The following is a 72,089-nucleotide window of genomic DNA, read 5'->3' on the forward strand; positions in this document are numbered from 1 at the left end:
TTTCAGACATTTTCTCTGAGATTTTTGGGTGACAGTGACAGAGGCAAGTTCGGATCTCGGGTGGCCTAATGAAGGACTACAGTTCAGATACTTCAATTTTGTATGTCTCTATGGAAAGTGGTAGAATGAAGCTCGAACATGTCCCTCTGTGATTTTGGGTAGATAGGGATAGTGAGAAGTTTCAGATCATGAGATTCAGATGACTACTTTAGAGAAGAAGTTTCGATACCCTAAACAGAGAAACACAATTTGAAGAGGAGGCTACAGTGAGGTGTGAAGTCTAGGAGCTATGTAATTCAGATCACAATGAATGAGTGACAAGTTTGCAGTATACACAGTGATGAAGTCTCACCATAGTGTCACAATCTCAGTGGAATCTCAGTAAGGGTCTTGATGCTATATTTGTGCCATCATAGAAGAAATATCTCAGTAATATGACAATGTGGAGGTCTTACAGGTCGAAGTGGAATAGGATTCAAGACGAATGGTGACTATTAAGAGAACGTGTGTCTTGGTGTTGGAGTGGCTAATAGGTCAAGGGTCTTGGTCTTGGTATTCGTCAATTAGAATCTCTATAAGAAGAATTTGTGTGGGTTTTCCTCTCAAAGAGTGAGAGGTTTTGGCCCTAGCTCATAGCCTACATGTTATGTCTCTTGTCTATTTATGTTCATGCATTGGTTAATGTTCGATGAAGAAGAACACTAATAATCTAACATGAAGAAGATCCTAATCTAAACAAGTAAAAAGCAATCACAAACAAACACTAATAGAAGAGAAATCACCTAATGCTAATTCCTTATATTTCTCAACATGGTATCATAGCTAAGGTGTTGAAGTCAGAGGAAGGGAATCTAATCAAATAGACACTCAAGGATCGAGTTTCAAGAAAGGCATCAAATCAAGTCAAAGGTTATCAAAGCAAAAGATCAAGATCTACATTGAAGGATAAAACTCTAGATCAAATAATAAGTCTACAACAATAAAAGTTTTGAATCCTCTAATCATCATCAAAAGACCACAAAATCTGTCATCAATTTATCTACAAATCAAGGTAGCTCGAAGGGCTTTAAAGATGAAGATCACATCATTTTGAAGAAAGCCAAAACCATAGTAGCAATTTTGATCTGCACTCATTCACTAACAAAGTAGTTGAAGTATCTTGAAAGAAATAAGGCATTATCATATTCAAAGCTATGACGCAAGTTCCCTATCATTCAAAAAAGGTTCCTCTCCTTGCCCTTGAATAAGATCATCCAAGGAAGAAGAAAATACATATTCTTCAACCATCATCAAAGTGATCAAGTACAATATATCATCTTCACTTGTCAAGTAATTATATTTCATTCTTTAATCAATTTAGTAAAATGACTTCATGTTTGCAAGGAGATCTATAAGTTGGATGGGTCATCGAAATTCCTTGCATGGAAAAGGAGGATAGATATAGTCCTCGAAGAAAGTGAATTCATTGAACACATCAATGGATAGGTCTCCTCTGAATTCATGGAAAGGGATTCTTATGGAAGGTCCCCTCATATATCAATATTGGAGACATCAACAAGATGTATATGATAAAATCGTAAGAAAACTCTCTGAAGCTGTGGTAAATAAGGTCACATGAATTAGATTTTATCTACACAACTTAGATCTGATCTACACAAAAATTGAAGGTATCAAAGAATGAAGGGATATCTTCATAATATCTCATCTACGAGATCTAGGAGAGATGATAAGAAGATAATCACCGTTGATCTAAAATGCACTAACTGATGATCAAGGTAGACATCCATGGGGATAAGAAAGTTACCTTGTTCGACAACTTGTGATTTTTATGCAATATAGAAGAGGACAAGTTGAAGACAAAAGTATTGAAGGTTAAGGACTCAAACATTTGCTGGAAGGAAAGGAAGTTTGGAAAATTCTAGTCCTTAGGAAAGAAAAAAGAGCATAGCTAAGATTCAATGATATGGAAATAAAGACTTTGGACTTTACAGGAAATATTTTCCTAACAGGATAACATCAAAAGAAATAAAAGAAGCCCATATCACCAAAGAAGTGGAGGAAGCTGAAGAAAGGAAGTCCAAGAAAAGAGGAAGTAAGAACTCTCAATTTAGATAGTCTCCCTCACAAAAGTTCTTGTTATAGCTTCTAAACCTTATATGATATGGCTATAATAAGATGCATCATGGCATCATGGAATCATTAGAAGCAAGAGCTCATGGAATCACCATAGGAAACATAAAGGATGTCTGATAATCAACTTTGAAGGATATAGCTCTTGGTGACCTCATTGAAAGATCAAAGAAAGAAGTAATTTAGGACAAGTCTCATCATACATATGTTTAAAAGGGAAACATCTCCTGAATAAGGATATTCAAGATGGAATCCTCATTGGAGGATTCACCAATCTAGAGAGAAAACAAGTGTTTCATTAGAAACTCCAATTTTTGGAGTTCATGGGATGATGGTATGATGACATTAGAGATGAAGCAGATCAAGGGGTTGAAGTTATTTTCAATCGAGGAAGATGTTGAAAGAAGCCTAGATGACCTAAACGTAAATAAGTTATGTATTCTTGTATATAATATTATAATGTCATGTCGTATGGTTGTAGGTAACATGGATCACTACTTCCATCTTGAGAAGCATGATCAAGGGAAAAGGATCTCCTCCTATGAAAGGATGCAAGAAGGCATAACTCACACTAGATAAAATCAACATAATATGTCCTCATATGAAGTATGAGATGGTTGAATACAATTAAGGAACTCTAATTGGAAGCTCCTGGAAATGGACCATATGAAGAAAGGAAGGAAGAGATCGTGAGATATGAAACCATGATAAAGGCAATCAACATCCAAAATACTAAGAAAAGTTGACTAGGAAATCTCCCGGAAAGATATGAGGACTCTAATGGAAGTATGAAAAATATGGAGACCCTTGAGAATGGATATATTTAGGAGATGTGTCAACATGTATGCAGGATGTTGATACTTATAGGAAGATTTCATGGTGAAAGATCATCACAAAGGTAAGTTTGATTTGAAGTATTCATTGATTATTTTTGAACTAACATCTAGTTGGGCCTATGTATGGCTGTCAAAGGGAAGATCTATGAATGAATTCCAAGAATACCATATATAAGGATGTAATGTCCTTCCAAAATTATGGCATAAAAGCAAAATGACATGAAGCAAAGCTAGATCGAAAATCCGATCGATCACTTTCTGATGAGTTGAGGACATGACTAACTCATGGACAAAAGTGATAGATGATTTGTGTCCTATATAAAAGTTCCCAGAGTTGAAGACCCCTTAACGAAGAAGAAACTAATGACATCGAAAGAAGGAGCTCTTCAAGAAGATGGTTCTTTTAGGATCTCCACATGAGGAGCTGCGATAGGTCCCTGGTTAAGAGGGAGCTTGAAAATAAGTTTCTTACTTGGAAGAAACTTGGAAAATTCCTAAGCAAGGAGCTTAGGTACATTACTTTGTGATAGGAATGAGTACATTACTTTAATGGAATAAAACCTCGTGGTTTGAAAAACGATAGATAGACACGTCATTCTGCTCACCTGGGAAGACAAAATGGAGGATTGTGTAATAATTTGTCATCCGACGCTCTTTCAGGATGAGATAGGGCATCCAACAGTAAGAGTAGTCATGGAGGATCGATTTTCTTTGTGGAACTAGGGAGTTTAAGAAAATAATAGTCCTTATGGAGCATATCTTGAGCGAACATGGGTGGGGTATGTTCCTAGAGAGACAACAACATTGTGCTCTGACCTTGTGGAGAGATAGAGTTGTTAGTCAACACCTTGCTATATAACAATGTTGGTTGATATGATGCTATACAAATGAGTTACAAATCTGAATTCTTCTTATGAGAAATTCTTCAGATTGAGAATGACCAAGTACCATTATGAATACCTCCCTAGTTAAGAGGGAGTGTTGTAAAATGTAACTAGGTTTGGTCTTCATAATGACATGTAATTATGATCTTTGTAAATGATGAAATAAAGAGAATAAAATTATTTTTGTAATGCCTTGCTTCATGGGTTTCATGAGCAAGAGTTTTTATTCTAGATGGCTCCCATTGAGAGCTTTAGGATTTTTCAAAGAGTCAATGTCATGTATGAAGATATGTCAAATGTATTCTAGTCTATAGGACTGTAAAATAGCCCTCCAAAGACAAGCACAGTTCTCCTCTTCATGTCAGCTTCTAGAAGGAACAACTAACACAAGTCAACTCACAAATAAAAGACACATCCCTTCGTTGAATACATGTCAGCTTATTTATGGGACAAACTACTATAAATACGTGGCTAGGATCTCTACATTTACACAATTCACAAGTTCGGATTCCTCTGAGATTTTCGGACATTTTCTCTAAGATTTTTGGGTGACAGTGATAGAGGCAAGTTCGGATCTCGGGTGGCCTAATGAAGGATTACAGTTCAGATACTTCAGAAGTTTGTATGTCTCTATGGATAGTGGCAGAATGAAGCTCGGATATGTCCCTCTGTGATTTTGGGTAGACAGGGATAGTGAGAAGTTCAGATCATCCTTGAGATTCAGATGACTATTTTGGAGAAGAAGTTTTGGTACCCTAAAAAGAGAAACACAGTTCAGAGAGGAGGCTACAATGAGGTGTGAAGTCTAGGAGCTATGTAATTCAAATCACAGTGAATGAGTGACAAGTTTGTAGTGTACACAGTGATGAAGTCTCACCATAGTGCCACAATATCGGTGGAATCTCAGTAAGGGTCTTGATGCTATATCTATGCCATCATAGAACATAGATATCGGTAATATGACAACGTGGAGGTCTTACAGGTTGAAGTGGAAGAGGATTCAAGAAGAATGGTGACTGTTAAGAGAACATGTTTCTTGTTCTTGGAGTGGCTAATAGGTCAAGGGTCTTGGTCTTGGTATTTGTCAATTGAAATCTCTATAATAAGAATTTGTGTGGGTCTTCCTCTCAAAGAGTGAGAGGTTTTTGCCCTGGCTCATAGCCTACATGTTGTGTCTCTTGCCTATTTATGTTCATGCATTGGTTACTATTTGATGAAGAAGAACACTAATAATCTAACATGAAGAATATCCTAATCTAAACAAGTGAAAAGCAATCACAAACAATCACTAATAGAAGAGAAATCACCTAATGCTAATGCCCTAGATTTCTCAACAATCCCCTATCTTAGGCCTCTAGAGCTGGAGAAAAATCCAAAAGGGGAGCCATTAACAAGGACAACAAAATTTGTAGAAGTAGCACATCTTATGATCTAGTTTTTCATCAAATATTTCAATCCGATTTTGGAAAGCATCATTCTCAGAAAAATTCAATTGACTCAGTCATAAGCTTTAGCTAAGTCCACCTTGAGAACTAGGGAGTTATCTTCTTTGTCTTAATAGAGTGAATCATTTATTAAGAAATTCCAATGGCATCATGTATCAACCTTTGAGAAACGAAGCTAAATTACTCAAGGGAAACTATATAAGACAACTTAGGCTTAAGTCTATTGGATATGACTTTGGTAATAATTTTATAGATCATATTACATAGGGAGATGGGGCAAAAATATTGAATGATGGTTGGCTTGGAGAATTTAGGAATAAGGGAAATGAAAATAGCATTAATTGCACCAAATACCATTCCCCTAGTTTTGGGTTCTTCGACAACATGCAGAATGTCTTCTCCCATAAGGTCAAAAAAGGCGAGGAAAAGTTCCATAGTTCAGTGATATAGACTGGGGTTTTTATCCTTTACAAAGGATTCAAGGACAAATCTTAGCTCTTCCATAGTGACCAAGCAACATAGTTTCTATGCTTCTTCATTTGAGAAAAAAGTAGGGAAGTGTTGGATAACCTTAAGTTAATCCTTAAAAGTGAATCCAGTTGGGTCTTTAAAAATATTATAGAGGTGGCCCTTGGTCACTGCATTCATCTAATTCTGAGAGAAGTGAGTGTTTCCCAAACTATCCTGAATTTCCCAAATAGATTTTTTTATCCTTTGATGGTGAGCAAAATTATGAAAGAACTTGGTTTTTTTGTTCCTTTCTTTTAACCAAATAGCTCTACTCTTAAATCTCCACTGAGCTTCTTATACTTTTAGAATTTGGGAATTTTTATCAGTTAAGGAAAAAATATGTTGTTTAATGGAGGCAGGGAACCCTTTATGAAGGAAGATGTCTTATGTAAGCTTTAGATAACAATTCACATTTTTACTGCAACTCATAGTCTTTGGCCCACTGTCTAACTCTAACTTTGAGGCTTGTCATTTTTAGCATCCATAATTCCATGTAAGACAATGTGCCACTACTCGTGAAACTATGCCACACTATGTGGACTAGAGATCTGAAGGAGTTCTCCTTTAACCAATGGTGATTGAACTTGAAAGGGAACCTTGATGGGGTAGGATGGAAGTCGAGCTAAAAGAAAATAAGTGAGTGGTCAGATATGGTATCAAGAACAACCTAATACATATATTTATTTAAGGATGTGGCAAAATCCTCAACAATCAAGAAGTGGTCGAGGCATTTAGCTATGCCATGCACTCCGATTATTCCATTATTCCAAGGGGTAACCATAGGAGAGGTTTGAATATCTACCAGCTTAGAGTCCTGAAGAATATGGGAAATAATTGGGGCAAAAGGATTAGGACGCAGATTGTGACCCCAAACTTCAAAAGTGGAGGTAGTAAAGTTGAGGTCACCCGCTAAGAGGAGGGGGCGGTTATTAAGAAAGACACATTAATGAATTTGTGACCATAAGTCTTCTTTATTATTATAGGGACCATAACAGTTAACAAGAGTGATTTCCTGATTCCATATTTTGAGGAAGCCTTCCATGATGATCCCAACTATGGATCGAGAAGGATGAAGGTTCACTTATAAGGGATTCCACATTACCACGAATCCCGTGGAGTGGCTAGTAGAATCCACAGTACAAAGAAGCCAATCAAGGAAGGATTTGTGTAAGATCCCTGACCTTTTTATCAGAAACCATTGTGTCTTGAAAATAGATAATGGATGGGCGATGTTGTTCAAATAAGGAGAAAAGGGTACGGTGTTTTGGGGACCCTCCTAGATCCTTGAGATTTAAAGACATCATAATCATGGTAAAACCTTGGATGGGGGCAGCTCCACTCTAAGGGCCCTAGAATGGTTATATGGTAGGGATTCTTGGAATCTATCTCCCAAATCAACACCTTCTCTGGCTAGATCCTTTTTGTTAGGATTTTTCTTTTGGGTTGTAACATTAATCAAGGATGCAAGATTGGGGGTTTTGGGAATACTTGAAGGGGGAAAGGTATGGATAAGGGAGATAAGCAGTGAGTCTCAATAAGAGGGGCGAAGGGAAGGAGGTCATGATCCTTTGGATAGGCCAATTGTGATGGAGGACGATCGTGCAAACTTTGAAGTGGTAAGGTCTGTTATGGAAAAGAGCATCATATGAGTAGAAGAAGACAAAATACTTCCCAAAGAGGCTTGGAATAAGGATGATTTTGGCAAGTCCCATTCGCTAAGAACTGGGTTGATGTGGGTGTAAGAGGAAGGTGACAACTTATGAGGGTTGTAGAGAGGAGGGAAAGTGATAGGATCGATCTCAATAGATGAATAAGTTATTTAGTGTTCCTCATTAAAAGAATCAGAATTTAAAGCTATTTTCCATAACAATAAGGAATATTCAGGTGTCATAGGCTAGATATGCTTACCCGAGATTAAGTTCAAATTGGGATTAACAATGCCTATATAGCTAAGGGAGCAAGGGAAGCTGTTAGCCGACAATGAAGTTTGTGTGCCCATATCCTTCCTAGGAGGGTTTACTCATTGCATTGCAAATCAGAGAGTCTTGTTGGACCATCTGTACCACCTTTGTAATGAGTTCCACCCTTCCCTATTGTGGAAACTAGATTTGCGACCTCATTCCAAAAGGGTAAATCTGCTGAAACAACTTGTTGCAAAGAAGGAGACCCGTTGTGATAGGATTTTGTATATGGTTTAGAGTGACTCGGGGGGATTGATTTTGATCTCGAGTGGTGTCTGTAGTTATAATAGAATATGGGTACCAAGTGATTTTTCTTTGATACATGAAATTCTTGCTTTGCTGTGCATATTTTGTCTTTCTAGCACCTAGAAGAGTCTCACAGTTTTCTTTGAGGTGTCTGACCAGATGGAAAAGGGTATACTTGAATGGTACCTTCCAATAGTCTAGGCACTGAATGAACGAGGGATTGTTATGATGGATTGTGAGTTCAGCTGGTAACCTTAGTGAGATGTCAATTTCAACTAGCACCCAAAGGATTCTTTTGTCGAAGGAAACTAAGGATTTTTCAACAAAATAGAAATTTTTTCCAATAGAGTTAGTCACCTGCATGACAATGTGAGGCATCCAGAACTCCAAGGAAAAGGCTTCTAGATTAACCCATAAATAATTTCATTTTGGCTTCTTGGTGACAAGATTGAAACCAACCTACCACCTTTGGAGCCACAAGTATCCACGTCCCATTACCCAGGATTTTTGCAGTTCTATGCCTAGGTCCCCTTGGTCGAGAAAGTGAAAGTGATATCAGCTACTTATTAAGAGGATGACCGTTAGGGTACACCCTAGCAAGGGCTTCCACTTCTCTGAAACCCACGATTGGACTTGAGACTCTGAAAGTGATACATATAAATTTTTCCCCATTAAAGCTCGGGTTTTCAGGCTAGCTACTTTGTTGAGATCAGAATCGCCCTCCATAACCAGAGATGGGTTTATTTCACATGAGATCTAGGATTTGGTTAGTTTCTTTTTTTGAAATGGATTACGAGTGAGGGGAGGGAGTTGGAAAGGGGTGGAGTAACTTTCAACAGAGTATTATCATCTAACACAGAAGAAGAAAGTGATGCTCTGGGTGTCATGTCCAAAGGTAGGACCAAGAAAATAGCTTTCAATAAAATATTGATCCTGTGAGATAAGGGAGCCCGATAATTATGACCACGAAGGGTATGAACAATGTGCACGGATCCCACAAAGACCAAATTCAATATGAAGTGCTTCATAAAGGGATAAAAAAATAAAATGGAGCGATAAAATTTCTACATGGAGAGAACCGTGAAGGAAAGACAGAGTGGGTCCAAATTCTGGGATGACTTTCAAGGATAGTGCAAAGGCTGACCAGTGCCATCATGGCTAAGGGATCCTGCTAGGGTTCCTACTAGGGATCTTCTACACTAGAAATGCATTATTATCACATTTTAAATATCAATATATCAAATACTTATAAGGATCCAATTTTATAAAATGTAACTTTTTTAACATTTAATTCTATTTCATGTATTAATTCTTTCATATTAAATAATATTAAATCAAATGACAAAAATTACACTTTAAAAATATAGATTTTTTTCAGTACTTGATAAATCCATATTTAAAATAAATATATGCTATTTTATTTCTTAAAACGTTGTCATATACATATCTACTTGCATTATTTATTTTTATTATTATAAACTAAGTAAAAATTCTTCTTTTCCCATTTCCATAATCAAAATATCATCAAAAATAAACTTTTGTTATTGTTGTTTTTGTAAGCATAGGTAGGTCCTCCTTTTCTATTTATATAAAAACAAGCTGAATCCACATATTGTCAATAGGTGGCCTCAACTTTCCCAGTGGGAAACCAAGTCTGTTGGCCACCTATGCATATTATACGCCATCCAAAATTGGTAAGTTAACAATCTTTCTACCCAAGCTATATATACAAAACTATTTATAAACCAGTTTTAAACACAGTTCCCATAAACATGCATATATAAAGAAAACTAGCCGCTAAAAAAACAGTAACCTGAGATCATGAGCTTAGTCTATTCCTTGGGCTCGTCCTAGTCTGGCTCAACGACTGCTGGATCTTCGGCTGAGCCTTCGTTCACTGGTGTCATTTCCACGATACAGGGGATGTGTCTCTGTATACGGTCAAGTCTCATATCCTGTTTACAAAGCTGGAACTGTATGGTTTGCAGGTCTCGTTTATAATCAGGCATATCTCTGGTTATCAATGCCATCCCCATGGAAACTTGCTCCACCGCTTTTCCAACCAGCCTCTTCATGAGCCAGTACAAATGTAAAGTTTGTTTATATTGAGACATCTGGCCTCTAGTATTGCCAGGATCAGGAATGAGGTCTCTCCACTCTTCCATCTCTTCCTCCGAGTCCTCTTCCTTAACCCTGTCTTCCATCTCCTCAATAATTTTTCTGATCCCTACATCTGTGTCTTTCATATAAGCCTTGGCTGCTTCCTTCACGGTCTCATCCATGGGACGTCTTCCCAACCTTTTGCCTAAGGTACCACTGTCCTGAGAGCGCGGTCCATTATTTGTCCTGCCTCTTCGACCATGACCTCTGGCTGCCCGTGCCATGTCTTCACTCCCTTCTATCTGTTCACAATGTGCACAATACTTAGTCAGGATAAAACCATCGTTACCCACCCAAATTCCCATTGTTTTTTAGGGTTCCTGTCTGCCTGCACTATCTCTCTTATGCCTGCACTCCTTTGCTCCCAAGTACCCCAATGAACTTGGGATAGTCCACCCCTTCTCCCTACTCCCTCTTCCCTGTTTTTCTTTCGGGTCTCTGGGTACTGTCTCTCCGCCAATTCCCCATTCTCCCTCCTTAGTTTCCGAAAGGCTAACCCCCTCTCGAAGCTGCCCCAGGATAGTGAACCCATGGGTCTGCCTACTAAAATTCTCTCCCTTTCTACCTTGCTGGCTGACACCACTCCCTCTCTTTTCAGTGTTCCCCCCCTGGGAGGTCATCTCCTTCTTTCTTTGGATCTTTCCTAGTTTCCCCTCCCAAACTCACTCCCTTCTGCTGCTCGGGCTTCCCTCCCCTACCCAGACTCCCTGTCTAGAGAAATTTTCCAGACTATCGGACCTCCCAACCTCACTGAAACTCTCTATTTTAACCTTTGTATCCTTGGTTCTGAACTCAGCAGGCCCCTCCCTATTATTATCTATACCCCCTCTCCTTTCCTGCCTCGGAGCCGAGCTACCGGGCCCTTCTCTCTCTCGGTTCCTGCATTGTTTATATAATAGAGCCTCTACACAAGGTCGTTCCTTCCCTCCCTGCCCCAGGTTTCTTACCCCTCCCACCATACTGCAATTTTCTTTTCGAATTACAGAGCAGAGACAGTAGACATACCCGATATTACGCTTCCTGTATGCTGGATGTTTGTCTGGCTTCCCCATTGTGCTCCTTCTTCTTTTCTCTTTCACTCTGACCATCCTTCCTTCCTTACCCCCTCTTTCATACTCCCTCACATCAACCTGTTGTCCCATCCTTCCTTCACCACCATCCTCACCACCTCTCCTCTTCCCGACATTCCTCACACCACTTCTCTCGTCCGCTCTACAGTACCTCTCCACGTTCTGCCTTACAATCATGCGAGCTGCGGTAAGTAGTCCTCGCACTTCCCAGCTTCTGACATTGCCATTATGACTTCTTACCCTCTCCGTCACCCCGATCAGGGGCTTGTTATAATCATTGTTATTTCGGTTATTCATATTCCTCATCTTTGGCTAATATTTCACTTAGTGGATCCATTCTGGTATCCCTTGGTTGAATAGGCCAGGTTCTTTCCATGTGTCCCATTTGTGGATTACTTCCCCAATTGGCTAAGAAATCAGCCGCTTTATTCCCTTCTCGTTTAACGTGTTTGATTATCATGTAATCAAATCGTTTCATTATTTCTCCTAGCTCTTGGATGAGGCTTACTATTCTCTAGCTATGGTAAATCTTATCCCATGCCTTTCCATTATAAAGTTTCCTCATCATGTTGATTACCATTAATGAATCCCCTTCCACTTCCAGTTGTTTGTACCCGAGCCTTACAACTATTCTCATCCCTTGTCTTGCTGCCATGAGTTCTGCTTCATTATTGCTCATCATGCCTCCATATGCCATGTACAACAATCGAGCCCTGCCCTGGCTGTCTCTAAAGATGCCACCTATTCCTGCATTACTGGGGTTGCCTTTGGAGGCTCCATCAAAGTTCAATTTGATGAAGCCCTCTGCTGGGGTGAAACCCCACTCGTTCTTGTTTCTTTCCGGGCATTCGCTCCCACCATATCCTTAGCTAGGTTAAGCTTTTTTAGGATTCTTGTTTCTTGAGGCAGGGTCTCCCAGTCTTCTTGGCGCCATTCATCTGCTAATATGGTTTCTCTTATATGTTCGATTACTCCTCTCCATACCTTCTCCGGTGTTGATTCCTCATTTTTAAAGATCCTTCTGTTCCTTTCCTTCCATATCATCCAGAGATTAAAACCTACGGCTAGCCCCCATGCTCTATTTAGGACTGGGCTGATAAAGTGGCCACGTCCCCATTGTTGAACAATCTCTTTTATGCTCTATTGATTCCTATCCGTCCGTCCAAAGACCTCATAGATAGCTTCCCATTGTCGTTGAGCAAACTGGCATGAGTTCAGTAAGTGTTCTATATTTTCATTGTCCTACTTGCAAAGGCCACAACGGGATGGTCCCTGCATCCCTCTTCTTTGTAGTTGGTCCCATGTCAAAATTATGCCTTTACATGTTAGCCAAAGGAAGTGAGCCACTTTTGGCCACCATTTGCTCTTCCAAATTTGTTTCCATAAGTGATGGTTCCCTTCCTGTTCCTTTTCAGTCTTTAGATCGTATGCCTCCTTTACCGAGAAAGTTCCTTTCATTGAGTAGCCCCATCTCAAAATATCAGGTCCTGCTCTGATTGTTATTTTTCTCATTTCCATTTCTTTCATATAGAGCTCTCTCTGTTCTTCTTCTATATTTTCCCCCCACTCTTCTGGGTTTTTCCAAACTCTCCAATTCTCCTCATTGTTTTCATTCTTCCAGAAATCTTCTACTCTATTTAATCCTGCATCTTTTGAAAACTGAAGAATACTTCTAAGTTCCTACTTTCCATTTAACTTTTCTCGTTGTTGCCAAGCTTCATCCTAGAACTTTGTTGTTTTGCCATTTCTTATTTCCCAAAAGGCATGGTTTGTGATTACATCCCTGTTCTCGTTGGCCAAGTTCCAAATGTTGGAGCCTCACAGTTTTTCTGTATGTCTTAATATATCCTCCGTTCTACCTGGCATGTTATACTTCTTCATCCATATTCATTTCTAGAGGTCCCCTCCTCCAGTCATCCACCTCCACCACAGCTTGGCTCCCATAATTTGGTTGGTGAGGTATGGATCCCTCAGTCCTAGGCCCCCTTCCTCCTTTTTTCTAATCATCCCTTGCCATGACATCAACGCCCATTTTTTCTGCTGTTGAGAGCCTCCCCATATAAATTTCTTCAATATTTCCACCATTTTGGAGCAAGCTCCTTTCGGGGCTGCCATCCCCGATAATTGGTAAATTGGTATGGATTGCAGGACTACTTTTACTAATACCACTCTTCCTGCCAAGTTTAGAGATCTGAATGCCCAGTTGGCTATCCTTCCTTGGATCTTTTGTATAGTTTGCTGCCAATTTACCATTTTTAAAGAGTTGATTGCCAGGGGTATACCTAGATACTTGGTTGGTAGCTCCCCTTCCCTGAATCCCAACATTCTTGAAAGATAAGATTTGACATTACCAGTTGTGTTAAAGAAGTAGGCACATGATTTCTCTTTGTTAATTTGGGTACCCGAGGCTTCCATGAATAGATCCAGGATGTCTTTCATCCTTTTTACTTCCCTAAGAGAAACATTACATAATAACATAATGTCATCCACGAACTATTGGTGGGTTATCAAGAGCTCATTCCCCCATACCCTTATCCCTTTGATTCTATCCTCCTGTACTTCCTTTTTGATATACCTTCCTAGCCCATCTGCTGCAATAATGAATAGGAAGGGTGATAAGGGATCCCCCTGTTTGAGCCCTCTGATGGCATTGAAGGTGGATGACAGGGTTCCATTTAGGAGGATTGAGAAGACCGGGGTAGATATCATTGCTAGAATCCAATCTATCCATCTCTTGCAAAACCCAAAAGCTTCCATAACTTTCCTTAGGTACTCCCAATTTAATCTATCATAGGCTTTGGATAGATCCAATTTAATCATCACTCCTGCCATCTTCTTAGATTTTAATGAATGCACCACTTCTTGGGATACTATTAGACCATCTAGAATCTGTCTGCCTTCTACAAAACCTGTTTTTTCTGGGGATATAATACTTGGAAGAATCGGTTTCAGTCTCTTAGCTATCACTGTAGAGATAATTTTATAAATAACATTACAAAGAGAAATAGGTCTAAATCCTTGCGGTTCGTCTGACTTAGAGGATTTAGGTATGAGAGAAAGGAGGGTAGCGTTTAGGCCTGGACATACCTTTTGGTTCCTTCTGGATTCTTCCACCACCACTACAATGTCATTGCCTATAAATTTCCAGGCAGCTTGATAGAATTCTGTCATAAAGCCATCCGGTCTCGGGGCCTTATTTCTCTTCAGTCCTTGCACCACTTCCTCAACCTCCTCTATCGTGACTACTCTCATTAACGCAAGGTTTTGCTCTCTAGAGATTAACTTAGGGATCTGGTTGCATATTCTGCGCGCTGCCTCCTGTCTTTCCTCTTGAGGTTCCGTTAAAAGTTCTTTGAAATGCCTCACCAGGGTTTCCTCCATTTCCTCATGCTGGGTTTGTCGCTCACCTTCTTCATTTTTCAGGGAGAAAATTCTGTTTCTCTGCCTATGTTGTATCATTTCTTTGTGGAAAAATTTAGTGTTCCTCTCTCCCTCCCTTAACCAGTTCACTCTTGACTTCTGTCGCCATAAGATTTCTTCCTGCTTCCTTTGTTCCTCTATTTGGCTGACCAATCTGCCCTCTTCTGCTGCTAAGTCTTCACTTCTCCCTTCCCTTATAATTTCTTGTTGAATTGCCTTCATCTTTTGATTTAATTGCTATTGATCCTTTATTATGTTCCCAAATTCCTGTTGGTTCCATTCCTTTAGTTTTTTCTTTATTTCCTTTAACTTGCATTGGAACGTTTGCATTCTATTCCTTCCCCTTTATCCACTCTGTGTCCACCATTCCTCTACCTTGCTTATAAACTTAGCATCTCTGAGCTAGAAGGCTTCAAATCTAAATGGTCGGTTTTTAGGGCTAGATTTGAGTTCAATCTCTAATCTCACCGGCCAGTGGTCCGATCCCATCCCAAGTAATATCATCGCTTCCACAAAAATATCTTTGCTTACTATCTCTTCAGATATTAGGAATCTATCTAATCTTGAGGAAATTTGATGTCTGCCCCCTCTTCTATTATTCTAGGTATGAGTTCCATTAGTAGTTGTGATATCCACTAACCTCTAATCATTTATGGTATCCTCAAACAGCTCCATGTCTGCATCCACCCTGCGCACTCCTCCTCTTTTTTCATTTAGGGACTTAATCATATTGAAGTCTCCTCCTATTATCCATGGAATATTTTGGTACAGACCACTCACTTTTGTCATGTTGTTAATGAAATTTTTCCTTTCTCCTGGGATATGAGGACCATAGACCCCTGAGAGAAGGATCCATTCTTTGGATCCAATATTTCTAAATTTTCCAGAGAGTATTCTTGGCATACTTGTCCATTCTTCGAAACAAACTTCTTCTGGGTTCCATAGTATGGCCAATCCTCCTGCACTTCCCATGGCATCTTGTCCTACTACCTCGTACCTTGGCCTAAAGTTTCCCATGATCTCCTTCAGTTTTAATTCACTGATCTTGGTTTCTTGTAGTATCATAACACTGGGCTTATCTTTCCTCAATCTTTCTTTGAGGTATCTCTGTTTCCCCTTACTGTTCAGACCTCTTATGTTCCAGGTCATGATTATCATTTCAACAATTTGGTTGGTTGGTGGAATACCTCCGATAATGGCACCACTCTCCCTGAGTTAACGAGCATTTCTCCCACCATTTGGATGGATTCACTCATGGATCTTCTACCCCTTTTTTTCCCTCCTTTACCTGATGCTCCCGTTTCCATACCTTGTCCTCCCTGTGATCCAAGATGCTCTGGTTGATTTATCACTATCATTCCTCGTTTTAGTTTGTATTGTTGAAACATTTCTTTGTATAGTTGTTTTTGGTCTTCTGGGATGAACCTCTCATCCAAGTGCCTCCACTCCTGCAATAGTCTCTTCATTACTTGTTCCTCTTCACTAAAATTTTCCTTCTATGTGTCTATCTCCATCTGGCTCTGCTCTGTTTGCTCTCTGTTTATTCCCCCTTCTTTATCTTCCACTGTTTTTATTTGTTCTTGTTGTTTCCCTTTTTCTTTCTATTTTGGCTGAGCTGGTTCTTCATTGCTTTCCACAAGTACCTCTTCCATTTCCTCCTCTTGTAGCACCGCAAATTTGTTTTGGTTTTCCTGCTCCTTCTCTTTCTGAGGACTCTTATGGATACCCGACGATTTTTTATTCCTTTTTCTTTTGTGGACCTCCTGAAAGCCTCCTTCCATTTCCTTACTCGATCCTTCCTCCTTCTTGTTTCCCTGAGTGTTCTCTAGGATGTTCTGGGGGCAAGATCTGAATAGGTGTCTGTATTCATGGCATCTCCTACACCTGAATGGTATGTGCTCATAATCCAACAGTTGTCGCCATATTTTATCATGATAATCTACTTCTATGCAGTTAGGGAGAGGTTCTGTTATATTCATGTAAACAAATATTTGGGCATAAGAAGTGTACCTTCCTTTTCTTGTTGTGTCTGCCACCTTGACGAAGGTTCCAATCGAATTTCCTATTCCTTCCAGGATTTCTGGATCCCAGAAATCCATTGGGAGGCCAAACAATCGAACCCAGATTGGCGCCGCCAGCATTTTTTCCTGATCTGGGTTATAACACTCTTCCCAGTGTCGCATGAATAGGCCAGCATTATTAAAGAAATAGGGCCCCTCCTCAAAGACCTTCTCTTTGTCTGCTAGGTGAGAAAAAACTACTGAAAAGAATCCTTTCGCTCCTAGTTTCAAATCTATGTGACCTTTTGGTTGCCAACGCTGTTGGATCCATTTAACCAGTTCTTTCTCTGTAGGCCAGGCTCCTATGAATTTATAGATCAATGTGTGATCTTTCATATACCCCCTATATTCTTCCAGTTTATTATTGGGAATGACAAACCTAGGTTTTTTTTGCTGCTCTGAGCAAGCATTTGCCTCTAAGACCCTTTTGCCATCGCGCTCCCATGACCAGTGTGTCTTTGCTCCTTTTTCCCTGAGTTCTGTTAGTCCCATTTCTGCTCGCTTCCCCTGCTATAACATTCTTATAGGAGGGGATCGCGCCCCCCCTTCCAGGCTCATCATGCCTTCGTCAGACCTTGCCTACCTCCCTTTGTCTCGATCTACAAAATGTTGTAGTGTGTTGTTGTCAGGGTCTGCTAAATCCCCTACCCGCTGGTGCTGTAGCAGGCTTGCCAGGGCAAACCTGCTTCAAACCCTAACCCGTGACCCTAAGTTCCCTACCATTCGAGGCTCTTCTCTAAGTTACTCATATAGATATCATCAAACCTTTATTATAGTTATTATTTACCATGAGCAATCCTTTTTATTTTTTATTTAAACCCAAAATGGAAGTCCGATTAAAAACATAAATCTAAATATACTTTAAAGTGGACTTGTAATTTTTCAAACAAATATTCTAAATATAAATCTAAATTCACTCTAAATCTTATTATTTTCCCGTATAATGTTATTTAAAACTATGTGAAAACATATGTTCTAATTCTAATTTAAAAATATAAATCTATGTTTACTTTAATGTAAAAATGTTATTCAACTTTATGACGACATTTCCCATACTGACTTATAGAACACGTTGCTAGTCTCTTGGTACAATAATTATTTAATCAAATTTAAATATATTTTTTTCTTATTTTATTTTTAGAATAGTAAGTTATTTTTAATAATGATTTTAAATTATATGTTAAAATATTTATTTTAATAATAAAAAAATTATAATAAAATTAAAAGTTTAAAATAATATTATAATATAATTATTATTTATTATTTTATTATTTTTAAATAATTATAAATGGTCTAGTTCAATTAATAGATAAAATAGTTTTTTTTCAAAATTTGACAATACAATATTTAGCGAGATTGTGATTTCTTTTTTTTAAAATACATTTTTCAATACATAAACAAATTCAACAACCTGGAAATTCTTAGGCACTCAATCTTTACAAATTAAGCAACTTAAACTTATGATTTTTAAAAATCTATACTGAATTTTGGGAAAAATTGACTAGAAAATTGCATGGAAAAGAGCCATTTCCTCTTTTAGTTAGACTATGTTTTTTTTTCTAAGTAAAATTGATCTATTTATAAAGACATAATGTACAAAGAGGCTCTGGCCTCAGTGGTACTGGGTTAGTTGTATGACCATTCTGAGCATCAAACCTTGAAATCGTGACTGCCCCAGATGGGGAAACCAGTCCGAGAACAAAATTAGGAAAGTTCAATCTACCCTCGTAGGGGCTACAGTTCCATAATTCAAAAATTGTAACCAAAAGACTGTAAATTCCAAAACTTAACTCAAAATTTTCCACTGTAATATGACAATTGGGAACAAAATTCAAAATTTTCGTCACCCGAGTTGGAGACAAAAAACAGAAAATAACCCGATAGGAAACAAAGTTCAAAATGACATGTAACAAAACTAATCAGAAACGGATTCAAGGCTCGCCACATAACCTGGCATGCAGCTGCAAGGTGGCTTCTGTTGGCTCTTCCTCCACGATCGGACACCATCCATATTCCTTAGAACCAGTGTCCTCTGCATGTCTGCCACCTGCACTGTCCTTAGTTTGAATGCCCTTATCCTTACGGGTGGCTTCGCTTCCCAGCATTTGCTATTTGTTGATAGATGGGTTTCCCTTGTCTCTTGGTGGGCGGCTGGAGCTCGGCTCCCCTGGAACGATGCTAAACGTAGGTTCCTGGGTGATTTCCCAGTTGAGCGTTGGTTCGAGATGGGAGGCAGGGACTTCCTTGAAATCCACTGTGATGGTGGCAATTATGAGCGGCTTATGCATGGCGCTTTGAAAATGGAAGTGCGCTTGCTGAGAGGGAGCAGTGGTCGCGGTGTGCTGGGTGATTCCTCTGGAGCGACGAACCTCACTGGTGCCTAGTCTTCCACAGCCACTTCGAGTGTTCGGATATCTGACAAGGGAGTGGGAATTGGAGGGGCTAGGGGACGAGGAAACTAAAGGGAGGTTGAGACAAAAGGGGGCCGAGACCCAGGACGAGCGGTGCCTTCCCGACTACCACCATGCCTGCTCCTCATTCTGTGACGATGTCGCATGATTCTGAGATTAGAAGATTGCTGAGAGTGGTCGAAAATAGGCTCTGGAGGCAATCTAAGAGCTACAGAAGGAATGAAGAAGGGGTCAGGGGAATTCACATTTGGGCCAGAGGAAGGAGCTGAGACCTCAAAGCACAGGTGGCAGAGAAAGGATTGGGAGAAATGGTTACCATTGCCCAGGTCGACGCAGCAGAAGAGTCTACAGCATCTTCCAGTGGTTGTGCGAAGGCTCGGCTCTGTTGCAGAGGGATGGCAGGAGCAATTGAGAGGCTAAATGGGGGAATGACAGGGGATCTGATCCATATCTTTGGAATTGCAAGGAATGTCTCAATTTTCCCAGTTGGTTAATGGCGCCGGCCTGAGAGCCAGGACTTGCCATAAGATCACACAAGTGAAGGCGCTGGTTGCCATACGGATAAGCCACCTACTTATCCGGCTGCTCATGCGCATTAAATTCCTATCTACCACCGGCATCCGGGGTTTAGTTAGCTATGTTGTTATAAACGGAAATATATATTACACGTGGCTCAATTATTATTGTATACATTAAGATGCATCCACAAAAGTGAACATAACCACTAACATCTCATAATAAATCATAAATCATAATAGGACTATATAAACTACAATTTTAACTAATTCTAACCACAAAATTAAATAACCGGCATATATCCATCTTAGCTCTAGATCTATCAAGTATTGGGAGGGATCAAATCCCTCAAGGTGCAAACCTCCTTTTTGAGTGCAAAATTTGAGAAAAAGTTTGCACCTCGAGAGATTTGATCTCTCTCGGTGCTTGATAGATCCAAATTTAAGATGGATCTAGGTTGGTTATATATATATATATATATATATATAGACACACACACACACACCATTGGTAACACCATGTGTTGTAAAAAACTAGAGGCCAAAAACCACCAACAATAAATTGGCTATATGACCTCACTTTTACTTGAACCACGGCAACAACAATATTTATAAGCATTAGTTTGTTATAATTTTTTAATTTTATTTTAATTTAATTTTTTTGTGACTATAGGAATCGACCACTGGGCTGATTTTGCACTCGTGTGACACGAGGTCGATTATGACCACTACCATTATAACCCCTCGATGCCAACATATGCCCCTTTCGTAGACACAAGTGAATCAGGGAGATTTGAGCTTCGAACCTCATAGTACATAACACTTCATTTTCATGGCCATCACAAATTGAGCTCCCTTGAGGGGTTACTTTTATTTTAAATAGTTTTGTTTTATTTTTTTATTTTATTTCAATTTCAATTTTATTTTTATGTAATTTGATAGAGTCAAAATGTTTAACATAACATAATATTATAGCATCTCTTCCATATTGGGCTGGAGAGTGCCTCCCAATGCAATAAAAAACCTTTGTAAATACTTCCATATTTTTAAAATGCTCCATGTATAATATATTTATAAGCTTAGAGTTGTTCATATAGTATTATTTTGAAAGCAAGGGAAGTTTAATTTGAACAAATTGTATCCAATAATGTCAATGTTAATTTAAAAAGTAATTTTATTTTACAATCAAAGTTTTTTTTCTTATTATGTAAATGACATTTCATAAATGAGTTTTTTTCCTGTAAAAGGATTATTCACAAGGCATTCTCTAATTATTCCGTGTTGGATTTGGACAAATCAATTTTTTGTCATATCATATTTTATGTTTTTGAATGCATAAATGGATTCAATGCCCTAGAGAGTAATCGAATTGTGTAGAGTTTACATGCCAAACTTATGCTTCCAACAAATTCTTGTATTTCAAGAAAATTTAATCAAAAAATATATCACAAAAACCTCTAAAACATAAAACAATTAGACTATGACCTTTTTATTTTCCAAGAAAAAAAGCTTATAATTTTATTAAGAAAGTAAAATTACATAGTAAGGATGCATAACATACCAAAAATGGCTTAAAAGAAACCCATAAACAAGGCCTCATCAAGTGAGGGAAAGTCCAAAATTAGTCCATAAATAATAGTCGGAGCCATTAAATAGACATGTGAAGATGCTCATAAAAAGTTACATAAAAAATAAAATATACATCTGCTATGAAAATAAGTCAATAAAAAACCGAAATAAAGTCTATAATGTTGAAACAAAAAGGATGATATCAACTACCAAGGGTCATATAGGAAATCTGAATCTCCCCATTTATATCTTCTGGTTTATTTATATGAAAAGCATCTAGCTCCAATCCAAAATTTGATAGGAAAATGTGTTCAAAAAAGATGTTAATGAACTGTTGCTTCTAAAGAAGAATCACCTAAAAAATAGGTTGAAGAAGATAATTATGTAATCTGAAAAAGTCATTAATCCAATCTATAACCAAGAGGGAATCACCATATACATGGAGGTTTGTAATATTGTTTTCCAAGGCCAAAGAGAGAAGAAGTTTGAAAGCTAAAATTTCAGTGAAATTGTTTGTAGCAGCCTCACATCAGCAACAACAAAAATATATATAGAATGAAATTCTAATAGATATAAAACACTTCTAGCGCCATCGATAGATGGGGTACCCTAAGCCACCCCATCAAAAAGGAACCAAGGATAGTTTGATCTGATAGAAGATTCGTCTTATGTTCCAACTATTCACAATATATGTTAAATTTACATATTACAAAAGTAAAGCCATAATTGAACTTTATCAACAACATTGTGAATGGAAAAAAAATCATTACATCAAATCTTTATTAAAAGGATATCATCAATAATAATTTTGTGTGATGATTTTCACTTTGTGACATTTCAACCATTCAATAGTTTTCATGTATTAATATGAAAGGCATTGTCTAACTTTTAATTAAAACACTCTTTCTTTTCCTATTTTCATAGGAAAATAGTAAAACAAAAAACTTTGATTTTGAATAATTCATCACCAGTATTGTAATTTTGACATTTTCGATCCATTTAGAAACATAAAAAAATCTCTAAATCACATTTCTAATTTGGCGAGGTTGCATTTTGTATATGGTTAAACGAAAACTTCTAAATATTAGTAAAAAATACGCTTAGAATGTATTTAACAATGTTTTGCCTATACCTTAAAATACAAGGACTTTGTAACCATAAAATTAATTTTTAACATAGAAATGGTATGATCATTATTACTTTTATAAGCTGGATAAACTCTGTAGAAATTAGGTTGTATATTTGCAACTATTCATGAAGTTTTAATAAAAATCATAAGATACAAATCTACGCTACTGCTATGTGGACATTAATTCACAATTTAGAACAAAAATCTCAGACATGCAAGAAGAAATAACACACATGCAACAAGTATTTTAATGTGGGGCAAGCAATATGCTAAAAACACCAATGCCTTCTTGCATTAATCAAATGAATAGATATGTATTACAATTGTTTTTCTCAATTGAGATCACCCTGCAAGTGCACAACCTATCCCTCTACTCACAGAAGGTCTCTGACCTAAACTTAGTCAAATTTTGCCTAAGCTTGAGCTCCTATTTCCTTGCGTTGTTCCTCGAGGAATTAACACTTCTTATTTGGGAAATTACTCTAATTGAATTATGCAATTCCTTAGTCTGATCATCTAACTACATGCAACACCTATACACTCAAGACTATTATACAACTGATGTTACACTTCCTTGGAATCTGACTGCATGTAACTCAAATTCTCGGAATGCACTAGTTATTTTGGGTTGATTGATCAGCTAACTAGATGATCATTGAGTTTGACTAAAGTTCCACTACTTAACTGACCTTCCACCAATTCCTCCAAAAGTTGGAACTAGTTTAATTGAAAACAACCTGAGATAAATGACCTTGATTGCTACAAATTAGCAATCACACATGAATACTGAACTATAACTCCTCGACTTGAATTTACTGAGTAAACTGGGTGACACAAGCCATGTCACACAAGTTAACATCATCTGAGTTCTTTGTTGATGTGGAAATTCGAATTTTCTCAATTTAAACAAGGCAAAACAAATTGAGAATTTATTGCTGCAATTTTCAACACTCCCTCTCAACAAGAAATGATTATCAACCACCTCTATCCTGAACCTATGGAACTCGAACTTCCCTCTTGACAAGGCCTTTGTCAAAATGTCAGCGTTTCGTTCCTCTCTCAAAATGTACTACAACAACATTATCTACCTTTGCACACATTCCTATAAATGGTGATACCGAATATCTATATGCTTGGATCAATTGTGAAAAACATGATTTTCAAAGAGCTTGATGCAACTCTGATTATCACAGTAGATCACAGTTGGATCCATCATCTGACCAAACAATCCAACAAGTATCTTTATCATCCAGATCGCCTCACATGTTACTTGACTTGCAACCATGTATTCTACTTCTGTCGAGCTAAGTGCCACAAATATTTGCTTCCTATTATACCAAGAAACCTCTATGGACCCAAAACTGAAAATTCCACCTAATGTACTCTTTCATTTTGATGGACTCCCCACCCAATCTGCATCTGTGAAGCCACATAGCTTCATACCCTTTTTCCATCTGTACCATAGTCCAAACTGGGTAGTGCTTCTGAGGTATCGTAGAACATTCTTAGTTGCCCTCCAAAATAATTTGGTTGGCCTAACCATAGCTTGGCTCAACTAGTTGATTACATAACACATATTTGATCGTGTGTTCACAAGATATATTAGTGAACCCACCAACTGTCAGTAAATAGTATCATCCACTTCCTCACTTGAAGTGGCATCCTCTTTCCTCTAGTTGGTCACTAGAGGTGTCTCCATGGGTTTGCAATTGTCCATGCAGAACCTCTAAAGTATCTCGTTGGCATACTTTCCCTGAGATAAAAACAGTTCCCATCACCTTGTCATACTTCCAATTCGAGGAAGTAGTGCATGAGACCCATGTTCTTCATTTCAAACTCTCTTGCAAAGTCTTCCTTTCAAGATTTGATCAACTGCTCATCACCAGTTAAAATCAAGTCATCAACATATAAGACAATAATTAACAATTTACCTTCTACCAAGATATGATAGAGGTTTTCATCTGCTTCACTTTTGGTGAATCCCAAACTGGTGAGATAACTATCGATCCTGGTGTACCAAGCATGGGGTGCTTGCTTGAGACTGTACAATGTTTTCTTGAGTCTTCACACATGAAAATCCCAATCAAAAGTATCAAAGCCTTTTGGTTTCTTGATATACAACTCCTCCTCAATAACTCCATTGAGGAATGTTATTTTTACATCCATTTGGTGGATCTTCCAACCCATCTGTGCAACTAGAGAAAGAATTGATCTGATGGATGAGTACCTTGATACAAGAGCAAAGGTCTCCTCATAGTCAATTCCCTCAACTTGAGAGTACCCATTGGCCACAAATCCTAACTTGTAGTTTTTTGTACTTCCATCTACTGCATGCTTTACCTTGAAGATCCATATTGAACCCACAATTGATTTATTTGTTGGTCTTGGGACCACTTCCCAAACACTATTCTTTACAATGGATTTGTATTCCTCCGCCATGTTATTGGGAAAACTATTTTCCATTCAGAGCTACTAGTCCCACTAAGACGGGTAGCTATCTTAGAAACAAACAAACTAAAGTTACTTGTGTTTCCTTTATGAGAGATAGATGAGAGAGAAGTAGAGAGTACCAACCTCAGTCTTTCGCTAGTCTCCTTGCTCGTTTCCTCTCTTCCTTGATAGAGCTTTCGCCACTCCTTTCTCACTTGTCCTGCTTCAAAGAACACCTGTAGAGTCAAGGCAGAAAAATACCATCAAAGCATAGAGATCTATAACCATAAATAATGTAGGATCAGATGTACATTAACCATATAAATGCATATACAAATACAAGATTTAGAGATATACAAGCATATGGAGGAAAACTCAAATAGCTTTATTGATAGAAGTAGTAGAAGAGAGGATTACAACCAAGCTTTCTGATCCCGAATCATCCTCCTAGCATGAAACCCCTCTTCACCTCATACAAAGCAAGATCACTCAAAAATGTCTTCAAAGAGAAACCAACAACACTTCCTTGCAAATTACAAAATTCCAGCCTCTGGATCTCTTGGATGAGGGATCCATATATAGATGTTTACAGGAGAGTGAGTCAACTTCTGCGATTTTGATTAGTGTCATTTCACTGATAGTTCTTGGTTCCACTTGGAGATTTCAGATCTCTTACTCATCCCTGGGCGAATTCAGAGAGGCAAGTGTCATATGAGCAGTTTCTAGAAGATTCTTTGGGTTGCCACCTCGCAAACTGCTTCTGCCATTTGTATGCTCTCGCTCATCACACCCTACAGAAGGGCTTTCCAGTATGCATCGCACCCCCTGTTTGTAATAGGTGAGATGCATCGCACCCTATGCATGGAGCAATCTGTATGGTCCAATTTTAACCAATTCTGAGTAGTTTTTCATGGAGAACTTCTGGGAGATGATGTAATCAGCTGACCTTGTTCCTTTAGGGTATGAAACAACACTTTTAGGGGTTTAGAAGCCCTTGGTTGATGGACATATGTGATTGGGGTTTTAGTGCCCAAATATGTCTATTACAGTTGCCCCCTAAAGCATAGGTCGTAAATCTTTTGATGTCGGGTGAAATTCTTTATAATGAGGATCCGAGGTTTTTCAAATTGGAAGGTGACCTGTAATAAGATACAATACAATACATTATCTTCATAATATTTTCATGATCTAGCTGAGGCGGGCATTCCCATGCTCAGCTTTATAAGTTCATTTTCACGTACATAAGACAAACAATCGTCAGTGTGGCAGACTGATGATTCTGGTAGAGCCATCATCCTTTAGTTTGGATGATTATCTATGCAGCTGTGATGTACATTTGACGTCTTTATTTTCTTGAATATATCACAGCCTGGACGGATGAAACTAGATCCGGGGTCTTCAAACTCGTTCAATCTTCGCCCGAAGTACAAGTCGATCCATGTGAAAATATGTTCTGATGTTGAACATGGAAAGACATCGCCTGATTACCAGCTAATGATGTAAGCTGTTAACAAGCGCGAGAGGAATCAGCGATAATGATGATGACCCTCAAGGTATTACAGTACAATTCACGTGGTGTGAATACATGATTTCATGTCGAACACCATGTAAAATCTTTTGGTCGAAGGCCATTGATGTAAACCTGTCGCCGGAAGTGAGAAACTTGCCATTGAGGCATGCAAGCTTCAAAGTATTGAAAGGGGTGTCCCTAAGTCAACTTCTTGGATAATGAGCTGATGTCGACAAGAAGTGACTCGTTGTAGGAGGGCCTTAATGAATCCCACATCTACGACACGGAACAGAGCAAATGATTTTGTGGAGGTGAAAACGATCTGATGATATAAGGTTCAAGGTGGTGGTCATGAAAAATGGAGAGTGAAGGTATTGCAGCAGATGAGGCATTAGCTAGGTTGGTGAATTCTCTGAGCGACTTCTCTTGAACATACCGGTGACACTGAAATGGATTGGTAGCGTTAACCCTAAGATGGATGGTACGATAGACCAACGGTGATATGACCGGTGAACGGAATTACCCAACCCGACTCAATCATGGTGACAGAGTGAAAGTGTCATGTTCAAGAGCGTCGTGCTACCAATGAAGCTATTCAAGTTTTGTTCCCTTTTTCCCCAGTTATTGTTGACCAGTACCTCTTTATTTTTGTCAAGCTTGAGGAGGATAACATATGCTTGTTCTATAATTTTCCCTTCGGGCAAACCTGTCGCTATGTTTTAACGAGCCTAGCGACAGTGAAACTTGCTCTTGTCTACATGGACAAGTTTGTCGCTATTGTTTTAATGAGTTTAACGACAAAGATAACTCGGTCCTTTTCAATTTTAGAGAGTCTAAAAGGGACGGAAAGGCAACTCCAGTGGTCCTTTGTCATAATGTAATCCCTCAAGTCTGAAAAAGTATAAAATAATACGAAAGGGATGACTTTTTCGATAGTTTTAACGAGCCGAACAAGACAAGCACTCGATCTTTTTGTGTAATAATCCCTCAGGTCCAAAAAGATTAAAATCTAGAGGAGGGATGGCACTTCTGATCGCTTTAACGAGCTGGAGAGGCCAATTTCTTGGCAATCTTTTCATATTTTACGAGTCAGATGAAAATAGCTTAAAGGAGACTCGTTTTTTGAGGAACGAGTGATGTTTTTGGATAGCAGTTGGTTCCAGGTAAGGTTTGGAACTTTTCAATCACGACAGTGTAAAGAAGGTGGCTAATAGAATCACTCGTCGCAGTTGTTCCTCAAAAGGGTAAACAATCAAATGGAGGCATATGATCGGCTAAAAAAGAGTGGAGGTGATGGTAAGAACACGACCAAGGTTCAAAAGATGATAATTATGCGATCACAATGGTTATTTACCGAAGGTGGGGTTCATTTTTTAATGAGCTTGAACTCTATGGGAACACTTGCTCATTGCTAGGTTTATTTTTTAACGAGCTTGAACTTCGCGTAAAACTGCTCATGGCTAGGTTTATTTTTTAACGAGCTTGAACTTCGCGTAAAACTGCTTGTGCCAGTCATATAATAAGGATGTCTTATCAGTAGGTTCATTTTTTAGGGAGCTTGCCCCATGCGCAACTTTGCTCCTGAGCCTTTCATTATGCAAGCTAGGAACGACCAACCTACGAGTTTAAAGGGTTAAGAGTCTACAAACTAAGAAAATAAATGGTCACTTTTCACTTGCATGCCAAAAGGTTTGCATGCCCCCAAGTATAAAGTAGAGTTTCCAGGTCACCATATGGAAGTTCTTGCATTAGCAAGATTGTTCCATCCGTGTCACAGATAAAACACTTCCTTGGCGATGTCCATCGAAATGGACAAAGGTGACTGTTGTCAGTCCCAATCACATAACCTTTGACGGGGGAATCTTTTTCCAGTCCAAATCCATTTTCCTAAATGGATAGGGGTATCAAACTAGTCATATTCCTAAGTGGAAACCTTCCTTATATCCGGGGTTTTCCTACCGAAGCAGACCAGGGCGCATGCCTCCTAGGTTTCAGTCATAATCATCGACTCACTCGCGATCATCAGGTGGACGAACTGGAGATTGATTAGACATTCCTTGTGTAAAAAGACCAATTAGGATGGCATTTGACTAATAGTTGTGTTTGAAACAGGGAATGAAAGCTGAACAACTAGGTGGACCACTCTGCCTTCATGTGGAAAACACATCACTCAAAAGAGTGAGGAAACGATAGCTCCCATGCTATAAATGTAGTCACGCCCAAGGAATAGATTGTAATCTAGAGGTCCTTGGACTACCATCACGTTTATATGAATGGTTTTCCTTCTCAAATTTATAGGCAAATTTGGAAGGATCCCTAACGGTCGACTGGTTCCTTTGTTGAAGCCTGTCAGATTTCGAATCTCAGGCAAAAGCGATGGCGAACCAAGCGCTTTCCAAGCAGTTGAGGAAAGGATACTCACAGAAGCCTCTTCATCTATAATAGTACCAACCATGATCATTCTGTAAGCTTGTAGTATGATTCAAAATGGTATATTAGATGGTAGGCGGTGTCTGCTGAGTAGATTCCAATCAAAGGAAACGACTAGGTTGCTTAGAGGTGGGACCGAATAAACGGCCAGATAAATCTCTGACGAACTTCCTTCCTGCGGTAAAGGAATGGGTAGATTGCCCTCATGTTCATCGGAGTCTGTGTTTATGAAGATAATTTGAACGGTGTTGTTCTCATTCTCCTTGGTGACAGTATCATCTGAAGGTGGACCCTCTAAAGACAAGATTGGGTCGACTACAGTCTCGACCTATTGACTTTGGTCTAGTGTGGACTCAGAGGGTTTATCTTCAATGATAGGTACTTCGACCGACAACAACGGCGTGTTAGTCAGATTGTCAACTAGCGATGGACTCGACAAGAGTTTCTTGTATCCGGGAAGAAGTCATTGCGGTGAAGCAGGACGGTTATCCAAGACTCTCTTAGCTTCGTCTAGGAAGGGACAACAGTGGAGGGCATGATCGCCTTCACACAGTCTACAAGGAAATTTGGATCCTCCTTTTTTTCCATTGACTTTGTTTTCACTAGTTGACGGTGTGCTCTCAACATGATCGTCAGTGGTTGGAGACACCAGATTGTGCAAGCAGGGAGACCAGTCCCTCAAGATCCATGGGATGCAGGGACAATCTCGATGATAGTGGTCTCCCTTGTAAATGACACATGGAGATTTAGGTTTGGAAGGTGTAGTGTGTGGATTTTTGCCAGATGATGTACAATTGCCCCCTTTGTTGTTGGATTCTTCTTCTTCTTCTTCTCCTTCCCTTTCTTGTTCTTCTTAGTTACTTGGTTTTTAGTGTGACTAGCTTCACCGGGTGAAGAGGAAGAAGGAGAGGGAGAAAAAAACGAAGTAGAAGGTTGGGGAGCAACATCATCTGGTTGTTGATTGGATTGTTGAGGAATTGTGGTGTTTTGAATGACAGAGGTCGAGAAAAACCATACTGGCAGGCCAATTGTGAGTCCTGGAAGGGGCAATGTGGCCATGTGTGGAGCACCAACATTCCCCCCAAGAGGAGAAGGGACTGAGATTTCCCTCAAGGGGAAATATTTGATTGGTAGACTCCATTTTCTCAACCTAAGACCAACAAGGGAACAGTGACGTTATTCCAATTAAAATAAATTTTATGATGCTTTGACACAACTTGCTTTTTCAATTTTTAAGAGTCGAGGAAAAGCTAAAGATGACTCTAGTTGCCTTCGATTTTTTATGAGCCTGAAGTGACAAGTGCTCAGATGGACGTTTTCTTTTAAGGAGACCGAAAAGGAACAAAAGTGACTACTCTGGAAATCTAGACAGAGGGTATTACCAAACCAATCACAAAACTGCAGAATACTTTTTATGGTACAGCAGTCAATCTTCCCGAATGTTGTGTTTAGTGCATTGCGATCGATAGGGCAACAGACACAGCTTCCTAAGGATAAAGGATGTAGCCTATTGTGGTCTCCCAATATATACTCAATGGTACGTGGGAGCACAAGTCCGTACTAGCACTTGTCATCTCAAAGAGGAGGAATCACCCAACCTATGATGAAAGCGATAGTTACCAGGCTTTACGACACCGGAATACGTCTCTAGCCTAGACTTCTAAATGTTGTGCGTTAGGTTCCAAAGCGTTTATTTTACAGTTGATATTTCTTAATAAGTTTGCCTTTAAGTTTCATCGCGTGATGTAGATATACAATTCCTAAATATGAAATCTAAGATGATAAACAGTCGTTTACTTTCTTTTTGCAATGAAAATCCTAGCTACTAAGGAAAGAGAGATGAAATTCTTTCAACATAGAGCAGAGAGCACACACTAGATGCAATTTTCCTAAATCAACTTCAGCATGCAGTCTTAATGCAAATGTACATGCATGTATTGTTTTTTAGTTTCCTTAATGTGAGAATGACAAAAAGAAAACTAAGTATAGATCTTAAATATCTTCTTTCAAAGCGACAGTACTAACAATTTTCTTTCCAAAAAACGAAAGTAAGGCTAAGACGACACTTTGCGATTTTGAATTTAAAATTGCTTTCGACACTTGAAATGCTATTAATTCAAATCAAATACAATGGCAAAAGTGTATTCGACTATCTAAAAGAGGAATTCTTTGTAACACTCTTTTTCTTGACTGAAAATGACACTTGCAACACTTTCAAATCAAAGGAAGACAGTTTGATTAAGCTACTATTTGCAAAGGAGAACTGTAAATGATGAAAAATACATTAAAAAAAAAAAACATTCACAATTCCTTTCTAATGGAGGCTGAATAATGCAAAGGAAGAAGGTTTCAACAGAGATATACTCATCATAGACAGAAAAACTACTGAATAAAGCTGAAGAAAATGAAGGAAAAACCAAAATCTAGAGGCAGAAACAGTCTCATTCAATCATCGCACCTGTAACACAGGGAAACAGGGATGCATCTCACCTGCAACACATGGGAGGTGCGATGCATCCAGGTTGCCAAGAAGAGACAGTGCGATGGACCAGGGACGAGACTGAGCTTGGTTTTCACTCACAGTTTGCAGCTAAGTTCAGGGATTTAGGCTGAGCTAATGATTGCCAGTAAACACAAAGTATAGGGGCTGATCTAATGAGGTTATTTGAGCTACCACCAGGGCACTTAGGATGTTTGCAAGCTAGATGTTCAGTTCATAAACCAACTCAGAGATTGACTGAACCAGTGTTGATCTACTTTGCAGTTGCATAGCAAAAGCAGTTCGAAGGTTAGTTGGCTTAACTTCAGGCTCCATCTGTGGTTTATAAAGAAAACAACAGTAGAAAAACAAACAAACTATTCACTCCCCAGTGGAGTCGCCATTTTTTTATCGGGAAAACTAGTGTCCATTCAGAGCTACTAGTCCCACTAAGACGGGTAGCTATCTTAGAAACAAACAAACTAAAGTTACTTGTGTTTTCCTTTATGAGAGATAGACGAGAGAGAAGCAGAGAGTACCAACCTCAATCTTTTGCTAGTCTCCTTGCTTGTTTCCTCTCTCCCTTGATAGAGCTTTCGCCACTCCTTTCTCACTTGTCCCACTTCAAAGAACACCTGTAGAGTCAAGGCAACAAAATACCATCAAAGCATAGAGATCTATAACCATAAATAATGTAGGATCAGATGTACATTAACCATATAAATGCATATGCAAATACAAGATTCAGAGATATACAAGCATATGGAGGAAAACTCAAATAGCTTTATTGATAGAAGTAGTAGAAGAGAGGATTACAACCAAGCTGTCTGATCGAGCATCATCCTCCCAGCATGAAACCCCTCTTCACCTCATACAAAGAAAGATCACCCAACAATGTCTTCAAAGAGAAACCAAAAGTACTTCCTTGCAAATTACAACATTCCAGCCTCTGGATCTCTTGGATGAGGGATCCATAAATAGATGTTTTCAGGAGAGTGAGTCAGCTTCTGGGATTTTTATTAGTGTCATTTTACTGATAGTTCTTGGTTCCACTTGGAGATTTCAGATCTCTTACTCATCCCTGGGTGAATTCAGAGAGGCAAGTGTCATATGAGCAGTTTCTAGAAGATTCTTTGGGTTTCCACCTAGCAAAATGCTTCTGCCATTTGTCTGCTCTCACTCATCACACCCTACAGAAGGGATTTCTAGTATGCATCGCAACCCCCGTGTGTAATAGGTGAGATGCATCGCACCCTATGCATGGAGCAGTTTGTATGGTCCAGTTTTGACCAGTGCTGAGTAGTTTTTCATGGAGAACTTCTGGGAGATGATGTAATCAGCTAACCCTGTTCCTTTAGGGTATGAAACAACACTTTTAGGGGTTTAGAAGCCCTTGGTTGATGGACATATGTGATTGGGGTTGTAGTGCCCAAATATGTCTATAACACACCATTGTGTCAACCCACACATTTTTCTCTATTTCTTCCTTGAAATAGGGTGGCTCAGTCTCTACAAGCTTAGTCATTAGAGCCATGTAGCCAATGTACCAATCTGGTGACCTTCTCTTCCTGTGCTGATTTGAAGGAGCACCCACATTCTCCCTCGCATCTTGCACAAGTATCTCAGCTTCCTTGGTCCTTTTTCTTCCTTCTCTAGATGGTTCTGCTTGAGTGGTTGTTTCCACTCTCTGCTCCTTAATGTTTGTTGCTCCAAAAATTCTTGAGGGGGCTAAAATCTCCTTTTCTAGTGGTATCTGAAGCTCCCTCTCAAGAGAGCATTGCATAGCTTTATCTTCGTTAAATTTTACATCCCTTCGAACAAGTGTCATTCTTAGGTATGGAACATACACACGCTAGTTGTGGGGAGTTTCTGTGTAACCCACAAATAGCCCCAAATTTGTTTATGGTTCTAGCTTCTTCCTTGATTCTTTGGAGACATGGAAGTAAACATAAGCTCCAAAAATCCTGAAGTGCGACACATCTAACTTTCTCCTCAATAAAGCCTCCTCCGGTGTAATCATGCCTAGAATCAGATGAGGACTCTGATTTTGCAAATAAACTATTGCATTTCATGCCTCAACCCACCGATGCATAGGTAGGCCTTGATTGTACACCATCGCCCTCACTGCTCCCACAATGATACAATTATTGCTCTCAATCACCCCATTCTGTTGTGGGTTATGGGTTGTTGTCAACTATCATCAAATGTCTTCTTTTGCACATAAATTTTTAAATTCATTCGACATGTACTCGCCTCCATTATCGCTCATGAGAGCCTTCACCTTCTTTCTCATTTATTTCTCAACTAGTGCCTTGAATTCTACAAACTTTGAGAATGACTCATCTCGCATCTTGCACAAGTCTCTTAGCTTCCCTGGTCCTTTTCTGCCTTCTCTAGATGGTTCTTCTTGAGTGGTTGTTTCCCTTCTCTGCTCCTCAATGTGTCGTTTCTCCAAAAATTCCTGAGGGAGCTAAAATCTCATTTTCTAGTGGGATCTGAAGCTCCCTCTCAAGAGAGAATTACATAGCTTTATCTTCATCAAATTTTACATCCCTTCGAACAAGTGTCATTCTTAGGTATGGAAAGTACACACACTAGTTGTGGGGAGTTTTTGTGTGACCCACAAATAGCCCCAATTTTGTTTCTGGTTCTACTTCTTCCTTGATTCTTTGGAGACATGGAAGTAAACATAGGCTCCAAAAATCCTGAAGTGTGACACATCCGACTTTCTCCTCAAGAAAGCCTCCTCCGATGTAATCATGCCTAGAATCAGATGAGGACTCTGATTTTGGAAATAGACTATTGTGTTTCATGCCTCAACCCACAAATGCATAGGTAGGCCTTGATCATACAAAATTGCCCTCACTGCTCCCACAATGATACAATTCTTGTTCTCAACCACCCCATTCTGCTGTGGGTTGTGGGTTGTTGTCAACTATCATCAAATGTCTTCTTTTTCAAATAAATTTTTAAATTCATTCGACATGTACTCACCTCCATTATCGCTCATGAGAGCCTTCACCTTCTTCCTCATTTCTTTCTCAACTAGTGCCTTGAATTCTACAAACTTGGAGAATGTATCGTCCTTCTTCTGCACAAAGAATATCCAACACCTCTATGAGAAGTCATCAATAAAAATGAAAAAATATTTGCGTTTGGCAGTGGAGGCTGTCGAGAAAGGTCCACAGACATCAGAGTGGATCCTTTCAAGGACTGCATGTGCTTTGTTGTCCCAGTCATGGAATGTGGATTTTGTGTACTTACCTAAGGTACATCCTTTGCATACATCATGCTGCTCAAGTGCTCCTTTGGGGAGGCATATTGTTATCTTCTCCATGATCTTCAAAGCGCCTTGATGCAAATGGCCAAGTCTTTTATGCCAAATTTCACCGACATCGCGGCTCTACACCTTCTCCACCTTTGTGCTCAATGTAGCACAATCCTCCACATCTAACTTGTATATATGTTCTTCACAGGAAACCACATCTACTTCACTTGTCCCATGGCTATGTTTCTCAAAAATTCCTTTTCTTTGTTGAAGATCACATCATAACCACAGTCTTCCAAAACTGCAACAGAGACGAGATTTTTCTTTAGGCCCAGAATGAACATAACATCCTTGAGCCTAAGGGGGGAGCCCAACTCCCTTTGAAATGTGACTATACCAATCCCAATCATGTTATTCCTTCTGTTGCCCCCCATCTCAATCTTCATCTGCAAATATTTCTCCTCTAGGTCACTGAAACAATATCTACACCTTCTCATGTCAAACAATGCACCTGAGTCCAAGTACCACACGTACCCCATAATTGTACTGGCCTTGCATGAAATGAGGGTAAATTCAAGCTCGAATTATGAAGTCAAAGCCTCACCTACTACTCCTCCTGAATTCATGACAATGGAAGCATTTAATTTTTGACAAATCTTTCTTCTTGGCCCCTTGACCGGATTCTGGCTTGGATTGGGATTTCTTCCCTTTCCCTTTTTTTCCTTTCCAACCAATGCAAATTTTTCTTCATCATCGCCCTTGGATGAAGTCCCATCTCTCTTATTCCACCTTATTTCCTCCTGTACCAAATCAGACCATAAGCACTCCCAATTTGGTAGTTTCTTCCTTCCATTCACCGAATCTTGATGGCTATTCCAGCTCTTGGGAAGGCCTATAAGGGCTAGGCTTACCAATTATTCTTCAGGGACATTAACAACGACCCCACCAAATTCATCATGACAATTTTTAAACTTGCTTAGATACTGCAAAATTGTGTCATTCTTCTGCATCTTGATACTTCAATGTTTATCCTTGAGCGCCAACTTCCTCTAGTCATTACTATTATTCAAAAATTATGTTAGTGCTTTCCACATCATGAACGAAGTTTCTTTTCCATGGAGATTCAAGACAATATGATCCTATACTCCCTCCAAGATTATTCTCCTCGCCTTGGCTACATCTTTCTTCCACTAAGCAAGGTTCTGGGCATCAGATGCTTGAGGTTTTACAACATCTTCCTTAATGTATTCTAGCAATCCATTGTCATCCAATACCGCCTCCATGCAACAAAATTTGAGGTGAATTCCATTGCATACTCTAGCCTTAGTCCATTGAAAGTCATCTTATCAGATTTGAAGAAATCTCGCTACACTAATCTTCAAATTCGAACCTCTGAGGAACAACTTTGAATTTCTTTCTTTAATGTGAATCCTCCTATGATACCATGTAGAAATTAGGTTGTAGCTTTTCAACTTCTCATGAAGTTTTAATCAAAATCACAAGACACAAACCTACTCTACTACTCGGTGGACATTAATTCACAATTTAGAACAAAAGTCTTAGACATGCGAGAAGAAATAATACACATGCAACACAAATCTTTATCTGGGCAAAGCAATCTGCTGAAAACCCCAATCTTCTTGCACTAATCAAATTAATAGAGATGTATTACAATTTCTTTGCTCAACTAAGCTCACCCTAAAAGTGCACAACCTATCTCTCTGCTCACCGAAGGCTTCCGACCTAGACATTGTCAAATTTTGCCTCAGATTGAGCTCTTATTTCCTTGCATTGTTCCTTGAGGAATAGCCCCTATTATTTAGGAAATTCCTCTATTTGAATTGTGCAATTCCTTAGGTTGATCATTTGACTGCATGCAACACCTGTACACTCAAGATTAGTCTACAATTGATGTTACACTACCTTGGAACCTCCACCTCAACTGGGTACCTCGAATTCTCTACATGAAATCTATTTTTTGTGTTGATTGATCACTCAACTGGAGGATCACTTAGTTTGACTAAAATCCCACTGCTTAACTGGCCTTCCACTAGTTCCTCCAAAAGTTGGAACTAGTTTAACTAAAAACCACCTGAGATAATTGGCCTTGATTGCTACAAATTAGCAATTACACATGCAGAACTAAACTCTAACTCCTCCAACACAAATTTACTGAGTAAAATGCATGGCACAAGCCATGTTGTGGAGCACTGGAAAGGTATGTTTTTTACGAACAATTTAGTGACTTTTCAGTAACAATTGTAACCCTTTCTGCATAATGAGCTTAAAGAAATAAAGAATTTTAATAGAATGTGTGAGAATTAGTATGGAAAGCTTAATCGCTGATAATTGTTATTTTTCCATGCAGGAAAGGGTGGAAATGAAGGGATGCCATTCGAAAGGAAAAGACAAAGAAGCAATAACTGTTGTCCCTTTAGGAGGGAACTGGATGCGAACAAGATCAAACAGATCGAAGCAAGACGACCCTGGAAAGAAATAAGGATTATCAATTTGGCGGAACAGGGGAAGAAAAGTAAAGGATTAATGGCTTGGCGAATCCCTCAGGATCTTTGATCCTGAGGGATCGCTGTTTTGCTTATTTTTGCTACCTAGATACCTTCGCCGTTACTCTTATAAAAGGGACAGCAGTGTTAGGCAAAAGGACTTTTTGTTCATATATGTAACTGTGAATTCCAGATTCAACTTTGATCATCGACTCTCACTAAGACTTGTTTTGATGTACATTTGTTGGTGTATTAATACAAAATACCTGGTATTTATTTCATCTCTGCGTCTGGAGTAATCTAAGGCAGTGTGCCGTTGGAAGCTAAGGGCCAGGCTCCGAAGGACACTTGCTTTTGTATCATTATAATTTGGTTTCTGTGTGGTTTGTTTATCTTTACAGTTTGGTAATCTGACATGTTTTTCATATGCTCTTCCATGCTCTGTTACAATTAATTCATTAATGGTTTCTTTCGAGAGATTTACGTAATGACTCTGTATTGTATGAGTGAATCTTTTCAGAGTTGATTGCATGTTAGCAACTTAAGCCAACTGTTTCTGTTACAGAGCCTTCATATTGAATATTGTTGTATTGGATTCATTTGAAATCTTAGTTATTGGAATCCGGAAGTAATATTACTCTATTTGGAAACATAGTCATATTCTCTTTAATCATCAGATTGCTATAGTAAGTGTGTTGTGTATATATGTTTGATGATTGTTGTTCCATAGTTCATTATTGAATACTGTTCCATAAAGTATAATTCATTGAAGTTGCTTTAGAGAGAAGATTGCTATTTGATTGCAGAATGTGAGTTTAATTCAATAGAGCAAGCTTAGTCTGACTCGCGAGATTTAGTTTATTGGATTGTTGTTCCATTTATTGCTGTTCCATTTCAGATTTGCTGTTCCATTTTCTGTTTGCTGTTCCATTTTACTTTCTGTCGTTCCATTTACTTGCATTTACTGTCTTGGTGTGAGAGAAGGTCTAAGGCTGTAGTGAGCCTCAACAAGTCGTTGCCTAGCTCCCAGACCTATGGTCCATGCTCTAATTTCCTTTCCATCAGTTTCTAGAGGGATGGGTTATCGCTTCCGTACCCTTGACTGATAAGCTGCGTTGTGTGATTTTATTCTTTTTAGAGCAATTTAGTCATAAGTTTAGCAGCCGTTTACTCTTGTATTTTCTAGACACTGTACTACTAAGCATTACTCTGACGAATAGCCTCGGATTGAGTTACTCTTTGCAATAACAAAGCGTTCCCGGATTGACTTATTAATGTGGCATAACTAGAGGTGAAAGAGACCCTTGTTACAGCTCTACATTTTGGCGCCGTTGCCGGGGAAAGAGTACAACCATTTGTCTTTTACAGAGTAGTGTACGAGTCTACTAGGGGAGAGTTGGATTTTAAAAACGGAAGGTAAGAACCTGCGTACGGAGCATGTAAAAGCCCTGCTCCACCGTCCGCTTTCCTGGCAGAATTGTGGGTTGAATAGAATTTGGTAGTTTATAGAGTGCATGACTAAGCAGAAAAAGCCAGAAAAAATTATCAAACCTCCATTCAAACCCGAAAAAGCCAAAGGGTCGGTGACCCTTGGCCGAACAACCTTCATAGACGAAATCTATAAGAAAACCGAATCTCAGCCATCAGTAGGGTTCAAGAAAACCAATTCTAAACAACCTACTAGCTCCCTTCAGGCCGCGGGATCACCATCTGTAGCCTTCGCTGAGGTGCATAGTCAGACTGATGAACAGGACTTTCAAGAAATTGAAAATTCTATTCCAGAACGACTGCAGGAAGGGAATCTAGGCAATCTTTGTGAAGGAGAAGGGGAAACAGGAGAAGTTGAGGAGCCAATATCTCCTCCTACGATAATTCATCCATTAAAAAGCCTAGATAAAGGAAGCGTTGTAAAAATCATTGTTGAAGGGATTCAATCTCCTCAAGCAACAGGGACTCTCGTTATTCCAGACAAAGGAAGAGCTACTAAAACAATCCCTGTTAAGGCCGTTCCTTCTCCGCCTAGGAATACCCTCTTAGAAATCCCGGAAGGTTACTGGCACATATTCGATCCCATGGCACAGAATCAGCCAAACACTCAAACTTCTACATTACAATATCCTATAGTGGATTCCGCAGCAAATGCTCCTATGAAAGCAATTCCCCTTCAACACATTCCTACATTTCATGGACTTACATCAGAGGAACCTGATGCATTCTTATTTGAATTTGATGTATTATGCAGGGGATATGATTACACCACTGACTCCCAGAAATTAAAGTTGTTCCCCTCCACTTTGAAAGGAGCAGCTTTAAGATGGTTTATGGGTTTAGGTGGTGGGGTTATAAATAACTGGGAGCAGATGAAAGAATCTTTCCTAAAGAAATATCAATATTATTGTAGGTCTAGAGAACTGAAAGATGAAATATTTCAGATGACATCTAGACCAAATGAAACACTAGAAGAATATGTAGAATGTTTTCAATATAATTTGCAGAGATCTCCATATGCATCACTACCTCTGCCTGATAATGTGTTAAAAACAACATTGATTAGAGGCATGAAGGAACAATGGATTGAAACATTAAATATCATGGGAAAAGGGGATATTTATCAAGAAAATTTTGCTGACATCATTGATTTATGTATCAGGAGCTCGAGAGGTAGCACGAGGATAAAACTAGCAGAATATAATCGATTTGTCAGAGATAACAAAATATCAACAGAAGGAGTAACACGTGTAGAACTTGGGAATTTATTAGAAAATTTTAAAACTGATATCCTGGGGACATTGACTACACAACTTGATATTGTGCAGGCTAAACAGAAGCAGATAGAGGCAGAACAAAATTTGGCGATCTTCCTCCCCCGATGTAGAAGAAAACATAGCCACAAGGAATATCCGCTGGATGCAGTTCAAACATGTGATATCTATACAAAAGATCACCTTACTGAAAGTTGTCCCTCACTTCCTCGATTGAAGGCAGTATATAAGGAAGCAGAAGAAGAGCTAGAATCAGCATACTTTGTTAACCAGCATCGCCAATGGCAACCAAGGCAATCAGGTATGTTTTCAGACCCGACTTCTTCTTTTCAGCCTCCACAGTATAACGCTCAGCAATATAGTATGTGGCAAAACCAATCTCAATCCCCATTTCCGAACTGGTCATCACAACCATTTCCTTCTCCAAATCCATGGATGAATCAGCCAAGCCAATTTGGTTGGCCGAATTTTCCTTACGCCCCACCATATTGGCAGAATAGCTCATACCCTCCACAATGGACCCCCCCTACTTCACAAAGTTCACCCTGGCAGACAAATTGGCCAAGATCGACATATCAGCCAACAAGAACTATTCCGCTCCCTCAACCGACTCTGCCAGCTTTGCAACAAAATCCCCAGTCTAATCTGAGACCGCAACTCCCAGCCCAACCCAATCCTAATCCTAATAATAGGCCGGTCCAATCCCTCCAAATTATAGAATCAGCAGAAATCAGACCTGAACTGAGGGAGTGCAATGATCTTCAGTTAAGATCTGGACGTATAATAGAAACAGAGGGAGATAAAATAGTTCACATTGAAGATCAGTTATCAATAGAACAACCGTTACAACAAGAGGGTGCAAATACGGAGCAGACTCATCATCAAGCGAGTACACCCTCTCCTCCCTTCCCAGAATGATTAGTCATACCACGACCTGTACAACATCCAGACTTTGACATTCTGGGAGAACTACAAAATCTGTACATACGAATTCCTTTCCTCCAAGCCATTTAAGACATCCCTATATATGCAAAAACTATAAAAGAATTGTGCATAAAAAAATCAAGGAGGAATGTAACCACTAACCCAAGAGTCCAAGTAGTCGGTACTTTATCTGACCTATTATCAGGAGCACCCATTAAATATGAAGATCCAGGAAATCCAATCGTAATTGTCCAAATCTATGGCCAGACCCTGACTAATGCTTTAGTTGATTTAGGAGCTGCAATTAATATTTTGACAACGTCTACTTGCCAAAAGCTCGGTATTACATCAGTAGAACCCACTTCTACTTTGTTAGAATTGGCTGACCAATCTGTAGTTTGACCGGAAGGAACTCTATACGATGTTATGGTCTCTATAGATTCTTGGGAATACCCAACTGATTTCCTGGTAATTAATCCAAAAACCCGACTGGATGGACACCCGCTAATTTTAGGTAGACCTTGGCTTGCTACCGCCGATGCTTACATTGGTTGCCGGCAGGGGAATATGACCATAACCAAAGGACCAGATATTAAAAATCTAGTTCTATACCCTCCAGCACAGCCAAGTCTTACAATGATAAAAACTAACCAGCACCCTGTATCATACCTTACTGACAATATCAGATCACCATTGACTATACAGAAGGCCCTAGACTTTAAAGACCAAACAGAAGATGATGCCATCAATAACTTCGTTAGTCAAACTGAATCTAGACCTCATGCACAGTGTTTTATGATAGAAGCTGCATTCGAAAACGAACTAGAAGAAGATCCCTTGAAAGATACACATGACCAAACGATACCTGTGACTTCTGTTGCCAATAGTAAAGCAGTGGAAATTGAACCGGGAAAAACTCTAAACATCAATGCCAACCTTACACCGGACCAAGAAATAAAACTCATCCATCTGTTACGGAAGCATCAAGAAGCATTTGCATGGGATTACCCCGATATGAAAGGGATTGACCCCCAATTGTGCACCCACCATATTTATATAGAAAAAGATGCAAGACCTGTCCGTCAACCGCAAAGAAGACTCAACCCTCACCTAAAAGATGTTGTAAAAGTAGAACTTCAGAAACTTTTATATGTTAATTTTATCTATCCTATTTTTGATAGTAAGTGGGTCTCTCCACTTGTGGTTGTACCCAAGAAGAATGGGAAATGGAGGATTTGCGTGGATTATAGAGAGTTAAACAAAGCCACACAAAAAGACCATTTTCCCCTCCCATTCATAGACCAAGTATTGGACACGTTAGCAGGAAAGAGATTCTTTTCTTTCCTGGATGGCTTCAGCGGATACAATCAAATTCAGATTGCCCCTGAAGACCAGGATAAAACTACCTTTACTTGTCCTTGGGGAACGTTCGCCTATAGAGTTCTACCCTTTGGCCTATGTAATGTTCCTGCCACATTCCAAAGGGCCATTCTTAGCATCTTTGCAGATTTAATAAATGATGGGCTTGAAGTATACATGGATGACTTTACACCATACGGAGATGATTTTGATCCAGCTCTGGACACTTTAGAAAAAGTCCTACAGCGTTGCATTGATACCAGGCTTTGTTTAAGCCACGAAAAATGTTGTATGATGATGACTGAAGGGCTCATTCTAGGACATTTCATCTCAGCAGCAGGAATTCAGGTAGATCCGGCCAAAATTCAAATTCTGTTGCTTATCCCCACCCCCACTACTCAGACAGAGGTACGCAGCTTTCTTGGATTTTCTGGGTATTACAGACGATTTATAGAACATTATTCACACATTGTTGCACCTTTATATGCATTAACTGGTAATGTTGATTTCATGTGGACAGAAAAATGTGACCACGCTTTCCAAGATTTAAAGAAGCTTTGTATCAACAGCTCCAGTCCTTCGAGGACCAAATTGGAATTTACCATTCCAAATCTCATCTGATGCCTCAGACACAGCAATCGGTGCAGTCCTGGGGCAGGAGGAGGATAAAAAACCATATGCTATTTATTATATCAGCAAAAATTTATCCCCTGCTGAATTAAATTACACTGTCACCGAAAAAGAATTCCTCGTTGTAATACATGCTGTCAATAAATTTAGACATTATATTACAAGCTATCCCGTTGTTTTATATACAGATCATTCTGCTATCAAATATTTAGCAAATAAGCCTGTTACAAATGCTAGAATAACGAGATGGTTGATCTTATTGCAGGAGTTTGATATCACAATAAAAGATAGACCCGGCAAGGAAAACCCTGTAGCTGATTTTCTCTCACAAATACCAAAATCAATAGAGGCAGCAGCAGTGGAAGACCAATTTCCGGATGAGCACCTGTTTGCTGTTGCTGTTCAAACACCTTGGTATGCTGATGTTGCCAACTACCTTGCAGTAGGTAAGCTACCAAAACACTTAACCCCTAATGAACGTAAGCAGATTGTTTAGAAGAGTACTTGGTTTTCGTGGATCGGGGGTTATTTGTTCCACACAGGGGCAGACATGCAAATTAGAAGGTGTATTCGAGAAGATGAAATTTTCGACATCTTAAAAGCTTGTCATAACGGACAATGTGGGGGACACTTTGCCGAGAAACGAACAACACATAAAGTATTGCAGACGGGATACTACTGGCCTACAATCTTTAAGGATTCGAAGAAATTTGTTCAAGCCTGTGACAGCTGCTAGCGAGCAGGACGACCTGGTCAAGTCGACGAAACGCCTCTGAGGCCACAATTAGTCATTGAACCATTTGAACGATGGGCTCTTGACTTCGTTGGACCCATCAACCCATCATCAAATCAGAGAACATATATTTTGGTAGCCACAGAATATGTTACCAAATGGGTTGAGGCCGAAGCGTTGCCTAGAGCTACAGAAGATCCGGTAATACAGTTCATGTTCCATTTGTTTGTACGATATGGCCTTCCGAGAGAAATAATCACAGATGGAGGACCACAATTTGTCGGGAACAAATTAGCTGCAACACTTAACAATTACCACGTCCAGCACAAAATTACTACCCCATATCACCCACAGGCGAATGGGCAAGTAGAAAGTAGCAATAAGGTAATAGAATCAATTTTAACAAAAACTATTGCTTCACATAGGCGTGATTGGGTCGCCCGACTACCTGAAGCACTCTGGGCCTATAGAACCACCTGGAGAAGCACCACTAGTTATTCACCCTATCAATTGGTGTTTGGGAAACAACCTATTTTCCCCATAGAATTTGAAATCAAAACACTACGAACTGCACAGGAAGTTGGCCTAGATTTAAGTGAGGCACAAATCAATCGACTACAGCAGATTAATGAATTGGACGAAATAAGGCTCTCTGCATTACAAAACACAGCACTTATTCAGCAGCAGCGAGCTAAATGGCATGATGCACTTATCAAGAACAAAGTCTTTCATGAAGGAGACTGGGCTCTGTTATATGACTCTCGATTTCAGGATTTCCCGGGGAAACTGCAGACTCGTTGGTTGGGGCCATACGAAATCCAGAAATTACATGATAATGGGACCCTTACTCTCATCACAATCGATGGTTCTGGATATGCATTCAAGGTAAATGGCCACCGAGTTCGTCTCTATCGCAGGCCACTCACTCAGGAATCCTTCTGTGAGCAGCTACGTCAAGACACTGACATGGAAATTTTAGGAGAGGAAGTAAAATCTTCCTCACCTATAATTCAGTAAGGAACGCATTTTTTTTTGACCTGTACATAAGTTCTTGTATATACGTTTTCTTAATATTTCTTTGATCTTTCTTTCTTAAGATTGCTTTTTACAGTCAGCGTGTTTTTGCTGTTCCTTTCTCAAAAGGAACAACATTTCTGTGTTTTTGTTGTTCCTTTTTCAAAAGGAACAGCATTTTTGGGTTTTTGCTGTTCCTTTTCCAAAAGGAACAACAGTTGCTTGATTTCGTGTTTTTGCTGTTCCTTTTTCAAAAGGAACAGCAGGTGTGAGTTTTTGTTGTTCCTTTTCAAAAGGAACAACATTTTTGGGGTTTTGTTGTTCCTTTTCAAAAGGAACAGCAGTTGAGAGTTATTGCTGTTCCTTTTCCAAAAGGAACAGCAGTTGCTTATTTTCATGTTTTTGTTGTTCCTTTTTCAAAAGGAACAGCATTTCGTGTTTTTGTTGTTCCTTTTTCAAAAGGAACAGCATTTCGTGTTCTTGCTGTTCCTTTTTCAAAAGGAACAGCATTTCGTGTTCTTTCTGTTCCTTTTTCAAAAGGAACAGCATTTCGTGTTTCTGCTGTTCCTTTTTCAAAAGGAACAACATTTCGTGTTTCTGTTGTTCCTTTTTCAAAAGGTACAACATTTCGTGTTTTTGCTGTTCCTTTTCAAAAGGAACAACAGTTGTGAGTTTTTGTTGTTCCTTTTCAAAAGGAACAACAGTTGTGAGTTTTTGCTGTTCCTTTTCAAAAGGAACTGCATTCACGAGTTTTTGTTGTTCCTTTTCAAAAGGAACAGCAGTTGAGAGTTTTTTTGCAGACATCACTCATGATCTTAGGCTGTTTCTTCTCAAAGAACGACATCCCAACTATTTGTTTGCATGGACTCTTCTCTTTCAAAAGGAACACCATAGCCATATCTTTGCTCTCAGTGATGATTCATATTGAGGATTCTTTTCGCCTATGATCTCTCCAGTCTCTAAGATACAGCTATACACTTATGCAATGAACATAAATTACAACATGCCGAAGTCAGCAGATCATAAAATCGCTATCTTTATAGAGCCTAGTATTGATAAGAGGACAAAAGGAGGGACATACTTACTTCTCATCTCCGTTGTCATTGACCTACTCCCATTGTCCTGGTTGGTTATCTTTATCATGGCGATTTCCTTAAAAAAAATTCTCTGATTATTACACAGGAATTAGAACAGAGGATTTATATCTTCCTGTTGGGATGATAAGACTTCTTCCACCATTCCCACTCTTAAGGAGTGCTGAACCACCCTTATGTGTAAATAAATAAGAAAAAGTGCTTTGCAAAGAAAAAATGATGATGAATATGGATTATTAATTGTCAAATGCAGGATAGGGGGTCTCATCAAGGGCCAGCCTACCATGATCATCAGGTTGGAAGCGAAGTGGCATTCCCAGCATGGCCACCACACCAGGGATATGGTCCAAAAGGTACACTAAATAAGCAGACCTTGGAACAGGGGGTCTCATCACGAGCCGGCCTGCCCACGTTTCGCACCTTCCTTGTGAATGGCATTATGGCTATCTGGTTACCAAGCCAGCATAATGGCCTGCGTTTTGACAAAATACTTTTTATACACATACAGGATCATGGTTCTGGGGGTGAAATAAACAACTCTGCCAAGGTTATGAACACCTGTCGGCAGCAGAGCTCTGTTAATGGTATCGAAGTCATAATGGTTACACCAACAGGGATGATATTAATACCTCTTTGTCTCTTCTATCCTATGAATAATTCATATTTTATTTCCCGATGAACATATCGCACGAACACTCATTACTACCAATCATGGCAAAGGAACTGACAATGACCTCTGGGGATTTCGTACAATTGACAGACGTCCCATCCCCCGGCCTCGCATCATATTACGCAGGCTCTTATGTAAAACGTGATCCACCTTTTTGCCTCGATTTCGGTATTTCGTTGTCCATCTAAAACATGGCGTAATTTTATATGTTGTTCCTTTATGACTGGTTACACGATGGCTGCTGCTCCTCTATTTGACGGCTGGGGCAGCCTATCACATCGCAGGGGGGAAGGTAATCTCATTACTCCACGAGTTACGTGTCAGCACACCATTCGGGGTAGATAGTGTACGAAAGTATGGCATGGTTTAACGGTATGATAATTCTATTTTACGCAAAGTTGCCATCCACAATCCATTTTTGCTGCATACTCTATTTTTTTTCCGCGACGATCACCTTCTCTGCATCCCAAAACAGCACAGGCAGTTGCTGTTCCATTGAAAATCCTTAGGAGAACCATGGGAGGAAAGGCAGTTCGAAGCGAACCTCAGGAATTGACAGTCTCTGCTGCTGCCCGGGAGATCCTGGAAAAGGCTGGATGGCTGAATTATTTCAGTCGCCTACAAGAATCAAACGAGACAGTGGCGTTGGAATTTCTGCAAAACTTGCAGGAGGACTACTCCATAGTAAGAGAAAGGCGGATAGCGGTCACTGACGATGTAATTGCAGAAGTCTCAGGCCTACCAGCCACCGGACCTGTATGGACGCTGAAGAAAGAAAGACTGCAGAAGATTATGGAGATTTTTCAGGACGAAGGCCAAAGCTTGATAGTAAAGGGGAAGGGAGTTCTGCCAGCAACGTTAGGAGAACCCTGGACCGAACTAGCAAGGATAGTACAGAGCTACATTACGTGCGAAGGAAGGAAGGACGTGGTAAGACCACGCCATCTTAAACTCTTAGCTGTTTTCAAAGAGAAATGTTCTGTAAATATGCCTGCACTTTTAAATTCACTATTGCATCATGCGGCTTGAAGCCTGAAAACGGCACAGCACGTAGAAGCAGTTGTTAGCCACCATGGACTGATTCGATTGATAGTGAGCCATAGTCTCACTCAACAGCAGAGCAGCTGGGAGGAGATCGTTGCATTAATTGAGGGGAAATTGGCTGCACCATCCCCAAAACCTAAAACTTCCTCTAGCACACCGGAACGATCAGAGAAACGCAGGGAGGTGGCAGCAGGAAAACGTGTTGCTCCAAAATGAAAGCATTCTTCAAGTACACCGGAGCGACCAGAAAAACGCAGAGAAGTGATAGCAGAAAAACCTATTGCTTGTACACCTGAACAACCAGAGAAACCAAGAAAATCAGTCCGGCTAGCTCGAATTCGAGGGAGGCTGGAAAAGATTCGAGAAAGCACCAGCCAACCAATTGAGATTATAGACGAACCTCCAGAACCAGAAGGAGTACCTTCCAAAGAAAATGCTGGGCAATCTGGGGGCGAAGCTGAGCAAGCCGGAGGAGGAGGTGAGGAGAGAGAAGTGCACTCCGAAACAGAAACAGAAGCTGAACACTCCAAGGCAGTCACTAAACAGGATAATCGGGAGGAGGAAGTAATACAGCCAGAAAGCAGCCCGCTGCGAGACCCTGTGGGCGAAGAAGAATTGGCTGCAATCCTGGCCAGTTTGGGGGAATATGGCCAACCCTCCAGCCCAGCAGGTCCTCCCGATGGACCTCCAGAGGAAGACATACCTGAGGGTTCACATGCAGAAAAGGAAGGAGAAGAAAACCCGCCCGTTCATGAGGAAGAAATAAGGGACACCAACCAGGAACAATCTGTTCCCGAGGCACCAGAAGAAACTCTAGATAGAGTAGGAGCAGATTTAAGGGCCAGTCGCAAACCCTCTGCTGAGGCAAGGGAAATCAAGAAATTAAGGACTAAACAACAGAGGCTGCTGAACACTATAGCCCGGCTCCGACAGCAAATTCGGATTTTGAAAGCCAGTCTGAGGATACAAAGGACCACAAGGAAAAGAAAGAGGACCACTGCAGCAAAATCCCGCAGAACAAGAAGACGAAGGACTTACAGTCGCACTGTTGGTCGAAACCCGATTGGAAGACCTGCTGCTGTTCCAAATGACACTGAGGAACAAACTGTTGTTCCAATTGCCACAGAAGAACAGACTGCTGTTCCAAATGACGCTGAGGAACAAACTGCTGTTCCAATTGTCACTAAAGGACAGACTGATGTTCCAATTGACAATGAGGAACAGACTGCTGTTCCAATTGATAATGAAGAACAGACTGCCATTCCATTTGGGACAGAGGGACAGGATGATGTTCCATTAACAGAGGAACCACAACAACCTTTCATTCGTGTTAAGAAAGAAAAGGAGAATAAGAAAATCCAAACAGAGGCACCACCCTCAGGGGTGATCCGGGTTCTGAACTCCAAACAGCATAACAAAAAGGTTCAGGTAAAACTCCCGGCCTCTACGGCCCTATGGAAGAAGGATCCAAAAACAAGAACCTTGCACAAGATGATGAAGCAAGCTCAGCAAGAAGCTGAACAGTTGAAGGAACAAACAGTCCCCCGGGAGAAATATGAGGAGTTGCAACAGCAACTTCGGGATATTAGTCAGTGCAAGAGCCAGGCCTTCGAAGGCTGGCAAAAGGAGCAAGAAAAGGTTGCAAAGGTAACTCGTCAATTAGATATTGTTGTTAGGCAGATGGACACTGTGTGTTCTTTGTATAATGATGTTCTGGCCTGTAGGGCCCTTGCTAAAAACTATGCTTTATTTTTGCTTGAACGATATTTACAATTAAAGATAAAAGCTGTCAGGGCAGGTGCCCCTATACAAATCAATACTGTTAATGATTTCATAGATTGTTGCAAGCATTATGGAGTTAAGGTTCAAAGGTTATTATGTGAATTTTACTTGCATAACCTCGTGCTAGACCAGGAAACTGATTTAAATCCTAGCCCTTTTGTTGGGGACATCCAATTGCAAGCCTTCGTTTCCTTCGGGGTTAATCAGCTAAAATGGCTCAGGGCTTATAACACTTTTCAGAGACAGGAAAATAGCCTAGACTTGTGGGTAAGAGCCGAGCCTAGAGACCCAATACTGTTATGGAGAGCACATAGGAACCTTATGAGAACCCCGGGTGTTATGGAGGCATTAGGACCCATGCACGAGGACCTAATCCGACAAAATCTGGAATATTTTCTGACTATTAAAGACCTTGCCATCGATGCTGCAAAATTTCGATACCAGACTTCGAACCGAAACATCCAGCTCAGGGAACCATTCAGATATGAAAATTTTGAGCTAGCTGCCAGCCGATTGAACCTTTATGGAGAACGTATTTTGCAAGCAGGGCCATCCTGGTTAGGGTATCGATTTCGTAGTCCAATTATTTGGCACCCTGCACCCGGATATCAGGCCTTGTATGAAATTCCTGAAGGTCAAACAAATCAGTTCTTTGATGATCTAGTTGCTCATCACGGCTGTAGGCCTCCACACGAGGTTCCCTCTCCAGCCTATTCTCTTACCGCCTTGCATGTCAACTATAATGTTTTCATGAGGGCATGAAACAGGGTAAGCAGGGGGGTGTGTGGAGCACTGGAAAGGTATGTTTTTGACGAACAATTTAGTGACTTTTCAGTAACAATTGTAACCCTTTCTGCATAATGAGCTTAAAGAAATAAAGAATTTTAATAGAATGTGTGAGAATTAGTATGGAAAGCTTAATCGCTGATAATTGTTATTTTTCCATGCAGGAAAGGGTGGAAATGAAGGGCTGCCATTCGAAAGGAAAAGACAAAGAAGCAATAACTGTTGTCCCTTTAGGAGGGAACCAGATGCGAACAAGATCGAACAGATCGAAGCAAGACGACCCTGGAAAGAAAGAAGGATTATCAATTCGGCGGAACAGGGGAAGAAAAGTAAAGGATTAACGGCTTGGCGAATCCCTCAGGATCTTTGATCCTGAGGGATCGCTGTTTTGCTTATTTTTGCTACCTAGATACCTCCGCCGTTACTCTTATAAAAAGGGACAGCAGTGTTAGGCAAAAGGACTTTTTGTTCATATATGTAACTGTGAATTCCAGATTCAACTTTGATCATCGACTCTCACTAAGACTTGTTTTGTTGTACATTTGTTGATGTATTAATACAAAAGACCTGGTGTTTATTTCATCTCTGCGTCTGGAGTAATCTAAGGCAGTGTGCCGTTGGAAGCTAAGGGCCCGGCTCCGAAGGACACTTGCTTTTGTATCATTATAATTTGGTTTCTGTGTGGTTTGTTTATCTTTACAGTTTGGTAATCTGACATGTTTTTCATATGCTATTCCATGCTCTGTTACAATTAATTCATTAATGGTTTCTTTCGAGAGATTTATGTAGTGACTCTGTATTGTATGAGTGAATCTTTTCAGAGTTGATTGCATGTTAGCAACTTAAGCCAACTGTTTCTGTTACAGAGCCTTCATATTGAATATTGCTGTATTGGATTCAATTGAAATCTCAGTTATTGGAATCCGGAAGTAATATTACTCTATTTGGAAACATAGTCATATTCTCTTTAATCATCAGATTGCTATAGTAAGTGTGTTGTGTATATATGTTTGATGATTGTTGTTCCATAGTTCATTATTGAATACTGTTCCATAAAGTATAATTCATTGAAGTTTCTTTAGAGAGAAGATTGTTATTTGATTGCAGAATGTGAGTTTAATTCAATAGAGCAAGCTTAGTCTGACTCGCGAGATTTAGTTTATTGGATTGTTGTTCCATTTATTGTTGTTCCATTTCATATTTGTTGTTCCATTTTCTGTTTTCTGTTCCATTTTACTTTCTGCCGTTCCATTTACTTGCATTTACTGTCTTGGTGTGAGAGAAGGTCTAAGGCTGTAGTGAGCCTCAGAAAGTCTCTACCTAGCTCCCAAACCTATGGTCCATGCTCTAATTTCCTTTCCATCAGTTTCTAGAGGGATGGGTTATCGCTTCCGTACCCTTGACTGATAAGCTGCATTGCGTGATTTTATTCCTTTTAGAGCAATTTAGTCATAAGTTTAGCAGCCGTTTACTCTTGTATTTTCTAGACACTATACTACTAAGCATTACTCTGACGAATAGCCTCGGATTGAGTTACTCTTTGCAATAACAAAGCGTTCCAGGATTGACTTATTAATGTGGCATAACTAGAGGTGAAAGAGACCCTTGTTACAGCTCTACACATGTCACACAAGTTAAAATCATCCAAGTTGTCTGTTGATGTGGAAATTCGAATTTTCTCAATTTAATCAAGGAAAAATCGAATTGAGAATTTCTCACTGCAATTTTCAACAAACTTAATTCTTTTTCTCAATTTTTTTTTAAATTTTGAGAAGTATTTTGCTTAAAAATTATAATTCTGTCTAATTGGTGAAAATTTGATTGCAAAGCTTTTCTTTTAATAGTTTTAGCTTATCTTAAAATATTGAGAACATCAATTTCTAACAAATGAGTGATTTAACATAGAGCTTTGCTTCTTTGGACAAAGTAGGCTAACCAAACAATTATGTGCATTCACTTATTTTTTTTTTGGACAATAACGGTTAGATTAAAATGGGCGGTAAACCAGCTACCGCATGCTTTTACATTTCTGAAGAATCCATAACAGAGAACAGGGGAATGCATAGGATTGCTGATCAAATCCGAGAGAAATGCTGATCAAGTCGATGTTCTGAAATAGAGAAATAAACTACTTCGGCATATTGATGGCTGTAGATGCAACGGCGCACAATGCAAAGGGCCTCAAGCGGAGCTTGAGCTTACTGTGCCTCAGAACTTCGCTTCAAATGGACTGCCTGCGGATCTTTGAAGTGTTGTTCCAAAAGACATCATTGGCATAGGAAACTGAATGACCACCGAATGAGGAGGAGTCTTCATCAACTAGAAGCACCATCGCAAGATTTGGGAGTAGCCGCAAATGCTGCTTCCCGGAGAAGATCGGCTCTGGGATTTCTGAACCAAACCTTCAGAAAAGAGAGATTGGAGAAAAGCGAAACTGAACTGGGATGCGCCCTTGAGGATCCTTTAAAGTCGCTTGGGAAACAGGAACAAATCAATAAACAGAGATCAAACTCGGAGTCTGAAATTAGTCTTGAATTGTCGGATTACAAAATTGATTGAACAGAGGTCCCGAGGAGCAGGGGAGAGAGGGGAATAGGGAGCCCTTATTTCAGGGAGGAAAGGAGGATCGAGCTGGAGATTTAGGGAATGGAACAAGAAGATTCTGTTGAGTTAATTACCAGGGATCTCCGAGAACAGAGGACACCAAGGTTGGCCTCAGTATCAGCTAGGGAGTTGAGGTTCCTTAAGATATGAAAGAAGGATATTTTATTGAATTTGGGCAGCAATAGTCTGATTTTCCTGATGATGGTGGCTAACTGAACCTGGTGAGAGTTCTTAGGACGAAGCATGGCCTGGATGATGAGTCTTGAGTCTCCAAAGACTGAGAGAGAAAGGATATTTCTTTTAATCGCCTGTGTCAGCCCTTGCCACAATGCTAGAGCCTCCGCTCTGTTGTTTGTTTCAGTTCCCAGACCCCAATGAAATCTCAGTTCCGGAAAACCTCCAGGGCTCAATAGAACTCCCCCACTGCCAGCAACCCCAGGGTTTCCTTTAGAGGCCCCATCGAAGAATAAACAGTGATCTTCCAAGGCCGATCTCCACTTGATGAACTCTTGTTCTTCCAGCCTAATCTCCCAACTGGAATGAACGGGAACAGGATGAGGGGGCCTTTCCTTCAGATTTGGAACCAATTCTTTGAACCAATTCTCCTCTTCTATGAGCAGACTCGTTTCGTTCCTTGATGAAGTATTGGCTTCCAGTGCCTCGCCCAACAATGCTTTTATTTTAGAGATAACTCTTATTGTAGTGCAACTTTCTTCTCGAAAAATTCTGTTGTTCCTTTCCAACCATAGTTTCCAGCAAATAAATTTAGGGATCCACATCCAGCTGGTTTTAAGAAGACTTTTATTTTTAAGGCAGAAGGGAGATAAGTTGGCCCAAGTTCTGAACAGGGCAGGAATGTTGTCTGGAAGAGCAAGGTTAGAGGGCTCTAACAGCAGCACTCCCCTCCAGACTTCTTGAGCAAAGGGGCAAAGCAGCAACAGGTGATTGGTAGTTTCTTCATCAGACCTACAGAGAGGACATCTGGAAGGTCCTTCCATCCCTCTTCTTCTCAAGTTATCTCTGGTGAGGATGCTTTGGTGTGCCACGGTCCAACAGAAGAAGTCTATTTTTGGGAGAGCTGGAAAATCCCATATAAATTTCCATTGGGCCGGGTTTGGAGGAGCATAAGGAACAGCCATAATTCTTTTATAACCTTCAGAAACAGTATATTGGCCAGAGATGAACCCCCAGCCTCTTTTGTCTTTAGCAGTGGCCTTTGAAGGAGATTTACCTTGGAGCATATCTAGAAGTAAAGAGGCTTCCCCCTGCAGCATTATGGGGATCTCCCCCAGATTCCACCCATCCCAGGTTCTATCAGGAGCTTCTTTCCAGATCGAAATGTCCCACAATGTGTGCAGATTGCAAGACTGAAGCCAATCTTTGATGTTTGCAAGACCATTCACATGCTTCATTGGCTGGTCACCCAAGATCGAATCATCCCAGATTTTGATTTTCCTTCCATTTCCAGGGATCCAATATAGGTGTTGGCTGAATTGCTCCCTAGCAGCATTGCAAAGATTGAATATTGGTGAACCTTTTAGAGTTCTTGGAGGCTTATCCAGGCATCTCAACCGCTGCCCTTGGAAGTATTTCTTCCAAATGACTCTTTTACTCCAGCTAGTATTTCCAGAGACTAAATTCCATAGAATCTTGGATCCCAAAGCAAGATTTTGGGCAGCCAAATTGCGCAGCTGGAGGCCTCCTTCCTGAAAGGGTCTCTTGAGGATTTCCCAGCTCACTAAATGGATTCTTCTATCATTGTTATTCCCACCTTCCCACAGAAATCTTCTCAACAGGCTATCTAACTTACTAAGAAAGGTTTTTGGGGCAAGGAGGATTGAGTTTTGGAATAGAGGCATGCTTATTAGGACCGATTTCATGAGGATGACTTTCCCTGCATTGTTCAGCCATGAGGCACCCCAGGCTTGGATTCTGTTCTTTATTTTATCAAGCAGAGGCAGCCAGTGAGCAACTTTAGGCTTAGATTTGAAGATTGGGATCCCGAGGTATTTAAATGACTCCCAATTTCGGATTCCATCCATTTCTAAAAGTCTTGCTATGTCAGACAGTTCTTTAGTCGAGCAATTCCAGCCATAGATAGAGCATTTTCTATAATTGATTTTGCTGCCCGAGATCAACCTGTAAATGTCCAGTTCCCTCTTGAAATGTCTGGCAGAGATCAAGCTGGCTCCTCCAAGCAGCAGAGTGTCGTCGGCAAATTGGGCATGATTAATGTCTTTCACCTTGTGAGTAGTTCTGAGGCCAGGCAGAGTTTGAATTTGCTGGTTATGATCTAGTTGGAAACTTAGCACCGAGGCTTGGACAGCATATAGGAGCGGAGACAATGGGCATCCCTGTCTCAGGCCCCTAGAAGCTTGGAAGAAATCAGTAGAACGGCCGTTAACCAAAGGCGCAATCCAAGGCGAGGCAATACAGGCTTTCACCCAGTTGATGAAGTTTGTTGAGAAGCCTAGCTTCTTCATCACAGCAAACAAAAAATCATGTCTCACCCTGTCAAATGCGTTAGCCAAGTCGAGCTTAATCACCATGCCTTTCTCCTTTCTTTGGCAACTAGAGTGGACTGCTTCTTGGACCAGCACAATGTTATCCAAAATCTTTCTGCCTTTTATGAATCCGCCTTGATTTTCAGGGATGATGTCTGGCAAGATGTTTTTCAGCCTGTTGGCTATTATTTTGGAGACCAACTTATAACTGGAATTGCACAAAGATATTGGCCTAAATCTACTAAAGTCAGAGGCGCCTTTCTCTTTTGGGATCAGAGCTAGAAAGGCTGAGTTGATGCCACCGCCTATCTTTACACAATTCTGGGATTTTCTGACCATCCTCAGTAGATCTTTTTTTATTATTGACCAGCAAGTCAAAAAGAACCTGACAGAGAACCCATCTGGCCCTGGGGCTTTGTCAGGCTCCATGTTGTTCAGTACCTCCTCAAGCTCTTCCATACAAATCGGAGCTGTCAGCATATCGTTGTCCGAATCCTTGACACATTTGGGTATTAAATTGATCGGATATGAGTGGGGATCAATAGCTGGTTCTTCAGGAGCCGAATAAAGATCTTGGAAGAAGGAGTATGCAGCTCTCTTGATGCCTTCGAAATCCTTAATCACAGTATTTTGGTAATGAATCTCTGAGACTGATTTGAAATTCTTTCGGGCTTCCGCTTGCTTATGAAAAAAGCTGGTGTTCTTATCGCCGGATTTCAGCCAGAGAATCCTAGACTTCTGCCGCCAAAATTCTTCCTCCTCCCTGCTAGATCTATGAACCTCTTTTTGGAGCTCGACTTCTTTTAGTAGCATACTTTGAGAAACAGGATTATGCTCCATTTCTAGTTGATGAGCAGCAAGCCTATTTATATTTTCTTTTCTTTTGGCTGTGGGGGTTTGCAGTCTTTTAGCCCAGTCTTTAAGATTTCTTTTTAGAACCCTAATTTTCTCTTCCCACACAAAGAAAGGAGAACCATGGACGGGCCTATTCCAAGAGTCGGAGACCACTTCTTGAAAGCCTTCTTGCTGGATCCACAGAGGGCTGAACCGAAAAGGGATGGGGCCAAGATTGCAATCTAGGGAAAGCTCGAGAAGAATGGGCTTATGATCAGAGGTGAGATTTGGGAGAATTTTAGAGGATGCCATAAGACCGCAGGTTAGGAAAGAAGAGTGGACAAGAAATCTGTCCAGCCGGGCAGCAATGTGGTTGGGGGCTGATCTTTTATTGGACCAAGTGAATTTTCCTGAAGAAGGTTTAATATCCTCCAGGTCCCAGCCCAGCATTATGTCTTCAACCCATTCTCTGGCAGGATCCCTGACAATGGAACCTCCCTTTTTCTCATCAATATCAAGGGTGACATTCAGGTCACCTGCAATTATGATATTCTCGGGGTTTTGCTCTAAAAGAAATGAATGAAGCGAATTCCAGCAGATTTTTTTCTCACTTGGCAAAACAGGAGCATAAACGTTAAACATACTTACTTGCTGACCAGAATCCTTGTGGAGTAGCTGAGTGAAGAGCCAGTGAGGGCTGCTTTTTTCTTGAATAAAGTCATATATGGTGCTGTTCCAGAAGGTGGCTATTCCACCAGAGGCACCTCTTGCACTAACCGCTCTTCCATGGCCTTTGTTCCAAAAAACTTTACTAGAATGGAGGAGAGAAAGATCCTCCAGCTTTGTCTCCTGGATGAGGAGGATTTCAGGCGAGTATATTCTCACTATATCTTTCAGGGCTTCCTCTTTCGACCTGCTGCCTAAACCTCTGCAGTTCCAGGAGACGTATTTCATTATTTACTTTTGTGGGGAGAGGAGGCTCCAATTGGAGCCTTGTTGCTCTTGCGCCCAGATCTGGTATTCATCATTGATTTGAGAGTTTTTTGGGAGCCTTGGAGGACATCTTTGTAAGTTTCTTCCTCTCTCTGTTTCTTCTTGGATTTCCGCCCTCTAGTCGTCTTGATTGGAGTGGCTAACGAATTGTCAGTTTCAGAATCTCTCTCTTCTGAATCTCCTTCAGAGTCTGAGGCTAGACTAATGTGTTCTTCATTGCCTTCATTTCCCCTCTGACACTCCTCGGGTGATGGAACTGTTGATTCTACTTCATTTATTTTTCCTTGTTTCTCCATATTTCCGGTTTCTTCTTGGTTCTCCTTATCATCCATCTTTTCTCCAGAGGGAGATCCGTCTTTAGAAGCAGCAGCGGCTTTTGGGTTGATGTGAGGCTTTCCCGATGGGGCGGAGGTTTTCTGTCCGGGAGGCTTTGGAATAGCCTTTCCCTTTCTGATTTCTTTCCATCCTTCTTCTTCAACTGTGTTCCCTGTTGGGGCTTTTGGGCAGTTTCTCTGGAAGTGTCCATGCTCATGACAGGTTCGACATTTGAAAGGCAGCTGCTCGTAGTCCAACTTCTGGTAGTGCTGCCATTCTCCAACTTTGAGTTTAATCGCTTCTGGTAGCCCGGCTTCCAGGTCGACTTCTACGCAGATTCTAGCACATGTATATTGGCCTTTGTGATCAGCTTTGTCAATGAATCGACCCAGCCCATTACCAATCTTCTGCAGAGATTGATAGCTCCAACAGTGAAGAGGGAGATTGGGTAAACGAACCCAGACCGGCGCCTCCTTGGGGACATCAACAGATGGGTCAAAATCAGGACTCCATTTATTGAGATACAGTCCCTGATTTCCCATAAAATACGGCCCGTTTCTGAAAACCAGGTCGCGATCTTCCTTGGTGGTAAATTCAAAGATGAAATAGCCTCGCCCTACAGCATAACAAATCACATTATTTTCCAGCTGCGGTCTCCAGTTTCGTTGGATCCAATCGTCCGTGGTTTTGGTGGACGGCCATCGGCCCATAAACTGCCCTACCAGGCCTCTGTCAGACAACGCAAGAGCGATTTTAATCGATTGTTCCTCTGGAAGTGCTATCTCTGGTATTTCGTCGAGCTTTTTAATGAATTTCGGCACTTCAACGTGCTGATGCTTCTTCCCTTTCTGCGTTAGCAGTCTTCTGAAGGCATCTGCGGTGGATAATGGAGGGGTGGGAGCGGACTCCCCACCCCCGGGACCGCTCATGGCAGCGTCCAAGAGCTTGGCGGCGGCAAACCTACAGTCGGCTCCGAGGATCAGAACAGCAGCGCGCGCGAAAGAATTCCACGCATTCACTTATTAACTCACTCTTTTTATTGTTATTATTAGTATTATAAATATGGAGGTATACACGAAAGAAGATGTTGTTAATAAACTACTCCCGTTTATCATCACATGATGGATGTTTGTCAAAATGAACATATCACTTACTAGCTTTACCTTTTCCATACCACAAAAACACAATAGTATCTTATTAGTAAAATTCATTTTATTTTACACTATCACGTTAGACATAGTATGAAGTTTCCATTTGTAGGGATACATTTAATGGACATCAAAAGCATACCTAAATTCCACTAGCAATTTTATGAAGGATTTTGTTTCACTCATTTGAGAAAATATATGGTATCATACACTGAATGAAGGTTGTGTCAAAATGAAGTGATCTTTGTATTGATTTTATTTTCACTTATCATCTTTTTATCAATCAATTAGTTAATGGTCAATCAATTCATGCTTTGAAGATAATGTTGGCATCATTTTTTTTTTAATATGGTAAAAATTACCACATCTTAGTTGTCAACCAATAATGAGGATACCCTCTATTGGTTTCCATGTGTGAGTGTAGATTGACTGATCACAATTATTCAAGGAAAACTGCACCATCTGAAATGACCCATTGTTTGTCCACAGGGGGGGGCACTTTTACTCCTAACAGATTCCTCTGAGTCTTGGGCCATTAACCTATTTCCTTACATATGAGAAATGTTATTTTTATCCAATTGAATGAAATTTTAGACCTTACTCTAGGACCAAATGATGACTTCAACCAAGATAGTATCTACAAGAAATTCATTGATCCATGTGGTAATCATTGATTCTACCTCAAAAAATTTCATGTTCTTTTTAGGGGCTTCTAGCCTTAGTTATCCTATATATGAGAGTAGATACTACCCCAAGCTGCAATTTAACTGGTTGCCTTAGAGGATTATTATTTTTGTTTATTCAAAGGTTTCAAGATGTTTTTGTTTTTCATTTTTATGTGTTTTATTAGAACATTTTATGGGTATTTTTTGACATGAAATTAGCTAACAAAATTAAACCACCAAATTGATAATCCATTTTATTTATTTATTTATTGTAATCCAAACTATAAAAACATACAACACTCAACGCTATTGGTTGATCCTTTGATTATACAATCTAAAATACCTCAATGTGTAGTGACCTAAGTGTAGATTGACTGATCAACATTATTGAAGGAAAACTACACCATCTCAAATGATTTATTGGTTCTCGATAAGGGGCCAAACTTTCACTTCTACCGGATGTCTCTAAGTCTTGGGCCATTAACCCATTTCCTTGCATATGAGAAAGGTTTTCTCTTCATCAATCACATAAAAATTTAGACCTTACTCTAAGACCAAAAGGTGACTTCAACCAAGATAGTATTTGCAAGAAATTCATTATCCCTTTTGGTCATCATTTATGCTACCTCTAGTAAGTTCATGTGTTTTTTAGGGGAATCTAGCCTTACTCCCACCTCCAGTTGCAATTTAAACTCTTGCCCTAGAGGATTATCATTTTTGTTTATTTAAAGGTTTCAATGTATTTTTTCTTTTCATTTTTATGTGTTTTAGTAAAAAAATTATGGGTAGAGTTGTGTCTTTGTTCGATGGATTTGCATTGGGTATTTTTCGACATGAAATAGCTACATACCCAACAACATGAAATCACCAAGTTGATAATCCCTTTTATTTATTTAAATCCAAACTAAAAAATAAAAAATCTACAATACTCAACACTTTTGATTGAGCTTTTGTTAGTACAATCTAAAAGACATCAATGTGTAGTGACAAAATCATGTGCAAACAAATATTAGTCATCTAAAATAATAGGTTGGTGATCCATAAGGGTAAAATTTGAAAAATAATGTTGGTGGTCCATAAGGGGACAAATTGTTACTCTTTATAGATGCTTATGGATCTTGGGTGGTTAGCCTATTTCTTTATGTTGAAGGAAAACAAACTATTAGTCAATTAGAAACAATTTCATGCCATACCCTAGAACAAAAAAACAGATTAAATCTAGATGGCATTTGCAAGAAATTAAATTTCCCTTACTCACATCACTAAAGTTATGGCAATAAAGCCATATGTTTCGAAATACCATATAATATTAATCATATGCATTAAACCAAATACTATGCCTAATTAAAACTTAATTCATGCCCAAAAATAATTAACAAATCTCTTTAACTTCATATAAAATATAATTACATAAACATTTATGATTAAATTACACTTTCTTTTTTATCCTTAATGCAACTTATTATTTATATATAATTTTGATTTTAACAAATAATGACATCATCAAAATTTAAAATTCAATATCAAACTATTTATGATAAATAAAATTACCATTTACTTATTCGTACTTTTATGACTGTGCATAAATAACAAATAACTATTAGATAACTAAGTTTTTAGTTTAGATTTGTATTTAAAATGTTCTTGTAATATAAAGTTAATATGCTTCTTGAAAGTTTTCACATTCAGGAATTCTCTCTTCCTGGTTCTTAGTTTATTTTCAGAAAGGACCCAGGTACGTTTTTCTTGTTTCTAAATTCTGTTTATCTAAATATTTCTACATCATGAAGTCCTGCAGTTGGATAATTGATCTTATGATCATCTGCAATTTTGATGACGTGGTACTATCTAACCCATCATCCTTATGTTGTAGATGTGTTTTCATGCTGTGTACAATTCTGTTGTCATTACTTGTCTATTTTGACACATTAGGATCATTTGGAACAGATCTTTCTGATGTCTATTCACAAAATGATCGAGTTCATTTCTCAGATATGATGTAATATTGACAGTTATATTCCTTATATAATACTATTATGCTTTTTTTTCCTGAAAAAGTTACTATGCTACCAACCCAAGTTGTTTGCTTGATGACAATTTTAACCTGATTATTAAAAGATGGAGTTAAGAGTATTTCATCGATACAACTTTTATGTGGTTTCATTTAGTAAACATCTAACTCATTAATTAGAATGTATATAGTGTATATGTTTAGTGATAAAAATGCCTAAATAGAAATAAAAAGAGTGAGATAAGTCTTGGAGTATAGGATAAAATAATCTCTATGTGATAAATTACTACTATACAGTTCATGTGACATATTCCAAACACTACCATTAAAGGTCTGAAAAGGGATAAACCCTTTGTGAACATTGTCCATGAACATATTTTGTTATTAAATTGTACACTAGCTTATGAGATATGATGGGATCGACAAAACGATTCATAAAGATTAAGTGGTCATATTTCAATATTTTGATTATTCCACTTACACTAAATTCATCAACTAGGAGACCATATAAAAATAAATATTATAACTATTTTTACCTCCTTAAAAGAAATAAAAGCACCCCATTAACAATGTTTTGAGATTTATCGAAATATATCTAACCAAGATGATACCTTACATAAGCCAATTTAGATACTTGAATTTTTTGAAGTATTATTCACTCAATTAACAAAAGTTTCGGTGGAAATAATACTTCATAGAGTCATAAACAAACTATATGAGTTAAAAACACACGAAACTAATCGACATAATTTAGATAAATTCATGTGATTGCATTCTATTCACAAGATTTACATATTAATGTATAGTTTGTTGACTCTTGGTTTTCATCTTCCAAGACGTCACTTAGACTTTAATGATTATTGGAATTCTTCCACATCAATCTTAGTGGATTGGGTGTCCAACAACCCCCCACCCAATCCAAAAGGCTGTACAAGAGTCCAAGAAGAGAGCAAAAATACAATAGTGCACGATAGCCAATGAATGTAGGTGCTCTTTGAAATGGTGGTTTAAGGAAGAACACAAACTAAATGAGGTAGAAGAACTCAAAGTTTCTACAGGTGGTGGTTTAAGGATGACCACCAACTTTGGAACTAGGCTTGAAGAAATTCTTGGATGAATTTTGAATATATATAGAAATTGAAGCCTTCTGCGAAGTGGAAGTGTTTCCTGATGATGGTTTGAGGATGACCACAAATTGATGTAGCATAAGCCAAAGGTTTCTATCAGTCGTGGCTTAAGGCTAGCCACCAATCAATTCATTCTCATGGAACATGAATCTATCTCTGGCTATAACTTTGAATCTAGCTATGGATGAATCTAGTTCTAATCTCTAGTTCAAGCTATGGCTCAAAATTTCTTGATACATATTTGAAGCAAGTAGTTTGCCATCAATTACCCCCCTACTACATACAATGTGAGAAGATGATGATATTTCCACTGCCAAGTGTGTCAATACTCGAGAATGAACTTTGAGGTATGATCAAAATATCTTCTTGGTTGTTGAAGACAATTGCCAAGAAGTGATCCATACAAGGTGAATATTTGCTCTTGTAGGAGTCTTTTGTCTGGAACATCTGTTTGAATAATGAGTATGTTTAGAACAATTCTCACAAGGGTGAAGATCATAATACTAATCTTTCACATGGCCAACTCGATCACAATTTTGAAATTTCGCAATCTAAGGTGGTCGTGGAAGAGGAGAAGGTGAAGATGAATTGTCATCAAGGAATCGATACTTTGAAACTTGATTGATTTGGAATAGTCTGGAATGTAAAAGTATACATCCTTTTCATATCTAAGGCCATTTATTTTCTTATTTCTGATAATTTCTTCCCAATGTCTAATGATGGGTTTGGGAAGTGCAAGTTGAACCTCTGTATCTTCATGTAAATTTGTTCCTAAAGTAACCTTACTAATCTGATCAAATGTTGGATGCTAATAAGAGTTTGTCTCAAACTCAAAAAGTGAATTGTTCTGAACAAGAACTAGTTTAGAATAATGACTTTTATGTTGTATTTCATCTCGCTAGAGATTAGATTCAAGTTGCAAAAACTCAATCTTCCCCTGCGCAAATTGTAAACAAATTTGAATATTAGTTAGAGAGGCCTTGCTGATTTTCATTAAGGGAATTTTGGGGTCTAAAGTGGGCCTCCTAATGAAAATAATAAAATAATAAAACAATATTTATGAAATTTTAAAGAAAAAGAAATGAAACTGTTTTTCTATTATATTTTCGGCTTATCTATTTATAGTTTTACTCAAATGTCAAGTGTAGACACCCATTGGATGTAGAATTCAATTATACATCCAACGAGTACCTACTCTACTTACTTATGAGTAGACCTATTGGGTGTGGAGCCTGATTTAAAGGTCTTGTTTTAGTTGTGTTTGGATCACAATCCTTAATGGGGGGGTGTAGTGGGGCTTTCCCCCCCACTATTGCTGCTAGGGGGTCCAGTAGCCCCCCCAGTGGGGGTTTGGGGGCAGCACCCCCAAAAGAAAATGATTGAGAAAAATTGTCTTGTAAAATATTGTAATTGTGTATCAATCTGGGTTGTTCATTAGGCAGAAGATATGATGATAGAAGTTATGTTAATGTAGGAGTTTTTTTCCCTAGAAGGAAACCTTCAGTTTATATGAGGGAACTGTATAGTTGTTGTGTATTATTTTGTGAGAAAAAGAGAGAAGACTATGTGAGAGTGAAGAGGAAGTTAAAATGGATGTGTTGTAGGTTGTAGCCCTTCAATTTGTTAGATAATATAAAAGGAAGGAATGGTTGTTTCTTCATAGACATAGCCCAAATTGGGTGAACCATGTATATATGTGTCTCTCTTGTTTTAAGTTTTTTGTGTTTCCAATATTTTTGTTCCATTACTCTGTTATTTAATTTCTAACAAGACCCACTTAAAAAAAATGAAAATACATGAAAAAAATGTGTTCAACAACATTTTTTCATGTATTTTCATTTTTTTTTTTGGATGTGGGTCTACTTAGAAGCATACAAAGTGGGTACTCTTTGGATGTGGAATTGAATTATGCATCCAACTAGTGTCTACACTTGACATTTGGGTAAGCCTATAAGGAGATTAGCCAAAAACACAATAAAATAAAGAATTTTTCTTCTTTTCCCTCCAAAATATTCCCCTTAGGAATGATATCATCATCTTGAATCCTATTGGTTATTTTAAAGTTAATTTTGTTAGTATATTTTTTGGTTTGAGGCCCATTTCTTACCTCAAAATTTCCCTAATGCACCGTGTCATCAACAACAACATAGAGTATTAGAGTGAACAATAGCTCTATTAATCTATCCATTCGACCCATTTTCCAAACAATTCAGACTAAACAAATGCATTGAGTCCACTACTACTGAAATGAAGTAGATGTTGTTCAAAAGTTGGAAATTGTATGTCACCTTAGTGAGGAAAGTGTGACTAATAGCTTCTTATTAGCTTTTCAATCTCTTTTGTTAGGTACCTATACTACTAGTGTAACCCCTTATTGTTATTAGTGTAACTCCCTTATTATATTGTTGTACCCATGTAGTCCCCATATTGTTATTATTGTGCCCCATAGAAGTCCACTATTGTTATTATTGTGCCCTTACATTATTATTGTTATGCGAGCTTTGATTATATTATGACCCCTTAGACCCCTATATATAGAAATGAAGTCTTGTCATTTGTATCATCCAAGAATTGTTCATTTGTGTAATGTAAAGGAGGTTTCCCCCTCGAAGAGGCTTATTTTGAAGGAGTTTATCTATATTTTCTATCTTTTTGTGAGCTAGTTTCATAAAATTTGGTATCAAAGCTTTGGATTCTAGGGTTTTGCTGCTCCAAACATGTCATTGTGACATTTTCACTATAACTAGTTTTCTGCAAGGTTTCAGAATCTAACAAAAAAACCCATTTGAGATGAAAGCGCACTGAACCACAAGTCCAAAGTTCAGATCTTGTATAGATATATTTTCAGAGATCTAATCTGAGGAAGTTAGGGTTTTTGCAAGATCCATAATTCAATATCAAACAAGTCATCGTGGAATTTTCGCTATAATTATTTTTCTACGAAGTCTCAGAATCTGAAATTAAAACCCATTTGAGCCGAAAACGAGGTGAAGCCAGGGCCTGAATTTTAGAACTTGTTTCGCTATATGGTCGGAGATACAGTCCAAGATATTTAGGGTTTTTGCAGGCTCCCAAATTACATCCCAAACAAGTGACTTGGGAAATATTCATAACTCTCTCTTGGAGCATCTGATTCAAATTTCGCAAAAGGTGACAGAAAGAAGACAGACTGTAGTTTGTTTGGTACTAGTTTCAGAACCTAAGGTCGAAACAATGACACGTGGTATGTCGTACAAGTTCACTCTACTGAACTAGTCTATAATTAGGTCATCGCAGGAGATTGGGCATAACTCTTCCTTGAAGAATCCAATCTTGATCAGACTTGTGGGGTTCGAAAGAGCACTCAGAGGACTACCATAGGACGCAATTTCAGACCTTGGAGATATGAAATTACAGAGACATAGAATATTAAATTGAGCTCCGAAAATCACGAAAAACCGATATGAGGAAGTTTGATGGCAAAGATCCAGTAAATTAGATACAACAAATGGAGCAATATTTCGATCTACATGAGGTGAAACTATTACAAAAGGTACATATTGCATCTTTATATTTAGAACCGAAACAATTTTTATGGTATAAAGGGATTTGTTCTCATAAATCACTTGTCACATGGTCAATTTTCACGGATGAAATGATAGCACATTACGAGGATACAAAGACTAACATCTTCTTTAGCCAATTGATAAATCTCAAACAAAAGGGTTCAATGGCAGAGCACATTGAGAACTTCCAAAAATTGAATATAAGGGTAAATGATATTCCAGACAAGAAAAGGATTGATGTCTTCATAGGGACTTTAAAGGATAACATTCAACATGAGGTTCATCTTTGGGAACCTGATTCATTGGGGAAGGCATTCATGTTCGCAAGAAAAATTGAAAGCGGAATTATGGAAACAGGGAATCCTACCACTCACAACTATAAATATGGAAGTGTTTTCTCTCCTAGCCTTCCACAACCTACAAGGTTTACACAATTGGAAGAAAAAGGAGAAAAAGGGCTTTGTTACAGTTGTGATAGCAAATACACTAAAGGTCACAAGTGTGCTGAGAAGAAATTATTTTACATAGATTTTGAAGAGGAGGAAGAAAATGATCAATAAATGTCAAAAGAAGAGGATATACACCAGGAACTAACCCCAAAGAAAGAAGAAATGAATCCGGCCATATCTTGTAAAGCATTGGCAAGAATTACCACTCCTCAAACTCTCAAGATAGAAGGACATATCAAGATGAAAAAGGTTCAAGAAGTGAAAGATCACATCAAGCATCAAGAAATGAATTTGATGCATTGGACGAAATTACCACTCCTCAAACTATCAAGATAGAAGGACATATCAAGAAGAAAAAGGTAATAGTGTTGATTGATTCGGGCAGTACCCATAATTTTATTCATTGTAAGATAGCCAAGGAGTTGAATTTCTTCCTATATCCAGCATGAGAGTGTTAAGTGATGGTTGCAAGTGGAGGAACCCTAAATTGCTCTAAAAAGTGCCATAATATCAAGTTATCCATGGGAGAATATGTATTCAATATCTTAATGCTTTCCATTCCAATGGGTGGTGTTGATGTTGTACTAGGAGCCCAATGGCTACAATCCTTGGGTACAATAGCTTTTAATTTTCAAGAGCTTTTCATGAAATTTTCTTCAGAAGGAAAGGAAGTTGAATTAAGGGGTATCACATGGAAACCGGGAAAGATAATCATCTCTAATGGAATGGAAAATCTTCTAAAGAAATAAAAATGAAGCGTAATTACATAATTATGTTCTCTAGAGGTTCCCACATCGAAATCATCTATTTCTCCAGATCTCCAAAAAGTCTTGGACAATCATTCCAAGGTATTTGAGACTCCCAAAGGCTTCCCACCTATTTGTGATCATGATCATTCTATTCATTTGATTGTAGGAAGTGTTCCTCCAAACATCAGGCCTTATAGATATCCATATGCCCAAAAGAGTGAAATTGAACATATGGTTGCAGAAATGCTAGAGGCTGGTATAGTTCAACCTAGTCATAGTTCTTTCTCTGCTCCAATAGTATTGATTCACAAGAAGGATGGGTCATAGCGCATGTGTCCAAATTATAGAGAGCTCAACAAACTCACTATTAAGGATAAATTTCCCATTCTTGTCATTCATGAATTATTGGATTAATTGCATGGATTAATTTACTTCACCAAGTTGGATCTTTGTTCAGGATATCATCAAATAAGAATGAAGACTGAAGACATTCCGAAAACAACATTATTGAAGAAAGATGCATTTTCATGGACTCCAGAAGTAACAAAGGCCTTTGAACATCTTAAAGAGGCAATGTGCCAAGCACCGGTCTTAGCTACGCCAGACTTCACAAAAACCTTTATTGTGGAATATGATGCATCAAGAAATGGAATTGGTGATGTTTTAACGCAAGAAGAAAGACCCATTGCTTTCAAAAATTGTCTAATCAAAAGAAAGTATTTACACAAAGCTATTTATGAGAAGGAAATGTTGGGAAGACTACACGCACTTAAGAAATGGCGACCTTACATAATGAGAAGATCCTAGTTTAAACAATATTGCCAGAACTTGACAAGGAAGGAAAAATCATATTGGAATGTGGAGTAGTCACAAAGACAAGAACCTAACAGCTACGAAATCGATCAATTTCAGAGTATCTCATCAAGTGGAAGTACTTACCCGCTAAAGATTCCACATGGGAGGACAAGAATTTTATATAGAAGAATCAATAACTACTCAAGCATTGAAGAAAACACTTTTTGAAGGAGAGGGGAAAGTTAGGTCCCTATACCACTAGTGTGACCCCTTATTGTTATTAGTGTAACTCCCTTATTATATTTTTGTGCCCATGTAGTCCCCATATTGTTATTATTGTGCCCCATAGAAGCCCACTATTGTTATTATTGTGCCCTTACATTATTATTGTTATGTCGGCTCTGATTATATTATGACCCCTTAGATTCCTATATATAGAAATGAGGTCTTGTCATTTGTATCATCCAATAATTTTTCGTCTGTGTAATGTAAAGGAGGTTTGCCCCTTGAAGAGGCTTATTTTGAAGGTGTTTATCTATCTTTTCTATCTGTTTGTGAGCTGGTTTCATAACATCTTTGTTGTTTGCAATCAGGATATCCCTCATGGCTTCATATGATTTCACTTAGTAAAAATTAAATAGTGTTGAATGCTACAACAACAATAATGAATGTTATCAATAAAATTGTTGACACACTTTGTGGGAGGCTTATATTTAAGAAAATGACCGCAAAAATCCACCAGGGAAATTTTCTTCATAGAATGCATTCATGAAGATGAATTCAGAACCTTGAAACTATTAACCCCATAATAGCTATATATATATATATATATATATATGAGCTACTCCCTTGCCTACCAATCGTTCCATCAAATAAAACTCGGTGCAACACTCTTCTATTCATCATACTGAATACTCAAAGTGACTATCCATCTATATTGGACCAGCCATCATTAATAAAAAAATTGATATACTTCGAATGAAAGATAAAGAGTGTGATGTAACTAAAAATATATGATCTTTTTCCCTCCAAGAGGAGCATTATATTTTATTATCCCACAATGCAACAATGAAGCCTTCTCGGCTAGATGAATTCATACTTCTTTCTCCTATTGACATTGGACCTTAAACAGATTCAAACCTCCAATCTTCTTTGTTGTGGGGGATCATTTCCTATGGAGACATATTTGAGAGTGGTGTGTTGGTAAAAGACCCCTAGACATGAATCGAGGTAGTGAATCAATCATAAAAGCTATCTCTTGTATCCTGGGAAGTCTAGTTAGATAAAAATTCTCATAGAATTGAAAACATGCATTGAATACTAAAGAATACAAACACTTTCTTGTGAGGCTTCAGAGAAGCTACTGTGCAAGTTTGTGATTTGTATACCATATTGACGCTACTTGTGTTTTTTTTTTCTATTATGAGATGATCATGGCCACACCCTTACATAATATAGTTGTTTGTATACTTCCACAAGGCACTAGTATACACACTTTTTCTTTTTGTGAGCTAGTGGCCTTCAATAGGTAATGAGATGATTATTAGAAAAATGAAAATAGTTACAAAAAAAGTACCTTATCAATCATGTGCTTTCAAATGCAGGAATGCCAAAGAGCCTTGGATGTCCGTGAAGAGATTCTTTTGCATGATGAAGACCCTCACAAGAGAGTTGTAAACGGGGGCCATGAGTTGCATGTAGGAACCACAGTGTTAAGCTTGGTGTCGCCACGTCTCTATGCGTTGATGCTTGTCAAGCCAATATCACCACCACCACAAAACTAAACAACACGGAATAATCACCCATGTTTGTAAAATTGATCAAATTCTTAGCAACACATGATCATATTAGAGAGTCAATAAAGAGAGAGAGAGAGAGAGAGAGAGAGAGATTCCAGGTTGCATGATGGAACAAAAATAGTGGGTAGAATAGACATGCAAAGAAACGGGACAATGGAAACAATGGTAGTATTTTAGTCCTCCACATATAATTTGACTTGTATTTGTGTTCGCTGGTCAAAAAAATCGAGGTTAGGTGAAACCAATATGATATTGCACTAGCTCATGAAATGCTTTGATATCTGATTCCTCAAGAGAAATGTTCTAATTTCTATCTTTGCATTCATTGGGAAAGGTATGAGTGAGGGTGGAGATCAAAAAGGAGCTACACATGAAAAAAATATCTAACACGGGGGCATGCAATTCTAGTTCTATAGAGAAACAACTGCAGACAAGGTTGAGTGGATGTAGGGCCTGAGGAGGGCATATCTGACAAGATAGAGAATGGCAGACCAAAGCTAGGTGTATTAAGGAGAGTCATACCAAATAGATAGACTCAAAATTGTTTGGGAGAAAAACTTAGATTGATAGAGATGCAAATGTGACTGACTTTTGAGCAATGAGGGCACCTAGGCTAGGCAAAAACACTAGTGGCTCACACTATTAAGAAAGGTGGGAATAACCCTGCTCTAATACTATGTTAAACACACACAAAAGTAATAGTTAGAATCTAGATAAAATCATGTGATTGCATTCTATTCACAAGATGTACATATAAATACATAGTTTCCTGATCTTTGGTTTTCATATTCTAAGAGGTCGCTTGGACTTCAATACTTGTTGAAATTCCTCTACACCAACCTTAGGTGTCCAACAATTCATAATGTTAAATGATTGTAATGAAAACATTAAATTTATAATAAAATCATTATATTAAATATATGTAAATATGAATATTATCTTTATAAAAAATATTATTCTTAATTTAATACTAATTTTTATAATGGGTTTGCCTTGGTGATGTATTAATTAATCATTCTCTGCTATGTTTTACGATAAATTCATTAATTAATCATTCTTTGCTATGTTTTACGATAAATTCAACACTTATACTGTTTAATACACTTAATTTAAAGTTTCCTATTGTGGTTGAAATAATGCATTCTCAATGGTGATACATGGATATGAACATTTTTTGTATCAGTCGATACATCATTGGTCTCTCATATTTATTTTTACATATAAGAAAGCAATGTGTTTTTTTACTTGTAAGCAAGATAAACATTCTCAATTGACTCACTCAAAGTTAATATATTGTAAGATTGATTTAAACTAAAGTGGTAATAATAACAATTTTTATTATTTAAATAATTTGAAGTAGGCTCAAAACTAAAGTTTTAGTGGGTAACAATACCACACCACGTGCATTTATATTGGGAAATATATATTGAGAAAAAAATGACATAATATATTGGGGTATATATATGGGATTAAGGGTTTTTATATTGGCAGATATAAAAAATGGAACTCAAAGTTAGTGAAACAATATAAAAAAATGGATACTTACAATATCTACTAAAAGTATGGGTTTTTTAAATTGGGAAGGTGTATTGGGTTTATATTGGTAGGGGATTAAATAATGTGATTTTTAGATGTATTTTCCAATATGTAGTCAAATTAGGGGTATTGTTTAGTATACCACAAACTCACGTGATATGTCATGGGTTCATTGAGTAAATCTCCAGTTAAGCTGAATTGAAATTGTTGATTTCACCTATACTTATAACCCAAATCAATTTTAATGCCTTTATAGTCCTCGTTTCCACAAACATCACAACAAAAAGTAATAGAGCATGTGACAAAAAAGAGGATCTTTTATATGACTAAATACTCCCTTGTTTGTAACCAGCCCATTAATGACATTTATGAATAGTTGTATATGATATAATAATAACTAGCAATGAATATATCAAAATTATTGATTCTCTATACATAATCATCTTTCTTTAATTAATTTAACTCATTTTCATCCTCTCTGGTGATAATTATGGACTAAGTCCCACAAAGTTCAAAAACAATCTCTTTTTTCCAGAATCATCTACTTTAGTTTTGGATAATTTTGTCTCCTATATTATATATATGGTACTAAACATAAACACATTGTTTTTGTTTTGATATCATCCTTATGGTAAAAGTTTTGTTGATACTATGATGGACTAAGTTATATTTAGAATAATGCTTCCTATAGAAATGTAAATTATTTTGATCAAGTGTAAATTGTTTTTTATATCAATAAAAATTTTACAGTAAATTTAAGATAAATTTAAAAAAACAACCTCTTTCCATTTTTTATATACAAATTTATTTAAAAAAAATATCATCATGCCCATAACAAAATAGCACGTGGAATTTATTTCCATGTTCACTTCCCACTAACATGGAACAATTGCCCCTCTCCCTCCGAAATATGTAAACAAAAAATTATTTCATTTAATAAATAAATATATTAGAAAACGGAGGAAACGGAGTCTGGCATTCTAAAACTATGTAAGTTATTAAGACTCTTCAACTTTCAATTAAGTTGGAAATAGGTATTGATCAACATTTTAATACGAATTGTTTTTGGTGAGATTTTTTTGGAAATTTTTTTACGAGTTTTTCTGGTTTAATTTTTCTAAAATTTTGCTGGAATTTAGTGAAATCACAAGTTTGATGGGTAACCTTTACACAATAGAACTGCCCTAGGGCTTTTAGGGTGTTGAATCCATATCTAGAGTCAAAAAACCAGTTTAAATAACACAAATCAA

At 38.7% G+C, this 72,089-nt stretch overlaps 1 protein-coding gene across 1 annotated transcript; it reads right to left on the reverse strand.

Annotated features, from left to right (window-relative positions):
• Window positions 1–13,241: 13,241 nt before the first annotated feature.
• Window positions 13,242–57,944, reverse strand: LOC149171409 (uncharacterized). The gene is made up of 5 exons (XM_089425953.1): window positions 57,300–57,944; window positions 56,845–57,212; window positions 55,259–56,635; window positions 52,588–54,880; window positions 13,242–13,553 (listed from the first exon to the last, which is right to left on the reverse strand). The coding sequence occupies exons 1-5, from the start codon at window positions 57,942–57,944 to the stop codon at window positions 13,242–13,244; spliced, it is 4,995 nt and encodes a 1,664-aa protein (XP_089282079.1).
• Between the last annotated feature and the right edge of the window lie 14,145 nt (window positions 57,945–72,089).

The sequence above is a fragment of the Pinus tabuliformis genome, chromosome 4_2, assembly GCF_031772625.1.
Source record: "Pinus tabuliformis cultivar Carrire ecotype Pingquan chromosome 4_2, CPIR1, whole genome shotgun sequence".
In the NCBI taxonomy this organism is placed as follows: Eukaryota; Viridiplantae; Streptophyta; class Pinopsida; order Pinales; family Pinaceae; genus Pinus; species Pinus tabuliformis.

Bases quoted from the DNA above. Each gene is read 5' to 3' on its own strand.
- LOC149171409 (XM_089425953.1), bottom strand. From the start codon at position 57,944: ATGAGCGGTCCCGGGGGTGGGGAGTCCGCTCCCACCCCTCCATTATCC. The intron at 56,636-56,844 runs GTTAGCCACTCC...CTGGAACTGCAG, and splicing joins GATTCTGAAACTGACAATTC to AGGTTTAGGCAGCAGGTCGA. The intron at 13,554-52,587 runs GTTCAGTTAGCC...GTTGGGATTCAG, and splicing joins GTCCTAAGAACTCTCACCAG to GGAAGGGGAGCTACCAACCA.